General features: G+C 39.7%; 1 protein-coding gene and 1 non-coding gene across 2 annotated transcripts; both read left to right on the top strand.

Moving 5' to 3' along the window:
* Window positions 1–30,906: 30,906 nt before the first annotated feature.
* Window positions 30,907–31,014, top strand: LOC148553343 (small nucleolar RNA R71). Its single transcript, XR_015893815.1, has one exon. It is a non-coding gene; the product is annotated as a small nucleolar RNA R71 (small nucleolar RNA).
* Window positions 31,015–58,818: 27,804 nt separating this feature from the next.
* On the top strand, window positions 58,819–59,319 carry LOC107607380 (uncharacterized). The gene has a single exon (XM_016309343.1). It carries the CDS (start codon window positions 58,819–58,821, stop codon window positions 59,317–59,319), a length of 501 nt encoding a protein of 166 aa, XP_016164829.1.
* The last annotated feature ends 12,770 nt before the right edge of the window (window positions 59,320–72,089 follow it).

The raw sequence follows: 72,089 nt of genomic DNA on the forward strand, positions 1-72,089 counted from the left end.
TGAATCAAGTCATTAATTGTGATTTTAAAAATCAAATCTTTTTCAAAAGTAATTTCAATCATATCTTTTCAAAAATATCTTCTTATCTTATCTTTTTCAAAAATTTGATTTCAAAATATCTTTTCTAACTTCCTAACTTCTTATCTTTTCAAAATTTGTTTCAACTAACTAACTAACTTTTTGTTTGTTTCTTATCTTTTTCAAAACTACCTAACTAACTCTCTCTCTCTAATTTTCGAAAATATCTTCCCTCTTTTTCAAAATTTCTTTTCAATTAACTAATTATTTTAATTTTTGATTTTAATTTTCGAAAATTACTAACCTTTTTCAAAAACTATTTTCGAAAATCACTAACTCTTTTTCAAAAATTATTTTCGAAAATTCTCCTTCTCTCTCATCTCCTTCTATTTATTTATTCATCTATTAACACTTCATCTCACCCAAATTCGAACCCCCTCTTCCATCTGTGTTCGAATTTCTTTTTCTTCTTTTCTTCTACTCACACAGGGACCTCTATACTGTGGTAAAAAGGACCCCTATTATTATTATTTTTCTGTTCTCTCTTTTTCATATGAGCAGGAGCAAGGACAAGAATATTCTTGTTGAAGCAGATCCAGAACCTGAAAGGACTCTGAAGAGGAAACTAAGAGAAGCTAAATTACAACAATCCAGAGATAACCTTTCAGAAATTTTCGAACAGGAAGAGGAGATGGCAGCCGAAAATAATAATAATGCAAGGAGGATGCTTGGTGACTTTACTGCACCTAATTCCAATTTACATGGAAGAAGCATCTCCATTCCTGCCATTGGAGCAAACAATTTTGAGTTGAAACCTCAGCTAGTTTCTCTGATGCAGCAGAACTACAAGTTTCATGGACTTCCATCTGAAGATCCTTTTCAGTTCTTAACTGAATTCTTGCAGATCTGTGATACTATTAAGACTAATGAAGTAGATCCTGAAGTCTACAGGCTCATGCTTTTCCCTTTTGCTGTAAGAGACAGAGCTAGAGTGTGGTTGGACTCTCAACCCACAGACAGCCTAAACTCTTGGGATAAGCTGGTCACGGCTTTCTTAGCCAAGTTCTTTCCTTCTCAAAAGCTGAGCAAGCTTAGAGTGGATGTTCAAACCTTCAGATAGAAAGAAGGTGAATCCCTCTATGAAGCTTGGAAAAGATACAAGCAGCTGACCAAAAAGTGTCCTTCTGACATACTTTCAGAATGGACCATCCTGGATATATTCTATGATGGTTTATCTGAGCTATCAAAGATGTCATTGGATACTTCTGCAGGTGGATGCATTCACCTAAAGAAAATGCCTGCAGAAGCTCAAGAACTCATTGACATGGTTGCTAATAACCAGTTCATGTACACTTCTGAGAGGAATCCTGTGAGTAATGGGACGCCTATGAAGAAGGGAGTTCTTGAAATTGATACTCTGAATGCCATATTGGCTCAGAACAAAATATTGACTCAGCAAGTCAATATGATTTCTCGGAGTCTGAATGGAATGCAAGCTGCATCCAACAGTACTCAAGAGGCATCTTCTGAAGAAGAAGCTTATGATCCTGAGAACCCTGCAATAGCAGAGGTGAATTACTTAGGTGAACCTTATGGAAACACCTATAATCCATCATGGAGAAATCATCCAAATCTCTCATGGAAGGATCAACAAAAGCCTCAACAAGGCTTTAATAATGGTGGAAGATACAGGTTTAGAAATAGCAAGCCTTTTCCATCATCCACTCAGCAACAGACAGAGAACTCTGAACAAAATACCTCTAAATTAGCAAACTTAGTCTCTGATCTATCTAAGGCCACTGTAAGTTTCATGAATGAAACAAGGTCCTCCATTGGAAATTTGGAGGCACAAGTGGGCCAGCTGAGTAAAAGGATCACTGAAATCCCTCCTAGTACTCTCCCAAGCAATACAGAAGAGAATCCAAAAGGAGAATGCAAGGCCATTGAATTAATTACTATGGCCGAACCTGTAAGGGTGGGAGAGGACGTGAATCCCAGTGAGGAAGACCTCCTGGGACGCCCAGTGATCAATAAAGAGCTTCCCTCTGAGGAACCAAAAGAATCTGAGGCTCAACTAGAGACCATAGAGATTCCATTAAACCTCCTTATGCCATTCATGAGCTCTGATGAGTATTCCTCTTCTGAAGAGAATGAGGATGTCACTGAGGAGCAAATCTCCAAGTACCTTGGTGCAATCATGAAGCTGAATGCCAAATTATTTGGCATTGAAACTTGGGAAGATGAACCTCCCTTGTTCACCAATGAACTAAGTGATCTGGATCAACTGACATTGCCTCAGAAGAAACAGGATCCTGGAAAGTTCTTAATACTTTGTACCATAGGCACCATGATCTTTAAGGCTCTATGTGACCTTGGTTCAGGAATAAACCTCATGCCCCTCTCTGTAATAGAGAAACTGGGAATCTTTGGGGTACAAGCTGCTAAAATCTCATTAGAGATGGTAGACAATTCAAGAAAACAGGCTTATGGACAAGTAGAGGACGTGTTAGTAAAGGTTGAAGGCCTTTACATCCCTGCTGATTTCATAGTCCTAGATACTGGGAAGGATGAGGATGAATCCATCATCCTAGGAAGACCTTTCCTAGCCACAGCAAGAGCTGTGATTGATGTGGACAGAGGAGAATTGATCCTTCAAATAAATGAGGACAACCTTGTGTTTACAACTCAAGGATCTCTCTCTGCATCCATGGAGAGGAAGCATAAAAAGCTTCTCTCAAAGCAGAGTCAAACAAAGCCCCCACAGTCAAACTCTGAGTTTGGTGTTGGGAGGCCACAACCAAACTCTAAGTTTGGTGTCAAACCCCCATATCCAAACTCTAAGTTTGGTGTTGGGAGGTCTCAACAAAGCTCTGCACATCTGTGAGGCTCCATGAGAGCCCACTGTCAAGCTATTGACATTAAAGAAGCACTTATTGGGAGGCAACCCAATGTTTATTTATCTAATTTTCATTGTTTTTCATGTTTTATTAGGTTCATGATCATGTGGAGTCACAAAATAAATCAAAAAAATTGAAAACAGAATCAAAAATAGCAGAAAAAAAATCACACCCTGGAGGAAGACCCTACTGGCGTTTAAACGCCAGTAAGAAGCATGTTTTGGGCGTTCAACGCCAGAACAGAGCATGGTTCTGGCGCTGAACGCCAGAAATGAGCAGCATCTAGGCGTTTGAACGCCATAAATGCACCCTGGAGAAGAGCTGGCGTTGAACGCCCAGAACAAGCATGGTTCTGGCGTTCAACGCCATAAATGGGCAACAAATGGGCGTTCAACGCCCAGAACAAGCACCAATCTGGCGCTGAACGCCCAGAGTTGTGTGCAAGGGCATTTTGCATGCCTAATTTGGTGCAAGGTTGTAAATCCTTGAACACCTCAGGATCTGTGGACCCCACAGGATCCCCACCTACCTCCACTCACTTCTTCTCACCCGTCTTTCACACAATCCCATAAACACTCTTCCCCAAAACCCTTCACCAATCACCTCAATCTCTCTTCCCCATCACCTCTTCACCACTCACATCCATCCACTCTTCCCCATAAACCTACCTCATAAACTCCACCTACCTTCAAAATTCAAAATCAATTTTCCACCCAAACCCACCCTAAATGGACGAACTTACCCCCCCTCCCTTCCCTATATATAACCCTCCATTCTTCCTCATTTTCACACAACACAACCCTCTTTTCTCTTCTTGGCCGAAACAAACCTCCCCCCTCCTCTCCATATTTTCTTCTTCTTCTTCATCTATTCTTTCTTCTCTTGCTCGAGGGCGAGCAAAATTCTAAGTTTGGTGTGGTAAAAGCATAAGCTTTTTGTTATTCCATTACCATTGATGGCACCCAAGACCGGAGAATCCTCTAGAAAAAGGAAAGGGAAGACAAAAGCTTCCACCTCCGAGTCATGGGAGATGGAAAGGTTCATCTCCAAAGCTCATCAAGACCACTTCTATGATGTTGTGGCCAAGAAGAAGGTGATTCCCGAGGTCCCTTTCAAACTCAAGAGAATTGAGTATCCGGAGATCCGACATGAAATCCAAAGAAGAGGTTGGGAAGTTCTCACAAACCCCATCCAACAAGTCGGCATCCTAATGGTTCAAGAGTTCTATGCCAATGCATGGATCACTAGGAACCATGATCAAAGTAAGAACCCGAATCCAAAGAATTATGTTACAATGGTTCGGGGGAAATACTTAGATTTTAGTCCGGAGAATGTGAGGTTGGCGTTTAACTTGCCTATGATGCAAGGAGATGAGCGCCCCTACACTAGAAGGGTCAACTTTAATCAAAGGTTGGACCAAGTCCTCATGGACATATGTGTGGAAGGAGCTCAATGGAAGATTGACTCCAAAGGCAAGCCGGTTCAACTAAGAAGACTGGACCTCAAGCCTATGGCTAGAGGATGGTTGGAGTTCATCCAACGCTCCATCATCCCCACTAGCGACCGATCTGAAGTTACTGTGGATCGGGCCATCATGATCCATAGCATCATGATTGGAGAGGAAGTAGAAGTTCATGAAGTCATCTCCCTTGAACTCTACAAAATAGCTGAAAAGCCCTCCCCTGGGGCAAGGCTAGCTTTTCCTCATCTTATTTGCCATCCATGTTACTCAGCTGGAGCTTTCATAGAAGGAGACATTCACATTGAGGAAGAGAAGCCCATCACTAAGAAAAAGATGGAGCAAGCAAGAGAGCCTATTCATGGAGCTCAAGAGGCGCAGGAAGCTCATCACCATGAGATCCCGGAGATGCCTCAAATGCATTTTCCTCCACAAAACTATTGGGAGCAAATCAATACCTCCCTAGGAGAATTAAGTTCCAACATGGGACAACTAAGGGTGGAACATCAACAGCACTCCATCATCCTTCATTAAATAAGAGAAGATCAAAAAGAAATGAGGGAGGAGCAACAAAGACAAGGAAGAGACATAGAAGAGCTCAAGGACATCATTGGTTCCTCAAGAAGGAAACGCCACCATCACTAAGGTGGACTCATTCCTTGTTCTTACATTCTCTGTTTTTCGTTTTCTCTATGTTAAAGTGCTTATCTATGTTTGTGTCTTCATTACATGATCATTAGTAGTTAGTAACTTTGTCTTAAAGTTATGAATGTCCTATGAATCCATCACCTCTCTTAAATGAAAAATATTTTAATTCAAAAGAACAAGAAGTACATGAGTTTCGAATTTATCCTTGAACTTAGTTTAATTATATTGATGTGGTGACAATGCTTCTTGTTTTCTGAATGAATGCTTGAACAATGCATATGTCTTTTGAAGTTGTTGTTTAAGAATGTTAAATATGTTGGCTCTTGAAAGAATGATGACAAGGAGACATGTTATTTGGTAATCTGAAAAATCATAAAAATGATTATTGAAGCAAGAAAAAGCAGCAAAGAACAAAGCTTGCAGAAAAAAAAATAGAAAGAAAAAGCAAGCAGAAAAAGCCAAAGCTCTTAAAACCAAGAGGCAAGAGCAAAAAGCCAATAACCCTTAAAACTAAAAGGCAAGGGCAAATAAAAAGGATCCCAAGGCTTTGAGCATCAGTGGATAGGAGAGCCTAAAGGAATAAAATCCTGGCCTAAGCGGCTAAACCAAGTTATCCCTAACCATGTGCTTGTGGCGTGTAGGTGTCAAGTGAAAACTTGAGACTGAGCGGTTAAAGTCAAGGTCCAAAGCAAAAAAAAAAGAGTGTGCTTAAGAACCCTGGACACCTCTAATTGGGGACTTTAGCAAAGCTGAGTCACAATCTGAAAAGGTTCACCCAATTATGTGTCTGTGGCATTTATGTATCCGGTGGTAATACTGGAAAACAACGTGCTTAGGACCATGGCCAAGACTCATAAAATAGCTGTGTTCAAGAATCATCATACAGAACTAGGAAAATCAATAACACTATATGAACTCTGATTTCCTATAGATGCCAATCATTCTGAACCTCAATGGATAAAGTGAGATGCCAAAACTATTCAAGAGGCAAAAATCTACAAGTCCCGCTCATCTGATTGGAGTTATGTTTCATTGATAGTTTGGATTTTATAGTATATTCTCTTCTTTTTATCCTATTTGATTTTCAGTTGCTTGGGGACAAGCAACAATTTAAGTTTGGTGTTGTGATGAGCGGATAATTTATACGCTTTTTGGCATTGTTTTTAGTATGTTTTTAGTAGAATCTAGTTACTTTTAGGGATATTTTCATTAGTTTTTATGTTAAATTCATATTTCTGGACTTTACTATGAGTTTGTGGATTTTTCTGTGATTTCAGGTATTTTCTGGCTGAAATTGAGGGACTTGAGCAAAAATCAGATTCAGAGGTTGAAGAAGGACTGCTGATGCTGTTGGATTCTGACCTCCCTGCACTCAAAATGGATTTTCTGGAGCTACAGAACTCAAACTGGCGCGCGCTTCCAATTGCGTTGGAAAGTAGACATCCAGGGCTTTCCAGCAATATATAATAGTCCATACTTTGCCCAAGTTTAGACGACGCAAATTGGCGTTCAACGCCAGCTCTCTGCCCAATTCTGGCGTCCAGCGCCAGAAACAAGTTGCAAAGTGGAGTTCAACACCCAAAATGGCACACAACCTGGCGTTCAACTCCAGAAAGAGCCTCTACTCGTGTAACATTCAAGCTCAGCCCAAGCACACACCAAGTGGGCCCCAGAAGTGGATTTATGCATCAATTACTTACCTCTGTAAACCCTAGTAGCTAGTTTATTATAAATAGGACCTTTTACTATTGTATTAGGGATTTTTGGATCATCTTCGGATCCTGAATTGTATTTTTGATCCTGTGATCCCATTTTGGGGGCTGGCCATTTGGCCATGCCTGGACCTTTCACTTATGTATTTTCAACGGTAGAGTTTCTACACTCCATAGATTAAGGTGTGGAGCTCTGCTGTTCCTCAAAGATTAATGCAAAGTACTACTATTTTTCTATTCAATTCGACTTATTCCGCTTCTAAGATATTCATTCGCACTTCAACCTGAATGTGATGAACGTGACAATCATCATCATTCCCCACGAACGCGTGCCTGACAACCACTTCCGTTCCACCTTAGATTGAATGAGTATCTCTTGGATCTCTTAATCAGAATCTTCGTGGTATAAGCTAGATTGATGGCGGCATTCATGAGAGTCCGAAAAATCTAAACCTTGTCTGTGGTATTCCGAGTAGGACTATGGGATTGAATGACTGTGACGTACTTCAAACTCGTGAGTGCTGGGCGTAGTGACAGATGCAAAAGGATAGTAAATCCTATTCCAGTATGATCGAGAACCTCAGATGATTAGCCGTGCTGTGACAGAGCATTTGGACCATTTTCACAAGAGGATGGGATGTAGCCATTGACAACGGTGATTCCCTTACATAAAGCCAGCCATGGAAAGGAGTAGGACTGATTGGATGAAAAAAGCAGGAAAGCATAGGTTCAGAGGAACGAAAGCATCTCTATGCGCTTATCTGAAATTCCCACCATTGATTTACATAAGTATTTCTATCCTTCTTTTATTATTTAACTTCGAAAACTCCATAATTATTTTATATCCGCCTGACTGAGATTTACAAGGTGACCATAGCTTGCTTCATACCAACAATCTCCGTGGGATCGACCCTTACTCACGTAAGGTTTATTACTTGGACGACCCAGTGCACTTGCTGGTTAGTTGTATCGAAGTTGTGACAAATTATGAATTGAGATTAGAGCACCAAGTTTTTGGAGCCATTACCAGAGATCACAATTTCGTGCACCAAGCTTCAAGTTCACTCCCTCACTAAGCTCCTTGGTTGCTTCTCCACATTCCACAATGGAAGTGCCTTGATTGCATAGGCTTAGGTGGGATGAGACTATGTTGCCAATGGCTTCTACCATGATAGCCATTTTTGCTCTTAACTCCTCAAATTGCTTTTCATCCTCCTCGTGTTGCCTTAAGATATGAGATCCAAGATCCCTTAATTCTAGCATAGAGGCTTCATCGGGAGGTGATGGTGGAAAAGAGGGTTCATTGTTTGAGGGAAAGGTATTATAGTTGGAAGATGGTTCCTCTTGGTAGAGTTGTGGTGAAAAGTAGAGTTCATCTTGCGGTTGAAAACTTTCATGTATTGGAGGTAGTTCATCTTGGTAATAGTATAGAGGGGTGGCTCTTGAAAATGTTGATGTTGGAGTGGTGGTGGCTCTATGTGTGATTCATATGGTTCATATGATTGTTGGTATGGTGAGTATGGATTAGGGTCATATGAAGATGGTTGGCGAAAGGTGGCTTGTGAGTATGGTTGATGGTTATGTTGGGGATATGGCTCATAGGCATATGGTAGTGGTTCTTAAAAGTCACAAGAGGATTCACCATAGCCATTGGATTGATATGCATCATAGAATGACTCCTCTTCATAGTGCATTGGTGGAGGTTGTTGCCATGAGGATTGATCATATGCATATGGCTCCTCCCACCTTTGGTTATCCCATCCTTGATGCACATCTTCATTGAAGTTCCCATTTCCTACAACATAGCTGTAATCACACTCATAGCCAAAGTGAGAATTCATAGTGAAAAGTGAAAATAAGAAACAAAAAGCTAACAAGAAGTAATGAAACAAAGTCCTAAAACTAGTAAAAACTATCAAGCAATCCAAAATTCAAGCTATTCACAATATTCACATATATACAATAACCAATAACATAACACCATTGCAACTCCCCGGCAACGGTGCCATTTTGATGAAGAGATTTTTGACGGTTTAGAATTTTCTCAAATGAATGAATTCTCGTTGTGAAGTATAGTTTCCAAACCAATCAAGAATCTTTTCATACAAAATTTTTTTGTTGTCACAATTAACAAACCCCTAAATTTATAAATCGAAGTATTGGAACCTCGGGTCGTTCTCCTTAGGAATTGCAATAAAGTGTTATTGTTATTGGTTATGAGTTGTGTTTGGGGTTTTTGAGATTTTGGACAAGAAATATAAATAACAAGGAAATTCAAATAACAAAAGGGTCTCGGCAAGGGTTGGTGGTCAAGGATCTCTATCCTAATCACTAACCACAACATGAAAATTGGCAAGGACCAACCCTACTAAGTTAACCCCTAACTAATAGTAGAGAAAAGTCAAGTGAGCTATGTCAATCCAAGTCCATAAGTCCTAGTTCTACACATAATCAATTGGTGAGATATAGCGTTAATGGCTTCCAATCGTCAATCACTTGGACATTAGTAACTCAAGAGTTCCTAAGTTACCTTCCCAAGCCAAGAGCACCGAATTCTACTCTAAGATCCAACCAAGCATTTTATCAAACATTTGGAAGGCATAAAAGGAAAGTATATTAAAATTGCAAGGAACATAAATCTACACTACTCAATTTCAAGGAATTAAACAACAATAAAGCAAATCAATAATAAAAGAACATGAATCATAAATTGCATTGAATTGAAAATAGAAGAACAAAAATACATAAACATAAAAGTAGAGAATTACATGAATTAAATGCAAAACTAGAAAGAGAAAGAGTAGAGGAACAAGAAATTGTAAAGGAAAGGTAAATCAAAGCAGGAATTAAACCTAGATCTAAGAAATTCTAATCCTAATTCTAGAGAGAAGAGGGAGCTTCTCTCTCTAGAAACTACTCTACATGATGCTAATGCTTCTAACAATTGCTCCCCCCTTTGCCCAAGCTTGAATTCTGCATGAAATAACATTAGAAATGAGTTGGGTTGGGCCCAAAGTGCTTCAGAAATCGCTGGGGGCGAATTCACTTTAGTGGGCTATGGCAGCATCGGCGCGTGCGCGCCATGTGCACGTGTGCGTCGCTGGCAAATTCTCAACCCGCGCGGACGCGGCATGTACACGAGCGCGTTCATAGGCGAAATCACTTTTGCGCGTGCATGCCTAGTGCACGTGCGCGTCTTTTGGTGCATTCCCAATCTTTGTTTCTTCATGCATTCTCCCTTTTTGTATGCTTTTCTCCTCATTTCTTCCATCCAATACTTGCCTTACGGACCTGAAATCACTCAACAAATACATCAAGGCATCGAACGGAATTAAAGTGAATTAAAATTACCAATTTTTAGGGCCTAAAAAGTATGTTTTCACATTTAAGCACAATTCAAGGGAGAATTACAAAACCATGCTATTTTATTGAATAAATATGAGAAAGGTGATAAAATCTCCCAAATTAAGTACAAGATAAACCACAAAATTAGGGTTTATCAAATCTCCCCACACTTAAACTAAGCATGTCCTCATGCTAAAATCAAGAAAGAAGCAAAGGGACATCAACATTTATTCAATGCAAACTAACTACATGCAACCTATCTATATGTAATCTATCTACATGAATGCATCCACTTAGTCAAAATAAATCAATTTCCAAGAATACATATACAAACACAAGGGCTAAGGCAATGGCAATCACTCAACCCACAATTGAATTGAATTATTAAAAAGATTTTACAAACTTGCAAGAAAAGAGATGATCATGGTGGAAACATGTAATTGAGCAATCGAACCCTCACCGGATGTGTATCCGCTCTAGTCACTCAAGGGTATGGGGTTGATTCACTCAATCCTCCCCTAATCATGTTTTCCAAGATTTGTTTTTCATCTAACAATCAACAATTACTTTATGCATTCATACAAATATCATGAGGGCTTTCCCATAGGTTGTAATGGGGCTAGGGTCAAGGTAGGATGCATATGGTCAAGTGGGCTTGAAATTTGAATCTTTGATTAACTTAAACTTCCCACCTAACCTATGACAACTTATACAATTCTAAACAAACCTAACTACCCATTCTTCACTTTTTCACACACTCATGCATTCTCTTTTGATTACCACACACATGCATTGACTTTTATTGAACCTTGACTTTGGGGCATTTTTGTCCCCTTTTTATTGCTTTTCTTTTTCTATATATTTTCTTTTATTCTTTATATATATATATATATTTTTTTTTCTTTTTGTTTTTCTCATTTTTTTTTCTTTTCAAACTAAAATGTATACAAGAACATCAATGCATATGGTTTACACATGATTAATACATGAGTATGTACCCAATTCCCAAAATTTTTCAACAAAAACAAAAACATTCCAAACTTTCCCAAAATCAAATGATAAACACTCTCACTACCCTAAGCTAATCAAAGATCCAAACAAGGGACATTTATTATTTTTCACTTAAGCTTGTAATGTGCTACAATTAAGAACAAATGGGTTAAGCATAGGCTCAAAATTGGTTATCAATGGAAGATAAAAGGTAGGCTTATTTGGGTAAGTGAGCTATTTGAACAATGGCCTCAATCATATAACTGCATGTATACACAAAATAATGGACATATAGAATTAAACAAATCAAAGATTACAATCATAGGAAGAGAATAATGCACACAAGAATAAAAATAAATGGTTATATATGATGTAACCACACAATTAGGCTCAAATCTCACATGCTTGTGTTCTTAGATCAAAACATGATCCACAAAGTATATAATTCAAGCAAGTTCTCAAATTTTTTTTTTTTCAATTGGGGTGCCCTATAGATAAAATCCTTGGAAAATATCATGATGTTAACTAAGCTTAATATATACATATGTAAAATAAGAAAATGCAACCAAAAATCCTAAAAGACTTAAAAATGAAATGCAAAAGTGTTGGGATTAGAAACTTGTCACCCAAAAATGCCGAGTGGTCGGACGACCTCCCCACACTTAAAAGTTTACACCGTCCTTGGTGCACTCAAAGATGAGTAAAGGGGTACGGCGACTTTCCGAGTTGCTACCTTCAGCTGGTAGGTCAACCGATGCTACGTGTTCTTCCTTACGCTTCCATTTTTGCTTATGGTGTATCGATCATGAAAAACAAAATAAACACCGTAAAATGAGAAAATACAAAAGTAAGAAAGCGTGAATTGTTGGAATGAGGTGAATCACTAGAATTGAGCGAGTGAATTAGTGTGACATTGATGAAAAATAAGTATATGGGTTCTAAAATTGCACGCGGTTTAGAATACACACACACTAGTACAAAAAGTTATGTCACAATTACACAAAAGAAAACATGCACTTCACTCATTCTAGTGTGCTTGAGATATTTTAAAAGACTTGTAGGCTAAAACAACCCAACAAGTAGTGAAAAAGCATAAAAGCATTCAAGCAAAAATCAAGCAATTGTGAAATTGGATAATGCATGGACATTGATTGATGTGTAAGTAAATTTAGTGAACAAAATGGTATATGAAACTCACACAACAATCAATGACACATGTTGAAGTTGTTGCAACACCTAAGTGACATAGAGGTGAAACACATGGATGCTATGGAGCTTAGGAAAAAGAAGATAGAAGTGAAAATCAATCACATAGCAAGCATGGTCCACAAAGCTTAGAAATCTCAAAAATATGTCGCTAGGTAAGCTTTCGATCCAATCTCACAATTCCACAATCTCAATGCATAAAATAGGTGATGGTTACTTAGAACAAGCATCCTAAAAAAATGCATTGATAATATACAATTGCCTAACAATGGATGATGAATGCATGGTGGCCAAAATATGCAATTCAAAGAGTTAAGATGCATGAAGGCAATGTAACAAGTACTTGGTATTCAAAAGTGTTAAACATGAAAAATTCCAAACCAAGTAACCAAATACAACCTCAACAAAGGAATCCAACAATGACAATTAACAATAATGATGTTAAACTAACATCCTATTAGTAATAAGCAGCAGTAAATGGTAAACAAGATTAGTAATCCAACACTTATAATGGAAAACAAAAATTAAACTAACTAACTGACTAAAAGAAATGGTGTTATATTATGTTTGGTAGTGTTGAATGATGTTTGAAGGGTGGAAAGAAAAGAAGAGAAGAGAGAAGAAGGAAAGAAATGGAGAGAAGAGAAGAAAAGAAGGTGAGTGAAACAGGGCAATCCACGCATGTGCATCATGTGCGCATAAACGTGGATTGATGAAATGGAAGCGACGCGTACGCGTGCAATGTGCATACGCGTGCATGGCAAAGTAGAGAGTCGACGCGGACGCGCAACGTACGCGTTCGCGTGCCCTGGGGCACAAAGTTGGCACACTTCAGGCACAACTCTCGGGTGAATGTATGGAGGGGTGGAAAAACTCGATCCACGCATACGCGTAAATGGCGCGTCCCCGTGGATGGCCGAAATTGCTTGATTCATGCGTACGCGTGAAGTGCACGTGCGCGTGGGTGGTGCTCTGTTTTTCAAAATTTTTTTTCTATGTTTTTGCACCAAACCAAGCATTCCCAACCTCCAAACAACTACCGAAACATTACAAAACCTTATTTAACCTACTAGACTCCCAATTAAACTCAACTAATCAAACAAAACATGAAATTAAATCTAAATTACTAATATTTACAAAGAGGAAAAGAGAAAGGTGTTACCATGGTGGGGTGTCTCCCACCTAGCACTTTTGTTTATTGTCCTTATGTTGGACTTATAGGGAGCTCTTCATCAAGGTGGCTTGTGCTTGAATCCATCCTTGAACATCCACCAATGCTTGGACTTCCATTGTGCCTCATCATTCAAAGTTAATAACTCCAAGCTTTGATAGAGTTCTTCACAAACCATAGGCTCCCAAAGTTGATCTTCCTTGTGCGATCCGGGATCCCACACTTTGTTTTCACACCCATCCTTGAATTGATCATGGTGGTTTCCTCCGGGTGGCAAAAGAGATGAATTCTCATGGAAGTACAAAACTATCCTCCTAGACCCATCCAATTGAGCACTAGTCCAACCTTTACTCCTTGAAGGTTCAACCATAATGAGCTTAGACTTACAACGCCAACCACAAAACATTTTTCTTTTGCGCTTCATCCCACAAAGCATCCTAAGTTGGCCATCCGTTTCAAGCAAACCATATTCAAGTGGTATAACAAAGCTAATAGAAATGAATTTCACCCACTAAAATGAAGGAATAGATGGCAAACTAGGTAGAGAAGTGTCCAAGAGTCTTGACAAAGCGTATTCAATTCCCATCCTCCTTTTTCTAAGGATCTCCACCTCTTCACAAGATCTCTTAATTTCAATCCTTTGTTCGATAATTTTATCTAAACATTTTCCCTTACTCAAATCACAAATGGGAGGACAAGAGAGATTTACCTCCACATTGCTTTCCATCTCCTTGGGAGAAGGTTCTTCATGCTCAAAGGATTCTTCACCACTAAGACTTGATGCTTGATCTCCATCACCAAGGGAACTCAATTTTTGCTCTATTCCATCTGATTCTTCAGAAGGGATATGCCTTGGAGGTTGTGCACATTCCTCCTTAGCATCAAATTCAATCATCTTGGAGGAGTTTTCTTCAATCCTAGACTCCCAAGGTGGTTCCGCATCTCCTAAGTCTTCAACCACTTCTTCCTCTTGTTCAATAATCTCTAACTCCTCCTCTTGTTGCATTTCTTGCTTTAATTCCTCTTCTTCACCTTGGAGCTTTGATGAGCGGATAATTTATACGCTTTTTGGCATTATTTTTAGTAGAATCTAGTTACTTTTAGGGATGTTTTCATTAGTTTTTATGTTAAATTCACATTTCTGGACTTTACTATGAGTTTGTGTTTTTTTCTATGATTTCAGGTATTTTCTGGCTGAAATTGAGGGACTTGAGCAAAAATCAGATTCAGAGGTTGAAGAAGGACTGCTGATGCTGTTGGATTCTGACCTCCCTGCACTCAAAATAGATTTTCTAGAGCTACAGAACTCCACATGGCGCGCTTCCAATTGCGTTGGAAAGTATACATCCAGGGCTTTCCCGCAATATATAATAGTCCATACTTTGCCCAAGTTTAGACGACGCAAACTGGCGTTCAACGCCAGCTCTCTGCCCAATTCTGGCGTCCAGCGCCAGAAACAAGTTGTAAAGTGGAGTTCAACGCCCAAAATGGCACACAACCTGGCGTTCAACTCCAGAAAGAGCCTCTGCACGTGTAACATTCAAGCTCAGCCCAAGCACACACCAAGTGGGCCCCGGAAGTGGATTTATGCATCAATTATTTACCTCTGTAAACCCTAGTAGCTAGTTTATTATAAATAGGACCTTTTACTATTGTATTAGGGATTTTTGGATCATCTTCAGATCCTAAATTGTATTTCTGATCCTGTGATCCCATTTTGGGGGCTGGCCATTCGGCCATGCCTGAACCTTTCACTTATGTATTTTCAACGGTAGAGTTTCTACACTCCATAGATTAAGGTGTGGAGCTCTGCTGTTCCTCAAAGAATAATGCGAAGTACAACTATTTTTCTATTCAATTTAACTTATTCCGCTTCTAAGATATTCATTCGCACTTCAACCTGAATGTGATGAACGTGACAATCATCATCATTCCCCACGAACGCGTGCCTGACAACCACTTCCGTTCCACCTTAGATTGAATGAGTATCTCTTGGATCTCTTAATCAGAATCTTCGTGGTATAAGCTAGATTGATGGCGGCATTCATGAGAGTCCGGAAAGTCTAAACCTTGTCTGTGGTATTCCGAGTAGGACTATGGGATTGAATGACTGTGACGTACTTCAAACTCGCGAGTGCTGGGCGTAGTGACAGACGCAAAAGGATAGTAAATCCTATTCCAGTATGATCGAGAACCTCAGATGATTAGCCGTGCTGTGACAGAGCATTTGGACCATTTTCACAAGAGGATGGGATGTAGCCATTGACAACGGTGATGCCCTTACATAAAGCCAACCATGGAAAGGAGTAGGACTGATTGGATGAAGACAGCAGGAAAGCAGAGGTTCAGAGGAACGAAAGCATCTCTATGCGCTTATCTGAAATTCTCACCAATGATTTACATAAGTATTTCTATCCTTCTTTTATTATTTAACTTCGAAGCCTCCATAATTATTTTATATCCGCCTGACTGAGATTTACAATCTCCGTGGGATCGACCCTTACTCACGTAAGGTTTATTACTTGGACAACCCAGTGCACTTGCTGGTTAGTTGTATCGAAGTTGTGACAAATTATGAATTGAGATTAGAGCACCAAGTTTTTTGAGCCATTACCAGAGATCACAATTTCGTGTACCAAGTTTTTGGCGCCGTTGCCGGGGATTGTTCGAGTTTGAACAACTAACGGTTCATCTTGTTGCTCAGATTAGGTAATTTTCTTTTTGTTTTCTTTTCAAAAATTTTTCAAAAGTATTTCAAAAAATTTCTCACCTGTTTTCGAAAAAAAAAATTTAAAATAAAAATGTTTTCAAAAAAACATATTTTTCTTCAGAATTTTTAAGAATGAATTCTAGAGTTTCATGAAGCATGTTGAAGCCTAGCTGGCTGTAAAGCCTAGCTGGCTGTAAAGCCATGTCTAATTCTTTTGAATAGGGTATGTCAGGCGTGTCATGTCTGAGTTACATACTAAAGCTTGGCTGGCTATTAAGCCATGCCTAACCCTTTGATTGGAGCTTTAGACTAAAGAGCATAAGATTCCTGGAATTCATATTAAAAATTTTGGAAGCCTTATTTTTTTTTCTTTTTCAAAATGATTTTCGAAAAAAAATAAAAGAAAATACAAAAAAAAAATCATAAAATCATAAAAATCAAAAATATTTTTTGTGTTTCTTGTTTGAGTCTTGAGTCAGTTTTTAAGTTTGGTGTCAGTTGCATACTCATCTTGCATTTTTCGAAAATTGCATTCACGCATTGCATTCATCATGATCTTCAAGTTGTTCTTGATAAACCTTCTTGATTGATCTTCATATTTTAGTGTTTTGTGTTGTATGGTGTTTTTCATATGCATTCTTGAATCCATAGAGTCTAAACATGAAATATTTCTAAATTTGGTGTCTTGCATGTTTTCTTTGCATTAAAAATTTTCAAAAATAAGTTCTTGATGTTCATCTTGACATTCAAAGTGTTCTTGGTGTTCATCTTGACATTCAAAGCATTCTTGCATGCATTCATTGTTTTGATCCAAAATTTTCATGCATTGCATCATTTTCATGTTTCTCTCTCTCATCATAAAAATTCAAAAATAAAAAAAAATATCTTTCCCTTTTTCTCTCTCATAAATTCGAAAATTAGATTTGACTTTTTCAAAAATTTTTAAAATCAAGTTGTTTCTTATGAGTCAATTCAAATTTTCAATTTGAAAATCCTATCTTTTTCAAAATCTTTTTCAAAAACCAAATCTCTTTCATTTTTCTTAGTTATTTTCGAAAATTTTAAAAATATTTTTCAAAAATCTTTTTCTTATCTTTATCTCCTAATTTTCGAAAATAACATCATCAATTAATGTTTTGATTCAAAAATTTCAAGTTTGTTACTTGCTTGTTAAGAAAGATTCAAACTTTAAGTTCTAGAATCATATCTCATGATTTATTGTGAATCAAGTCATTAATTGTGATTTTAAAAATCAAATCTTTTTCAAAAGTAATTTCAATCATATCTTTTCAAAAATATCTTCTTATCTTATCTTTTTCAAAAATTTGATTTCAAAATATCTTTTCTAACTTCCTAACTTCTTATCTTTTCAAAATTTGTTTCAACTAACTAACTAACTTTTTGTTTGTTTCTTATCTTTTTCAAAACTACCTAACTAACTCTCTCTCTCTAATTTTCGAAAATATCTTCCCTCTTTTTCAAAATTTCTTTTCAATTAACTAATTATTTTAATTTTTGATTTTAATTTTCGAAAATTACTAACCTTTTTCAAAAACTATTTTCGAAAATCACTAACTCTTTTTCAAAAATTATTTTCGAAAATTCTCCTTCTCTCTCATCTCCTTCTATTTATTTATTCATCTATTAACACTTCATCTCACCCAAATTCGAACCCCCTCTTCCATCTGTGTTCGAATTTCTTTTTCTTCTTTTCTTCTACTCACACAGGGATCTCTATACTGTGGTAAAAAGGACCCCTATTATTATTATTTTTCTGTTCTCTCTTTTTCATATGAGCAGGAGCAAGGACAAGAATATTCTTGTTGAAGCAGATCCAGAACCTGAAAGGACTCTGAAGAGGAAACTAAGAGAAGCTAAATTACAACAATCCAGAGATAACCTTTCAGAAATTTTCGAACAGGAAGAGGAGATGGCAGCCGAAAATAATAATAATGCAAGGAGGATGCTTGGTGACTTTACTGCACCTAATTCCAATTTACATGGAAGAAGCATCTCCATTCCTGCCATTGGAGCAAACAATTTTGAGTTGAAACCTCAGCTAGTTTCTCTGATGCAGCAGAACTACAAGTTTCATGGACTTCCATCTGAAGATCCTTTTCAGTTCTTAACTGAATTCTTGCAGATCTGTGATACTATTAAGACTAATGAAGTAGATCCTGAAGTCTACAGGCTCATGCTTTTCCCTTTTGCTGTAAGAGACAGAGCTAGAGTGTGGTTGGACTCTCAACCCACAGACAGCCTAAACTCTTGGGATAAGCTGGTCACGGCTTTCTTAGCCAAGTTCTTTCCTTCTCAAAAGCTGAGCAAGCTTAGAGTGGATGTTCAAACCTTCAGATAGAAAGAAGGTGAATCCCTCTATGAAGCTTGGAAAAGATACAAGCAGCTGACCAAAAAGTGTCCTTCTGACATACTTTCAGAATGGACCATCCTGGATATATTCTATGATGGTTTATCTGAGCTATCAAAGATGTCATTGGATACTTCTGCAGGTGGATGCATTCACCTAAAGAAAATGCCTGCAGAAGCTCAAGAACTCATTGACATGGTTGCTAATAACCAGTTCATGTACACTTCTGAGAGGAATCCTGTGAGTAATGGGACGCCTATGAAGAAGGGAGTTCTTGAAATTGATACTCTGAATGCCATATTGGCTCAGAACAAAATATTGACTCAGCAAGTCAATATGATTTCTCGGAGTCTGAATGGAATGCAAGCTGCATCCAACAGTACTCAAGAGGCATCTTCTGAAGAAGAAGCTTATGATCCTGAGAACCCTGCAATAGCAGAGGTGAATTACTTAGGTGAACCTTATGGAAACACCTATAATCCATCATGGAGAAATCATCCAAATCTCTCATGGAAGGATCAACAAAAGCCTCAACAAGGCTTTAATAATGGTGGAAGATACAGGTTTAGAAATAGCAAGCCTTTTCCATCATCCACTCAGCAACAGACAGAGAACTCTGAACAAAATACCTCTAAATTAGCAAACTTAGTCTCTGATCTATCTAAGGCCACTGTAAGTTTCATGAATGAAACAAGGTCCTCCATTGGAAATTTGGAGGCACAAGTGGGCCAGCTGAGTAAAAGGATCACTGAAATCCCTCCTAGTACTCTCCCAAGCAATACAGAAGAGAATCCAAAAGGAGAATGCAAGGCCATTGAATTAATTACTATGGCCGAACCTGTAAGGGTGGGAGAGGACGTGAATCCCAGTGAGGAAGACCTCCTGGGACGCCCAGTGATCAATAAAGAGCTTCCCTCTGAGGAACCAAAAGAATCTGAGGCTCAACTAGAGACCATAGAGATTCCATTAAACCTCCTTATGCCATTCATGAGCTCTGATGAGTATTCCTCTTCTGAAGAGAATGAGGATGTCACTGAGGAGTAAATCACCAAGTACCTTGGTGCAATCATGAAGCTGAATGCCAAATTATTTGGCATTGAAACTTGGGAAGATGAACCTCCCTTGTTCACCAATGAACTAAGTGATCTGGATCAACTGACATTGCCTCAGAAGAAACAGGATCCTGGAAAGTTCTTAATACTTTGTACCATAGGCACCATGATCTTTAAGGCTCTGTGTGACCTTGGTTCAGGAATAAACCTCATGCCCCTCTCTGTAATAGAGAAACTGGGAATCTCTGGGGTGCAAGCTGCTAAAATCTCATTAGAGATGGCAGACAATTCAAGAAAACAGGCTTATGGACAAGTAGAGGACGTGTTAGTAAAGGTTGAAGGCCTTTACATCCCTGCTGATTTCATAGTCCTAGATACTGGGAAGGATGAGGATGAATCCATCATCCTAGGAAGACCTTTCCTAGCCACAGCAAGAGCTGTGATTGATGTGGACAGAGGAGAATTGATCCTTCAAATAAATGAGGACAACCTTGTGTTTACAACTCAAGGATCTCTCTCTGCATCCATGGAGAGGAAGCATAAAAAGCTTCTCTCAAAGCAGAGTCAAACAAAGCCCCCACAGTCAAACTCTGAGTTTGGTGTTGGGAGGCCACAACCAAACTCTAAGTTTGGTGTCAAACCCCCATATCCAAACTCTAAGTTTGGTGTTGGGAGGTCTCAACAAAGCTCTGCACATCTGTGAGGCTCCATGAGAGCCCGCTGTCAAGCTATTGACATTAAATAAGCGCTTATTGGGAGGCAACCCAATGTTTATTTATCTAATTTTCATTGTTTTTCATGTTTTATTAGGTTCATGATCATGTGGAGTCACAAAATAAATAAAAAAAAATTGAAAACAGAATCAAAAACAGCAGAAAAAAATCACACCCTGGAGGAAGACCCTACTGGCGTTTAAACGCCAGTAAGAAGCATGTTTTGGGCGTTCAACGCCAGAACAGAGCATGGTTCTGGCGCTGAACGCCAGAAATGAGCAGCATCTGGGCGTTTGAACGCCAGAAATGCACCCTGGAGAAGAGCTGGTGTTGAAGCCCAGAACAAGCATGGTTCTGGCGTTCAACGCCAGAAATGGGCAACAAATGGGCGTTCAACGCCCAGAACAAGCACCAATCTGGCGCTGAACGCCCAGAGTTGTGTGCAAGGGCATTTTACATGCCTAATTTGGTGCAAGGTTGTAAATCCTTGAACACCTCAGGATCTGTGGACCCCACAGGATCCCCACCTACCTCCACTCACTTCTTCTCACCCGTCTTTCACACAATCCCATAAACACTCTTCCCCAAAACCCTTCACCAATCACCTCAATCTCTCTTCCCCATCACCTCTTCACCACTCACATCCATCCACTCTTCCCCATAAACCTACCTCATAAACTCCACCTACCTTCAAAATTCAAAATCAATTTTCCACCCAAACCCACCCTAAATGGCCGAACTTACCCCCCCTCCCTTCCCTATATATAACCCTCCATTCTTCCTCATTTTCACACAACACAACCCACTTTTCTCTTTTTGGCCGAAACAAACCTCCCCCCTCCTCTCCATATTTTCTTCTTCTTCTTCATCTATTCTTTCTTCTCTTGCTCGAGGGCGAGCAAAATTCTAAGTTTGGTGTGGTAAAAGCATAAGCTTTTTGTTATTCCATTACCATTGATGGCACCCAAGACCGGAGAATCCTCTAGAAAAAGGAAAGGGAAGACAAAAGCTTCCACCTCCGAGTCATGGGAGATGGAAAGGTTCATCTCCAAAGCTCATCAAGACCACTTCTATGATGTTGTGGCCAAGAAGAAGGTGATCCCCGAGGTCCCTTTCAAACTCAAGAGAATTGAGTATCCGGAGATCCGACATAAAATCCAAAGAAGAGGTTGGGAAGTTCTAACAAACCCCTTCCAACAAGTCGGCATCCTAATGGTTCAAGAGTTCTATGCCAATGCATGGATCACTAGGAACCATGATCAAAGTAAGAACCCGAATCCAAAGAATTATGTTACAATGGTTCGGGGGAAATACTTAGATTTTAGTCCGGAGAATGTGAGGTTGGCGTTTAACTTGCCTATGACGCAAGGAGATGAGCGCCTCTACACTAGAAGGGTCAACTTTAATCAAAGGTTGGACCAAGTCCTCATGGACATATGTGTGGAAGGAGCTCAATGGAAGATTGACTCCAAAGGTAAGCCGGTTCAACTAAGAAGACTGGACCTCAAGCTTATGGCTAGAGGATGGTTGGAGTTCATCCAACGCTCCATCATCCCCACTAGCAACCGATCTGAAGTTACTGTGGATCGGGCCATCATGATCCATAGCATCATGATTGGAGAGTAAGTAGAAGTTCATGAAGTCATCTCCCTTGAACTCTACAAAATAGCTGAAAAGCCCTCCTCTGGGGCAAGGCTAGCTTTTCCTCATCTTATTTGCCATCCATGTTACTCAGCTGGAGCTTTCATAGAAGGAGACATTCACATTGAGGAAGAGAAGCCCATCACTAAGAAAAAGATGGAGCAAGCAAGAGAGCCCATTCATGGAGCTCAAGAGGCGCAGGAAGCTCATCACCATGAGATCCCGGAGATGCCTCAAATGCATTTTCCTCCACAAAACTATTGGGAGAAAATCAATACCTCCCTAGGAGAATTAAGTTCCAACATGGGACAACTAAGGGTGGAACATCAAGAGCACTCCATCATCCTTCATGAAATAAGAGAAGATCAAAAAGCAATGAGGGAGGAGCAACAAAGACAAGGAAGAGACATAGAAGAGCTCAAGGACATCATTGGTTCCTCAAGAAGGAAACGCCACCATCACTAAGGTGGACTCATTCCTTGTTCTTACATTCTCTGTTTTTCGTTTTCTCTATGTTAAAGTGCTTATCTATGTTTGTGTCTTCATTACATGATCATTAGTAGTTAGTAACTTTGTCTTAAAGTTATGAATGTCCTATGAATCCATCACCTCTCTTAAATGAAAAATGTTTTAATTCAAAAGAACAAGAAGTACATGAGTTTCGAATTTATCCTTGAACTTAGTTTAATTATATTGATGTGGTGACAATGCTTCTTGTTTTCTGAATGAATGCTTGAACAATGCATATGTCTTTTGAAGTTGTTGTTTAAGAATGTTAAATATGGTGGCTCTTGAAAGAATGATGACAAGGAGACATGTTATTTGGTAATCTGAAAAATCATAAAAATGATTATTGAAGCAAGAAAAAGCAGCAAAGAACAAAGCTTGCAAAAAAAAAAATAGAAAGAAAAAGCAAGCAGAAAAAGCCAAAGCTCTTAAAACCAAGAGGCAAGAGCAAAAAGCCAATAACCATTAAAACCAAAAGGCAAGGGCAAATAAAAAGGATCCCAAGGCTTTGAGCATCAGTGGATAGGAGAGCCTAAAGGAATAAAATCCTGGCCTAAGCGGCTAAACCAAGCTATCCCTAACCATGTGCTTGTGGCGTGTAGGTGTCAAGTGAAAACTTGAGACTGAGCGGTTAAAGTCAAGGTCCAAAGCAAAAAAAAAAGAGTGTGCTTAAGAACCCTGGACACCTCTAATTGGGGACTTTAGCAAAGCTGAGTCACAATCTGAAAAGGTTCACCCAATTATGTGTCTGTGGCATTTATGTATCTGGTGGTAATACTGGAAAACAACGTGCTTAGGGCCATGGCCAAGACTCATAAAATAGCTGTGTTCAAGAATCATCATACTGAACTAGGAAAATCAATAACACTATCTGAACTTTGATTTCCTATAGATGCCAATCATTCTGAACCTCAATGGATAAAGTGAGATGCCAAAACTATTCAAGAGGCAAAAAGCTACAAGTCCCGCTCATCTGATTGGAGTTATGTTTCATTGATAGTTTGGAATTTATAGTATATTCTCTTCTTTTTATCCTATTTGATTTTCAGTTGCTTGGGGACAAGCAACAATTTAAGTTTGGTGTTGTGATGAGCGGATAATTTATACGCTTTTTGGCATTGTTTTTAGTATGTTTTTAGTAGAATCTAGTTACTTTTAGGGATGTTTTCATTAGTTTTTATGTTAAATTCATATTTCTGGACTTTACTATGATTTTGTGGATTTTTCTGTGATTTCAGGTATTTTCTGGCTGAAATTGAAGGACTTGAGCAAAAATCAGATTCAGAGGTTGAAAAAGGACTGCTGATGCTGTTGGATTCTGACCTCCCTGCACTCAAAATGGATTTTCTGGAGGTACAGAACTCAAACTGGCGCGCGCTTCCAATTGCGTTGGAAAGTAGACATCCAGGGCTTTCCAGCAATATATAATAGTCCATACTTTGCCCAAGTTTAGACGACGCAAACTGGCGTTCAACGCCAGCTCTCTGCCCAATTCTGGCGTCCAGCGCCAGAAACAAGTTGCAAAGTGGAGTTCAACACCCAAAATGGCACACAACCTGGCGTTCAACTCCAGAAAGAGCCTCTACTCGTGTAACATTCAAGCTCAGCCCAAGCACACACCAAGTGGGCCCCGGAAGTGGATTTATGCATCAATTACTTACCTCTGTAAACCCTAGTAGCTAGTTTATTATAAATAGGACCTTTTACTATTGTATTAGGGATTTTTGGATCATCTTCGGATCCTGGATTGTATTTCTGATCCTGTGATCCCATTTTGGAGGCTGGCCATTCGGCCATGCCTGGACCTTTCACTTATGTATTTTCAACGGTAGAGTTTCTACACTCCATAGATTAAGGTATGGAGTGGTGCACGAAATTGTGTTCCATGTTCTTTGTACTTGTGTGAGATTAACAATATATAATTGTATTGAATCCTCATTGTGGCTCTATGTGTGGACACAACTCCGTTCAACTAACCAGCAAGTGCACTGGGTCGTCCAAGTAATACCTTACGTGAGTAAGGGTCGAATCCCACGGAGATTGTTGGTATGAAGCAAGCTATGGTCACCTTGTAAATCTCAGTCAGGCAGATATAAAGTGATAATGGAGTTTTCGAATATTATATAATAAAATAGGGATAGAGATACTTATGTAAATCGTTGGTAGGAATTTCAGATAAGCGAATGGAGATGCTTTTCGTTCCTCTGAACCTCTGCTTTCCTGCTATCTTCATCCAATCATTCTTACTCCTTTCCATGGCTGGCTTTATGCAAGGGCATCACCATTGTCAGTGGCTACATCCCCTCCTCTCAGTGAATAATATGCTCACGCACCCTGTCACGGCATGGCTATTCATCTGTCGGTTCTCGATCATGCTGGAATAGGATTCACCCTCCTTTTGCGTCTGTCACTAACGCCCAACAATCGCGAGTTTGAAGCTCGTCACAGTCATTCAATCATTGAATCCTACTCAGAATACCACAGACAAGGTTTAGACCTTCCGGATTCTCTTGAATGCCGCCATCATTCTAGCTTACGCCACGAAGATTCTGGTTAGGAGATCTAAGAGATACTCATTCTAGCTTAATTCATGTAGAACAGAAGTGTTTGTCAGGCACGCGTTCATAAGGGAGAAGGATGATGAGCGTCACACATAATCATCACCTTCATCACGTTCTTGGGTGCGAATGGATATCTTAGAAGCGAAATAAGAAGAATTGAATAGAAAACAGTAGTACTTTGCATTAATCTTTGAGGAACAGCAGAGCTCCACACCTCAATCTATGGAGTGTAGAAACTCTACCGTATGAAAATACATAAGTGAAGGTCCAGGCATGGCCGAGATGGCCAGCCCCCTAAAACGTGATCAAAGGATCATAAGGTAATCCAAAGATGATCCTAAGATCCTAAGATGATCAAAAGATGCCTAATACAATAGTAAGAGGTCCTATTTATAATAAACTAGTCACTAGGGTTTACATGAGTAAGTAATTGATGCATAAATCTACTTCCGGGGCCCACTTGGTGTGTGTTTGGGCTGAGCTTAAGTGTAGCACGTGCAGAGGCCATTTGTGGAGTTGAACGCCAGTTTCTGTGCCAGTTTGGGCGTTCAACTCTGGTTTTGGATCCTTTTCTGGCGCTGGACGCCAGATTTGGGCAGAAGGCTGGCGTTGAACGCCAGTTTACGTCGTCAATTCTTGGCCAAAGTATGGACTATTATATATTTCTGGAAAGCCCTGGATGTCTACGTTCCAACGCAATTAGAAGCGCGCCATTTCGAGTTCTGTAGCTCCGGAAAATCCACTTTGAGTGCAGGGAGGTCAGAATCCAACAGCATCAGCAGTCCTTTTTCAACCTCTGAATCTGATTTCTGCTCAAGTCCCTCAATTTCAGCCAGAAAATACCTGAAATCACAGAAAAACACACAAACTCATAGTAAAGTCCAGAAATGTGAATTTAACATAAAAACTAATGAAAACATCCCTAAAAGTAACTAGATCCTACTAAAAACATACTAAAAACAATGTCAAAAAGCGTATAAATTATCCGCTCATCACAACACCAAACTTAAATTGTTGTTTGTCCCCAAGCAACTGAAAATCAAATAGGATAAAAAGAAGAGAATATACTATAAATTCCAAACTATCAATGAAACATAGCTCCAATCATATGAGCGGGACTTATAGCTTTTTGCCTCTTGAATAGTTTTGGCATCTCACTTTATCCATTGAGGTTCAGAATGATTGGCATCTATAGGAACTTCATATTTCGAATAGTGTTATTGACTCTCCTAGTTCAGTATGATGATACTTGAACACAGCTTCTTTATGAGTCTTGGCCGTGGCCCTAAGCACTTTGTTTTCCAGTATTACCACCGGATACATAAATGCCACAGACACATAATTGGGTGAACCTTTTCAGATTGTGACTCAGCTTTGCTAGAGTCCCCAATTAGAGGTGTCCAGGGTTCTTAAGCACACTCTTCTTTTGCTTTGGACCTTGACTTTAACCGCTCAGTCTCAAGTTTTCACTTGACACTTACACGCCACAAGCACATGGTTAGGGACAGCTTGGTTTAGCCGCTTAGACCAGGATTTTATTCCTTTAGGCCCTCCTATCCACTGATGCTCAAAGCCTTGGGATCCTTTTTATTTGCCCTTGCCTTTTGGTTTTAAGGGTTATTGGCTTTTTCTGCTTGCTTTTTCTTTTTCTTTTTTTTTTTTCGCCTATTTTTTTCTTTTTTTTTTTTTTTCTACAAGCTTTGTTCTTTGCTGCTTTTTCTTGCTTCAAGAATCATTTTTATGATTTTTCAGATTATCAAATAACATGTCTCCTAGTCATCATTCTTTCAAGAGCCAACATATTTAACATTCTTAAACAACAACTTCAAAAGACATATGCACTGTTCAAGCATACATTCAGAAAACAAGAAGCATTGTCACCACATCAATATAATTAAACTAAGTTCAAGGATAAATTTGAAACTCATGTACTTCTTGTTCTTTTGAATTAAAACATTTTTCATTTAAGAGAGGTGATGGATTCATAGGACATTCATATCTTTAAGACAAAGTTACTAACTACTAATGATCATGTAATGAAGGCACAAACATAGATAAGCACATAATACAGAAAACGAAAAATAGAGAAAGCAAGAACAAGGAATGAATCCACCTTAGTGATGGTGGCGTTTCCTTTTTGAGGAACCAATGATGTCCTTGAGCTCTTCTATGTCTCTTCCTTGTCTTTGTTGCTCCTCTCTCATTGCTTTTTGATCTTCTCTTATTTCATGAAGCATGATGGAGTGCTCTTGATGTTCCACCCTTAGTTGTCCCATATTGGAACTCAATTCTCCTAGGGAGGTGTTGATTTGCTCCCAATAATTTTGTGGAGGAAAGTGCATTTGAGGCATCTCCGGGATCTCATGGAAATGAGCTTCTTGCGCCTCTTGAGCTCCATGATTGGGCTCTCTTGCTTGCTCCATCTTTTTCTTAGTGATGGGCTTGTCCTCTTTAATGAGGATATCTCCCTCTATATCAATTCCAGCTGAATTGCATAGGTGGCAAATGAGGTGAGGAAAGGCTAACCTTGCCATGGTGGAGGACTTGTCAGCCACCTTGTAGAGTTCTTGAGGTATAATCTCATGAACTTCCACCTCTTCTCCAATCATGATGCTATGGATCATGATGGCCCGGTCTATAGTGACTTCAGACCGGTTGCTAGTGGGAATGATTGAGCATTGAATAAACTCCAACCATCCTCTAGCTATAGGCTTGAGGTCCAATCTTCTTAGTTGAACCGGCTTGCCTTTGGAGTCAATCTTCCATTGAGCTCCTTCTACACATATGTCCATAAGGACTTGGTCCAACCTTTGATCAAAGTTGACTCTCCTTGTGTAGGGGCGTGCGTTCTCTTCCATGTATGGCAAGTTGAACGCCAACCTCACATTCTCCGGACTAAAATCTAAGTATTTCCCCCGAACCATTGTAACATAGTTCTTTGGATCCGGGTTCTTACTTTGATCATGGTTCTTGGTGATCCATGCATTGGCATAGAACTCTTGAACCATTAGGATGCCGACTTGTTGGATGGGATTTGTTAGAACTTCCCAACCTCTTCTTTGAATTTCATGTCGGATCTCCGGATACTCATTTCTTTTGAGTTTGAAAGGGACCTCAGGGATCACCTTCTTCTTGGCCACAACATCATAGAAGTGGTCTTGATGGGCTTTGGAGATGAATCTTTCCATCTCCCATGACTCGGATGTGGAAGCTTTTGTCTTCCCTTTCCCTCTTTTAGAGGATTCTCCGGTCTTAGATGCCATCAATGGTAATGGAAAAACAAAAAGCTATGCTTTTACCACACCAAACTTAGAATATTGCTCGCCCTCGAGCAATAAACAAAAGAATAGAAGGGGAAGAAGAAGAAATATGGAGAGGGAGAGAGAGATGTGGTTTCGGCCAAGAGGAGTGTAGAGGGGTGTGTTGTGTGAATTTGATGAAGAATGGGGGTCTTTATATAGGGAAGGGAAGGGGGGTATTGGTTCGGCCATATGGGTGGGTTTGGGTGGGAAATTGGTTTTGAATTTTGAAGGTAGGTGGAGTTTATGAGGTAGGTTTATTGGGAAGAGTGGGTGGATGTGAGTGGTGAAGGTTTAGTGGGGAAGAGAGATTGAAGTGATTGGTGAGGGGTTTTTAGGGAAGAGTGTTTATGGGATTGTGTGAAAGAGAGTGGTGAGAAGAAGTGAGTGGAGGTAGGTGGGGATCCTGTGGGGTCCACAGATCCTGAGTGGATCTTGTGGGGTCCACAGATCCTGAGTGGATCCTGTGGGGTCCACAGATCCTGAGGTTTTCAAGGATTTACATCCCTGCACCCCTTAGGCATGTAAAAATGCCTTTGTATCCAACTCTGGGCGTTCAGCGCCAGGTTGGTGGCCATTTTGGGCGTTCAACGCCCATTTGTGTGCCATTTCTGGCGTTGAACGCCAGAACCATGCCTGTTCTGGCGTTCAGCACCCAGAAGCTGCCCATTTTGGGCGTTCAGCGCCAGAACCATGCTCTGTTCTGGCGCTGAACGCCAGACAGATGCTCCTCCAGGGTGTGATTTTTCTTCTGCTGTTTTTGATTCCATTTTCAATTTTTATATTTATTTTGTGACTCCACATGATCATGAACCTAAGAAAACATGAAAAACAATAAAAATAAGAGTTAGATAAACATTGGGTTGCCTCCCAACAAGCGCTTCTTTAATGTCAATAGCTTGACAGTGGGCTCTCATGGAGCCTCACAGATGTGCAGAGCTTTGTTGAGACTCTCCAACACCAAACTTAGAGTTTGGATATGGGAGTTCAACACCAAACTTAGAGTTTGGTTGTGGCCTCCCAACACCAAACTTAGAGTTTGACTGTGGGGGCTCTGGTTGACTCTGCTTGGAGAGAAGCTTTTTCTGCTTCCTCTCCATTGTTGCAGAGGGAGATCCTTGAGTTTTGAATACAAGGGAGTTCTCATTCCATTGAAGGACTATTTCACCTCTGTCAACATCAATCACAGCTCTTGCTGTGGCCAGGAAAGGTCTTCCTAGGATGATGGATTCATCCTCTTCCTTTCCAGTATCCAGGACTATGAAATCAGCAGGGATGTAAAGGCCCTCAACCTTTACTAAAACGTCCTCTACTTGTCCATAAGCCTATTTTCTTGAGCTGTCTGCCATCTCTAGTGAGATTTTAGCAGCTTGCACCCCATAGATTCCCAGTTTCTCTATTACAGAGAGGGGCATGAGGTTTATCCCTGAACCAAGGTCACACAGAGCCTTGAAGATCATGGTGCCTATGATACAAGGGATTATGAACTTTCCAGGATCCTGTCTCTTCTGAGGCAATGTCAGTTGATCCAGATCACTTAGTTCATTGATGAACAAGGGAGGTTCAACTTCCCAAGCATCAATGCCAAATAATTTGGCATTCAGCTTCATGATTGCACCAAGAAACTTGGCAGTTTGCTCTTCAGTAACATCCTCATTCTCTTCAGAAGAGGAATACTCATCAGAGCTCATGAAGGGAATAAGGAGGTTCAATGGGATCTCTATAGTCTCTAGATGAGCCTCAGAGTCCTTTGATTCCCCAGAGGGAAGCTCCTTGTTGATCACTGGACGTCCCAGGAGGTCTTCCTCCTTGGGATTCACGTCCTCTCCTCTCCTCTCAGGTTCGGCCATGGCACTTATGTCAATGGCCTTGCACTCTCCTTTTGGGTTCTCTTCTGTATTGCTTGGGAGAGTACTAGGAGGGATTTCAGTGATCTTTTTACTCAGCTGGCCCACTTGTGCTTCCAGATTTCTAATGGAAGATCTTGTTTCATTCATGAAACTTACAGTGGCCTTGGATAGATCAGAGACTAGATTTGCTAAATTAGAAGCATTTTGTTCAGAGTTCTTTGTCTGTTGCTGAGTTGATGATGGAAAAGGCTTGCTATTGCTAAACCTGTTTCTTCCACCATTGTTAAAGCCTTGTTGAGGCTTCTGATCCTTCCATGAGAAATTTGGATGATTTCTCCATGTTGAGTTATAGGTGTTTCCATAAGGTTCACCTAAGTAATTTACCTCTGCTATTGCAGGGTTCTCAGGATCATAGGCTTCTTCTTCAGAAGATGCCTCTTGAGTACTGTTGGATGCAGTTTGCATTCCATGCAGACTCTGAGAGATCATATTGACTTGCTGAGTCAATATTTTATTCTGAGCCAATATGGCATTCAGAGTATCAACTTCAAGAACTCCCTTCTTCATAGGCGTCCCATTACTCACAGGATTCCTTTTAGAAGTGTACATGAACTGGTTATTAGCAACCATGTCAATGAGTTCTTGAGCTTCTGCAGGCGTTTTCTTTAGGTGAATGGATCCACCTGCAGAGGTGTCCAGTGACATCTTTGATAGCTCAGATAAACCATCATAGAATATATCCAGGATGGTCCATTATGAAAGCATGTCAGAAGGACACTTTTTGGTCAACTGTTTGTATCTTTCCCAAGCTTCATAGAGAGATTCACCTTCTTTCTGTCTGAAGGTTTGAACATCAGCTCTAAGCTTGCTCAGCTTTTGAGGAGGAAAGTACTTGGCTAAGAAAGCCGTGACCAGCTTATCCCAAGAGCTCAGGCTGTCTTTAGGTTGAGAATCCAACCATAATCTAGCTCTGTCTCTTACAGCAAAAGGGAAAAGCATGAGCCTGTAGACTTCAGGATCTACTCCATTAGTCTTAACAGTATCACATATCTGCAAGAATTCAGTTAAGAACTGAAAAGGATCTTCAGATGGAAGTCCATGAAACTTGCAGTTCTGCTGCATCAGAGAAACTAATTGAGGTTTCAGCTCAAAGTTGTTTGCTCCAATGGCAGGAATGGAGATGCTTCTTCCATGTAAATTGGAATTAGGTGCAGTAAAGTCACCAAGCATCCTCCTTTCATTATTATTATTTTCGGCTGCCATCTCCTTTTCTTGTTCGAAAATTTCTGAAAGGTTATCTCTGGATTGTTGTATTTTAGCTTCTCTTAATTTTCTCTTCAGAGTCCTTTCAGGTTTTGGATCTGCTTCCACAAAAATGCTCTTATCCTTGCTCTTGCTCATATGACAAAGAAGAAGGCACAGAAAAATAATAATAATAATAGAGATCCTTTATACCACAGTATAGGGATCCCTTTGTGAGTGGAAGAAAAGGGGGAGACAAAGAATGTAATATAAAGGAAGAAACACAACTGTGAGAATGGAAGAGATGTGAGATGAGATGTTAGGATATGAATGAATAAATAGAATAGGATGGGGGAGGTATAATTTTCGAAAATTATTTTGAAAAGGAGTTAGTGATTTTTGAAAATTGGTTTTTTGAAAATTTGTTAGTATTTTTCGAAAATTTTTTTTTGGAATAAAAATAAAAATAAAAATAATTAGTTAATTAAAAAGAAATTTTTGAAAAAGGGGGAGATATTTTCGAAAATTAGAAAGAGAGAATTGGTTAGGTGGTTTTGAAAAAGTTAAGAAACAAACAAAAAGTTAGTTAGTTAGTTGAAACAAATTTTGAAAAGATAAGAAGTTAGGAGGTTAGAAAAGATATTTTGAAAAGATATTTTTGAAAAAGATAAGATAAGAAGATATTTTTGAAAAGATATGATAGAAATTAGTTTTTGAAAAAGATTTGATTTTTAAAATTTCAATTAATGACTTGGTTCATAAGAAATCACAAGATATGATTCTAGAACTTAAAGTTTGCATCTTTCTTAACAAGCAAGTAACAAACTTCAAATTTTTGAATCAAAACATTAATTGATTATGTTGTTTTCGAAAATTTAGTATAAAAATAAGAAAAAGATTTTTGAAAAATATTTTTGGAATTTTCGAGAATAACTAAGAATTTTGAAAAAGATTTGATTTTTGAAAAAGATTTTGAAAAAGATAAGATTTTCAAATTGAAAATTTGATTTGACTCATGAGAAACAATTTGATTTTAAAAATTTTTGAAAAAGTCAATCCAAATTTTCGAATTTGATGAGAGAAAAGAGGAAAGATATTTTTTTGATTTTTGAATTTTTATGATGCAAGAGAAAAACACTAAAAAGATGCAATGCATGAAATTTTTGAATCAAAACAATGAATGCATGTATGAATGATATGAATGTCAAGATGAACACCAAGAACACTTTGAATGTCAAGATGAACATCAAAAACATATTTTGAAAAATTTTTAATGCAAAGAAAACATGCAAGACACCAAACTTAGAATTCTTTAATGCTTACGCACTAAGAATTCAAGAATGCATATGATAAACATGAAAAGACACAAAACAAAAAATCATCAAGATCAAACAAGAAGACTTACCAAGAACAACTTGAAGATCATGAAGAACACTATGAATGCATGATATTTTCGAAAAATACAAGATGCACATGCAATTGACACCAAACTTATTATATGACTCAAGACTCAAACAAGAAACAGAAAAATATTTTTTGATTTTTATGATTTTCTAATTTTTTTTGGATTTTTTTCGAAAATTATATGAAAAAGAAAAATAAGGAATCCAAAATTTTTAATATGAATTCCAGGAATCTTGCTATGTTAGTCTAAAGCTTCAGTCCAGGAATTAGACATGGCTCACTAGCCAGCCAAGCTTTCAAAGAAAGCTCCAGTCCAAAACACTAGACATGGCCAATGGCAAGCCAAGCTTTAGCATGTAACTCAGATATGACATGCCTGACATACTCATTACCAAAGGAATAGACATGGCTTTACAGCCAGCCAGGCTTCACATGCTTCATGAAACACTAGAATTCATTCTTAAAAATTTTGAATAAATTTTTGAAAACATTTTTATTTTTTTCGAAAACAAGGGAAATTTTTTTTTGAAAATATTTTTGAAAGATTTTTGAAAAAGTTTTGAAAAATAAAATAAAAAGAAATTACCTAATCTGAGCAACAAGATGAGCCGTCAGTTGTCCATACACAAACAATCCCCGGCAACGGCGCCAAAAACTTGGTGCACGAAATTGTGTTCCATGTTCTTTGTACTTGTGTGAAATTAACAATATATAATTGTATTGAATCCTCATTGTGGCTCTATGTGTGGACACAACTCCGTTCAACTAACCAGCAAGTGCACTGGGTCGTCCAAGTAATACCTTACGTGAGTAAGGGTCGAATCCCACGGAGATTGTTGGTATGAAGCAAGCTATGGTCACCTTGTAAATCTCAGTCAGGCAGATATAAAGTGATAATGGAGTTTTCGAATATTATATAATAAAATAGGGATAGAGATACTTATGTAAATCGTTGGTAGGAATTTCAGATAAGCGAATGGAGATGCTTTTCGTTCCTCTGAACCTCTGCTTTCCTGCTATCTTCATCCAATCATTCTTACTCCTTTCCATGGCTGGCTTTATGCAAGGGCATCACCATTGTCAGTGGCTACATCCCCTCCTCTCAGTGAATAATATGCTCACACACCCTGTCACGGCACGGCTATTCATCTGTCGGTTCTCGATCATGCTGGAATAGGATTCACCCTCCTTTTGCGTCTGTCACTAACGCCCAACAATCGCGAGTTTGAAGCTCGTCACAATCATTCAATCATTGAATCCTACTCAGAATACCACAGACAAGGTTTAGACCTTCCGGATTCTCTTGAATGCCGCCATCATTCTAGCTTACGCCACGAAGATTCTGGTTAGGAGATCTAAGAGATACTCATTCTAGCTTAATTCATGTAGAACAGAAGTGTTTGTCAGGCACGCGTTCATAAGGGAGAAGGATGATGAGCGTCACACATAATCATCACCTTCATCACGTTCTTGGGTGCGAATGGATATCTTAGAAGCGAAATAAGAAGAATTGAATAGAAAACAGTAGTACTTTGCATTAATCTTTGAGGAACAGCAGAGCTCCACACCTCAATCTATGGAGTGTAGAAACTCTACCGTATGAAAATACATAAGTGAAGGTCCAGGCATGGCCGAGATGGCCAGCCCCCTAAAACGTGATCAAAGGATCATAAGGTAATCCAAAGATGATCCTAAGATCCTAAGATGATCAAAAGATGCCTAATACAATAGTAAGAGGTCCTATTTATAATAAACTAGTCACTAGGGTTTACATGAGTAAGTAATTGATGCATAAATCCACTTCCGGGGCCCACTTGGTGTGTGTTTGGGCTGAGCTTAAGTGTAGCACGTGCAGAGGCCATTTGTGGAGTTGAACGCCAGTTTCTGTGCCAGTTTGGGCGTTCAACTCTGGTTTTGGATCCTTTTCTGGCGCTGGACGCCAGATTTGGGCAGAAGGCTGGCGTTGAACGCCAGTTTACGTCCTCAATTCTTGGCCAAAGTATGGATTATTATATATTTCTGGAAAGCCCTGGATGTCTACTTTCCAACGCAATTAGAAGCGCGCCATTTCGAGTTCTGTAGCTCCAGAAAATCCACTTTGAGTGCAGGGAGGTCAGAATCCAACAGCATCAGCAGTCCTTTTTCAACCTCTGAATCTGATTTCTGCTCAAGTCCCTCAATTTCAGCCAGAAAATACCTGAAATCACAGAAAAACACACAAACTCATAGTAAAGTCCAGAAATGTGAATTTAACATAAAAACTAATGAAAACATCCCTAAAAGTAACTAGATCCTACTAAAAACATACTAAAAACAATGTCAAAAAGCGTATAAATTATCCGCTCATCATGGAGCTCTGCTGTTCCTCAAAGATTAATGCAAAGTACTACTATTTTTCTATTCAATTCAACTTATTCCGCTTCTAAGATATTCATTCGCACTTCAACCTGAATGTGATGAACGTGACAATCATCATCATTCCCCACGAACGCGTGCCTGACAACCACTTCCGTTCCACCTTAGATTGAATGAGTATCTCTTGGATCTCTTAATCAGAATCTTCATGGTATAAGCTAGATTGATGGCGGCATTCATGAGAGTCCGGAAAATCTAAACCTTGTCTGTGGTATTCCGAGTAGGACTCTGGGATTGAATGACTGTGACGTACTTCAAACTCGCGAGTGCTGGGCGTAGTGACAGATGCAAAAGGATTGTAAATCCTATTCCAGTATGATCGAGAACCTCAGATGATTAGTCGTGCTGTGATAGAGCATTTGGACCATTTTCACAAGAGGATGGGATGTAGCCATTGACAACGGTGATGCCCTTACATAAAGCCAGCCATGGAAAGGAGTAGGACTGATTGGATGAAAAAAGCAGGAAAGCAGAGGTTCAGAGGAATGAAAGCATCTCTATGCGCTTATCTGAAATTCCCACCAATGATTTACATAAGTATTTCTATCCTTCTTTTATTATTTAACTTCGAAAACTCCATAATTATTTTATATCCGCCTGACTGAGATTTACAAGGTGACAAAGCTTGCTTCATACCAACAATCTCCGTGGGATCGACCCTTACTCACGTAAGGTTTATTACTTGCACGACCCAGTGCACTTGTTGGTTAGTTGTATCGAAGTTGTGACAAATTATGAATTGAGATTAGAGCACCAAGTTTTTGGAGCCATTACCAGAGATCACAATTTCGTGCACCAAGCTTCAAGTTCACTCCCTCACTAAGCTCCTTGGTTGCTTCTCCACATTCCACAATGGAAGTGCCTTGATTGCATAGGCTTAGGTGGGATGAGACTATGTTGCCAATGGCTTCTACCATGATAGCCATTTTTGCTCTTAACTCCTCAAATTGCTTTTCATCCTCCTCGTGTTGCCTTAAGATATGAGATCCAAGATCCCTTAATTCTAGCATAGAGGCTTCATCGGGAGGTGATGGTGGAAAAGAGGGTTCATTGTTTGAGGGAAAGGTATTATAGTTGGAAGGTGGTTCCTCTTGGTAGAGTTGTGGTGGAAAGTAGAGTTCATCTTGTGGTTGAAAATTTTCATGTATTGGAGGTGGTTCATCTTGGTAATAGTATAGAGGGGTGGCTCTTGAAAATGTTGATGTTGGAGTGGTGGTGGCTCTATGTGTGATTCATATGGTTCATATGATTGTTGGTATGGTGAGTATGGATTAGGGTCATATGAAGATGGTTGGCGAAAGGTGGCTTGTGAGTATGGTTGATGGTTATGTTGGGGATATGGCTCATAGGCATATGGTGGTGGTTCTTAAAAGTCACAAGAGGATTCACCATAGCCATTGGATTGATATGCATCATAGAATGACTCCTCTTCATAGTGCATTGGTGGAGGTTGTTGCCATGAGGATTGATCATATGCATATGGCTCCTCCCACCTTTGGTTATCCCATCCTTGATGCACATCTTCATTGAAGTTCCCATTTCCTACAACATAGCTGTAATCACACTCATAGCCAAAGTGAGAATTCATAGTGAAAAGTGAAAATAAGAAACAAAAAGCTAACAAGAAGTAATGAAACAAAGTCCTAAAACTAGTAAAAACTATCAAGCAATCCAAAATTCAAGCTATTCACAATATTCACATATATACAATAACCAATAACATAACACCATTGCAACTCCCCGGCAACGGCGCCATTTTGATGAAGAGATTTTTGACGGTTTAGAATTTTCTCAAATGAATGAATTCTCGTTGTGAAGTATAGTTTCCAAACCAATCAAGAATCTTTTCATACAAAAATTTTTTGTTGTCACAATTAACAAACCCCTAAATTTATAAATCGAAGTATTGGAACCTCGGGTCGTTCTCCCTAGGAATTGCAATAAAGTGTTATTGTTATTGGTTATGAGTTATGTTTGGGGTTTTTGAGATTTTGGACAAGAAATATAAATAACAAGGAAATTCAAATAACAAAAGGGTCTCGGCAAGGGTTGGTGGTCAAGGATCTCTATCCTAATCACTAACCACAACATGAAAATTGGCAAGGACCAACCCCACTAAGTTAACCCCTAACTAATAGTAGAGAAAAGTCAAGTGAGCTATGTCAATCCAAGTCCATAAGTCCTAGTTCTACACCTAATCAATTGGTGAGATCTAGCGTTAATGGCTCCCAATCGTCAATCACTTGGACATTAGTAACTCAAGAGTTCCTAAGTTACCTTCCTAAGCCAAAAGCACCAAATTCTACTCTAAGATCCAACCAAGCATTTTATCAAACACTTGGATGGCATAAAAGGAAAGTATATTAAAATTGCAAGGAACATAAATCTACACTACTCAATTGCAAGGACTTAAACAACAATAAAGCAAATCAATAATAAAAGAACATGAATCATAAATTGCACTGAATTGAAAATAGAAGAACAAAAATACATCAACATAAAAGTAGAGAATTACATGAATTAAATGTAAAACTAGAAAGAGAAAGAGTAGAGGAACAAGAAATTGTAAAGGAAAGGTAAATCAAAGAAGGAATTAAACCTAGATCTAAGAAATTCTAATCCTAATTATAGAGAGAAGAGGGAGCTTCTCCCTCTAGAAACTACTCTACATGATGCTAATGCTTCCAGCAATTGCTCCCCCCTTTGCCCAAGCCTGAATTTTGCATGAAATAACATTAGAAATGAGTTGGGTTGGGCCCAAAGTGCTTCAGAAATCGCTGGGGGCGAATTCACTTTAGTGGGCCACGGCAGCATCGGCGCGTGCGTGCCATGTGCGCGTGTGCGTCGCTGGCAAATTCTCAACCCGCGCGGACGCCGCATGTACGCGAGCGCGTCCATAGGCGAAATCACTTTTGCGTGTGCGCGCTTGGTGCGCGTGCGCGTCCTTTGGTGCATTCCCAATCTTTGTTTCTTCATGCATTCTCCCTTTTTGTATGCTTTTCTCCTCATTTCTTCCATCCAATACTTGCCTTACGGACCTGAAATCACTCAACAAATACATCAAGGCATCGAATGGAATTAAAGTGAATTAAAATTACCAATTTTTAGGGCCTAAAAGGCATGTTTTCACATTTAAGCACAATTCAAGGGAGAATTACAAAATCATGCTATTTTATTGAATAAATGTGAGAAAAGGTGATAAAATCCCCCAAATTAAGTACAAGATAAACCACAAAATTGGGGTTTATCACCGACGCATACGCGTGACATGTGTCACGTGCAGAAATTGCAGAGGAAGATGGGGGCAATTTTGGGCTGAGTTTGGATCCAGTTTTCGGCCCAGAACCACAAACTAGAGCCAGGGAACAGTAGAGACTCAAGACACATTCTCATTCACTAATTTTCGTTTTAGTTTTGGAATCTTGGAGAGAAATTACCACTTCCTCTAGGGTTCTTCATATTCATAGATTTCCAAGTTTTATGCTTTTGAGTTGGATATTGAGAAGAGTACTACCTCTGTTGAAGTCTTTATCATTATAGTTTGTATTCTTATTCCCTTACTCTTTTAATTCCCATTTACTTAGTTCAGAGCTACATATGGATATCTTCGATTTTGGAATTTATTAATGCAAAGAGTATTTTTCCATTTAATTTCATCATTTGTCTGATTATCTCCAATTGATTTTAATTACTATGTCCTCTTTCTACTCCCTTTATATGTATGCGAAAATGGCATCCATGTCAATGGAGTAGACTTTCAACTTGACTTTGGAGTTGATTAATAGGAGACCCTTGAGTTGGAATACTCAAGTGTTAATTGGTAATTTGAAGTTGTTGGCTGGCTCTCTGGTCACTAACGCTAATCCTTCCTAAGGGAGAGGATTAGGACTTGTGAATCAGAGTTGACTCAATTATTTGATTTTCCTTTATTCGGTAAAAGTTAACTAAGTAGAAACAACAACCTCTTACTATTAATCTTGGAAAAATCCAACAAGGATAGAACTTCCGACTAATCTTCTCCTAGTCAAGGCTTTTTACCTTAATTGCATAAAACCTCTCGTAATTTTCATTGCCTTAATTTATAATCATTTACTTTCCCATTCTTCAACTCTAAAATTTCTCAGAAAATCTCTGACCAATAAATTGCACTCTCTTAGCAACTCATTGGGAGATGACCTGGGAATTCTACTCCCAAAATTTTATTCTTAATTTGTGATAACTCTTTCAAAATTGATACGTGAAATTTTCGTCGGTTAAGAATTGTACTCACAATGTTATTTCCATTATAAATTCTTAATCGGCAATTTTCCGCACGTCAATGGCTGCTCCTCCTCTTTAAAGTTTTGGCCATGGTGGTAAGTCAAGCTAATCAAGTTTTCTTCACGTTTTCTCTTAGGATCTCTTGTTCACTCACCATAAGTTCTAAGAAAACGTGATTTCTAGCTTCCTTGAGGTGAAGAAAACGTTCTTTTCATCATTATGAAGCTTCAACCTTCATGGTTCATATGGTTCTAAAGTTGGTTTTGATGTTAAATCAGGTGTAAAAGTGCTTTTTGAAGGTTGTTGTTGGTTCAACTTTTCACAGTTGCAAAGGAGGTATGGTTTGGTAAATTAATCAACGATTGATTGTGTTATTGAAGTTTGAAATTAGATCTTATTGCTTGAGGCTTGATTTTGAGTGTTTGTGTGATGATTTGATCATGAGATCTTGTTGTTTTAATACTTGAAAATCAATTTATTGAAGGTTGTGAAGTTGTTGTTGTTGCTGTTGGAAAACGTGGCCTTCTGATGCGTGAGCATCTTGTACCCTTTTCCCATATGTTTTCTAGTGATATTTTGATAAGTTTTATTAAGTTTTATTGTATTTTAATGGAAAAATTCTCTTTAGATGCTACTTGGAGTTATTTTAATGTTTTTATGATTTCAAGTCAAATTCGGAGCAACTTGACAGAGTTTTGAGCAGAAACAGAGAAGTTGGTATACCCCCCTTTGGGGCGCTAAATGGCAAGGTGGCGTTTAGCACCAGTAGCACGCACAAAACAACGAGTTTTGCATCGTCTAGGGCACTAAACGCCCAACTGGCATTTAGTGCCAGGCAAGCTGATCCGAATTTGAAGGCCCACTCTTGGAGCATCTCTAGTTGGACTTAGCTTTTAGTCATTATCTTTTATTTTATATTTGTAATCCTTTTATTTTAAAAAACAATATCTTTTTAGTCTTACGATTTAACATTTTATTTTATTTTCAAATTCAAATTAGGTTAGATATAAAAGAGAAAAGATTCTCCCTTTAGAGGTGGCCAAACACTTTTGGTTTTGGTATACTTTTCAGAACCCTAGTTTTCTCTGTAAGTCATGAGCCACTAAACCTCTTTGGTTAAGGTTAGGAGCTCTGTTAATCTTCTATGGATTGAGATTATTGCTTTTCTATTTTAACTAATGTACTGATTCAGTTTCAATGATTGTTTAGATTCTTAATCTTTTGAATCTGGGTGGAACGAGGGTAGGACCCTTATTCAATATGAGTTATTGTGATTCTCGAAAGAGTTATCTCGCTTGAACATCAGCTTGAAAACAATTTCCTCCTAACTGCTAATTACATGAACTAAATGGGATATGTGACATATAATCATGTTAGCTTTGCGTAATTAGGATTTTTATGGCCTTAAACTAGTTTTGAACTTAACCCTCTAATCAGAATTAAGTGACCACGAGAGTGACGGTTAATGAAGGTTAGAGGAGGCTAAATCAATAAGAGATTAGGGTTTAGTCATTTACAATTTTCCATGAAATGAATCATGCTTTGTTAAAATAGTTAGTAAGAACTTTTGATCCGGAAAAGTAAATATCTCCGAAACCTTAACTATTTATTCATTGTTCCATGCGATTTCAACACCCAAAACAACTTTTTTATTCGCTTGACTAAGCCAACCAGTTAGCTATTGTTGCTCAGTTCCTCAGTCCTCGTGGGATCGACCCTCAAATATTTGAGGTATTACTTGGACGACCCGGTGCACTTGCCGGTTAAGTTGCGGAAATTCTAAATTCCGCACCAAGTTTTTGGGACTGTTGCCGGGGATTGACGGTAATTGACAACTACCAGTTGTCTGGTCATTTAGATTAGGTATTTTTCTCAGTTTTATTCGTTTAGTCTATTTTTATTTCCTTTAATTTTTGAATTTAGGTCTTATTTATTTTCCCTTAATTTTCAATTTTAGGTTTAATGTCTCGTTAGTGAATTTTCTTTTCTAAAGTTTTCAAAATTTTAGTTTTCTTTTTTTATTATTTTTCAAAAATTTAGATTATTTTTATTTCTTACATTTTTTAATTTTTAAGTTTAATTACTTGCCTTATTTTATTTCATTTCATTTTACACAGGATATCTCACTAGGAGTTCTCTATACTCTGACATAGAGACTCCCACTTTTCTTTATATTCTATCTGTTTATGAGCAGGAACAGGAACAAGAAACCCTTTTTTGAATTTAATCCTGAAGCTGAGAGGACTTTGAGGCGGAGTTTGCAATAAGCTAAAGCTTACAAAGTCGAGAGAATCTCAGAGATACTTTTGGGAAGGAAGTTAAAGAGCTCACCATAGATCCTAATGGAAGGAATCCGAATAAGCATGCTAGGAGGACTCTGAGCTCCTACACTGCCCCTACTCCTGTCTTTTATGGGCACAATATTTCAGTACCTGCTATTGTTGCTAATAATTTTGAGCTGAAGCTACAGTTGATCACTCTAGTGCAACAAAATTGCTAGTTTCATGGACTCCCACAGGAGGACCCGAATTTATTTATCTCTAATTTCCTGTAGATCTATGACACTATAAAGACTAATAGAGAGAACTCTAACTTCTACAAGCTCATGCTCCTCCCATTTGCTGTGAGGGACAGAGCAAAGCAGTGGCTGGATACACAGCTTAAGCAGAGCCTAGATTCCTGGGACAAGGTGGTCAATGGTTTTTTGAACAAGTTTTTCCCACCTCAAAAGCTGATCAAGTTGGGAGTGGACGTTCAGACCTTCAGGCAGAAAGATGAAGAATCCCTTTATGAAACCTGGGAGAGATACAAGCAGATGAACATGAAGTGTTCCCCGAACATGTTTTCAAAATGGGCCAGGCTGTAGATTTTCTATGTTGGCCTTTTTGAGATGGCAAGATGTCTCTGGACAACACTGTAGGAAGTTCCTTGCATATGCAGAAGACGCCTGAAGAGGCTAACGAGCTCATTGAGATGATTGCTAACAACCAATATATTTACTCTTCTGAGACGAACCCCGTGAATCCCAGCAACCCGATGAAGAAAGGAGTTATAGAGGTGGACACCCTAGATACCATCTTAGCCTATAATAAGATCATGGTACAGCAGGTTAGTATGATTTCTCAGCACTTGAGTGGGATGCTAGTCTCAGCTGTCAGTACTCAAGATGCATCCTATGACATGAATGGAGGCTTCAACCAAGGGGAGAACTATAATTATGCTTAAACCACTCCTGAGCAAGTAAATTATATAGGAAATTCCTCTTGAAGTCCCAACAATGATCCCTACTCAAATACATTCAATTAAGGATGGAGGAATCACCCTAACTTTAGGTGGAGAGAGCAACCCTAGAAGCCTTAGCAAAACTTCAACAACAACTCTCAAGGCAGTTTCAATCAGAACAAGTTCACCAATATCAACAATCACCAATTTCATTCTTCTCAACCACAACAGGCGTCTGCTCAGCCCCAGAGTACTCCTGACTTAGTCACTCTAGTCGTAGAACTTTCTAAGACCACTCATAGCTTCATGCAAAAGACTAGAGCTTCCATTTGGAATTTAGAGATACAATTGGGATAATTGAGCAAGAAAATACCTGAGAAGCCTCCTAACACTCTTCCTGGTGACACAGAGGTAAATCCAAGAGAAGAATGTAAGACTCTTACCATGGCCAAGAAGGCCGAGCCTGAGGAGATATATGTTGCTGAGGAATTGAAGGAAGAAAAGGCTCAAGAAAAGGCTGGAAGCACATTGTTACATGCCCCACTGGTGGCACAAGAGCCTGAAGTACCATACCCTCAGAAGTTGCAAGAGGAGACCAAGAACGAGTAGTTCTCTCAGTTCTTGGAAATCTTTAAAAGGTTACACATCAATATTCCTTTTACTGAGGTGTTGGAGAAGATGCATCATTACATGGCATTTATGAAAGGCTTACTCTTTGAGAAAAAGACCTGGAAGGGAGATAAAATTCTGATCTTGACCAAGGAGTACAGTGCACTGATTCAGAAGAAGTCACCCAAGAAGATGCCTTATCCATGAAGCTTCTTGATTCCCTGTACCATTGGGACTATTACGTTTGAGAAAGCACTGTGTGATCTTAGCTCAAGCATAAATCTGATGCCTCTGTTCGTGATGAAGAAGTTGGAACCCAAGAAGCACAAGCAACAAGGATAACCCTACAAATTGGTGATAAGTCTCTGAGGCAGGCATATGGGCTAGTGGAGAATGTACTAGTCAAGGTTGGCGACCTCTTCCACCCTATAGACTTTGTGATACTTGATATGGGAGAGGACGCAAAAGGCTCCATCATCCTTGGAAGACCATTCTTAACCACTAGGAGAGCCCTGATAGATGTTGAGAGAGGTGAAATGGTGCTAAGGTTGCATGAGGATTGGATGGTTTTCATGGTTTTTAAACCTTCACCACTCTCTGAAAAAGGAGGTACTTGCATGCAGAGTGCAATGCTGAAGACTACTCCCTGGTTGGAGCCAATACTATTCCCCCCGACATCAAATCTAAGTTTGGTGTTGGGTATGATTTGTCCAACAAGGAGGAAGGCCCCAAGAAGAAGGTACCAAACGGTTGGAGAAACAAGAAGATTCCTACTGAGTACTTCTCACCTGGCATGAAGGTGGTATTCACTAGAAATTCAGTCATACCACATATTGTGAATAGGATCTTGTTGAGCTGATTCATGAGAGTACAGAAAGAAATTTCACAGTGAGGGGTGAAGATCTGAACACCCATGATCCTCCTCCTCAAAGGAGCTGATTGTCAAGCTAGTGATGGTATAGAAGCGCTTGTTGGGAGGTAACCCAACCATAAGTATTCTTTAGTATTTCGATTCTATTTCTATTTTGATTTCAGTTTTAATTTTGTTTGGTCTTTAATTTTTATTTTCATAGCTTTCCTAGGTTTTCTAATGTTTGTGATCATGCACAGTACTTAGAACAGGGGCATGATGACTTAGATAGAAGAACAGAATGCCCTGGAGCAAAACAGGCTTGGGTGCTAAACGCCAGGAAGGGCGTTTAGCGCCAGAAAAGGAGCAGAGGCTTGGTGTTAAACGCCAGGAAGAGTGTTTAGTGCCAGGAAGGGAGTATAAGCATGGGCGTTTTCTTTGCATTTTGGCACCCCCCTTAGGTCACTAAACGCTAGTATCAGCGTTTAGTGCCAAGGTGCTCGTCCCTTTTGTATATATATATATATATTTCTGTGTGTGTGTTCCCATTGCTGGTGCTAAATGTCAGCCTAGCGTTTAGCGCCCATTATGCAGCTTCAAAGCAGGAAGGAGGTTTCACCATGGTTAAACCCCAACCCCCACCCTTTAACCATTCAAACTTACCGCTTCTCCCTCCCTCTTACCCATTATTCCATCCATATTCATCCCCCACTTCCCCATACTCTTATCCACCTTTCCATCCATCAATTAACTACCACCATCCCTTCCACTCACCCTTCACTCCACCCAATCACACCTCATCTTTCCCATCAATCTCTCTTTCCTAAAATCACATTCAAAATTTCATTCCCACCCTTCCCCAAATTATAACCGAACACACTTCCCCCCTCTCCTATAAATACCCCAACTTCCTCCTTCTCCTCACCACACTCGCAATTCACATTACACTCATACTTCCTTCTTCCCTTTCATACCATCTTCTTCTCCCCTTTCATTCCCTTCCAAACCGTAAGCCCACCCCCTTCTTCCACTATCTTTTTATTTTCCTTTTTACACTACTTTCCTCTATTTCTTCCTTTCTATTTCTCTTTTTATTTTCTTGGGAATGAGTAAAAATTTTAAGCTTGGAATTGGACGCTCCACGTTTCTTTATTTTTATAACCTCTATCGTACCCCAACACTGGAGAATCCTACTTAAGGAAGAGAAAAAAGAAGACCCCCACATCGGGCCGTGGGACTTCACCCGGTTCTTCTCAAAGACCAACAAGGATCACTTCCATGAGATAGTGAGCAAGAAGAAGGTGATTCCCGAGGTCCATTTTGATCTGAAGGAAGATGAGTACCCGGAGATCCAGTATTAGATTTTGAGAAAGGGTTGAGAAGTTCCTACCAACCCCGTAACTGAGGTTGGAGCATTGATGATCCGAGAGTTCTATGCCAATGCTTGGGTTACTTAAAAGCATGTCCGTGGCGTGAACTTGTAACACCCTAGTTATCCTAAGCCTTACCTTATGCCTGATAAACCCCGTTTTTAGGGTTTATCTTGTATAGATTTTGAGGGTTTTATCAATGGTCTTTCACACTTATTCATATAAAAATGCATGATTTTTTGTTCCTTTTCCAACTTTGCCTCATGCATGAAAACATGTCTCTTTTGCATTAAATTAGATATATTTTAATTCTCTTCTATTACCATTTAGTGCTGTGATCCATGTGTTAAGTGATTTCAGAAGTTATAGGGCAACGATGGTCAAGAAGAAAGGAAGGAATCATGCATGAAGGGAAAGAGCATGGAAAATAGAGCTTTGGAGTTTTAGCACTGACGCGTACATGTACCTGGCGCGTACGCGTGGATGCGTGCCATTGAGACCAGCGCGAAGGAGCCAAAGCTAGGAGCCGGCACATTTATATGGCTAAGCTAGAACCTCATGGATGCGCACGCACAGTTGACGTATGCGCGTGGATTGCAAAACTACCAAGGACGCGTACGCGTGCTGTGCGCGTACGCGTCGATGCCGCACGTCATTTTTAAAGAGTAAACGTGACCAGCAATTTTAGGCAGTTACAGACCCTGTTTGGGGCAGAGTTCTGGTGAGAAAGGCATAAGAAGACCAAGGACTGAAGGGATTGGGATCCATTCACTCATTCTTAGAAATTTTCTAGATATTTTCATTAGTTAGTTACATTTTGTAGAGAGAGAAACTCCAACTTTTCTCTAGGATTTTGCTCTCTCCATTGCAATTCTCCTTGGATTTCTTTGGTGAGATCAATTGCTAATTCACTTTTGCTTTGATTCAAGTTGTATATTTACTCTTCTCCTATTCTCAATTTGTGCTCTTTTGATTCATTCACTTTGGGTCTTAGATTTGTGACTTTGCTACTTTTATTTTGATTAATGAATTGAGGAATTTCATTTAATTGCTTGATTGTTGATGATTGCTTGAGATAGATAGCTTGAATTCAATTCTTTTTTCTCAATTTCATAATGTCTCTTATGATTGCTCACCAATTATTTGAGGAAATGACAACCCTTGCTATGGAGTAGAATTCTCTTACTTGGCTTAGGGGTTGAGCTATTGGAGACACTTGAATAGTTAATATCAATTGTTGATTATCAATTGAGAATTGCTAATTTACTTGGAGGGCACTAAAGCTAGACTTCCCTAGGGTTAGACTAGGATTTGTGACTCAAATTAGTTACTTTCACTTGACTTTCCTCCATAATTAGAGGTTAACTAAGTGAAGCAATGATTAATTGTTATCACAATTGAAGGAAGCTATAATGATGGAACTTCCAATGCTCACCCTTAGCCAAGGCTTTTATCTTGATTGATTGTTGTTCATATTTTGTTTGCTTGATTTCTTACACCAAACTCTCAAAACCACAAAAGACTTCCTAATCAATAATGTGCATTCTAAGGCAATTCCTAGGGAGAACGACCTGGGACTAATACTCTCGGTTGTAGATTGTAGAATTGTTTGAAGGGAAATTTGCGTGTCGGTTAGACTATACTCAAGACTGGATTTATTGCTAATTTCTATACCGGCATAAAAATCTCATCTTCAAAATTTCCCCCTTTCCCGGGGATTTGATTATGTGTGCCATGATATTGTTTAGTGTGAATATGTTGATATGTACATACTTGCATTTTCTTTTGATTGTTTGTTTGTTTGATTGCTAGTTAGGATTAATCTTTGCTTAGTTCCGTTTGTTGTCATGAACTTTACACTTCCTTCATTGTATGATGCGTTCACTACCAGATCCGAGCTTAGCCCCATTTGATACAAAAATCGAAAGAACTTTGCTTCACATTAGGCAAGCTCAGAGGTGGTTAGCCTTTGAGGAAGGTGAAAAGGTTCTTACTAATTCACCAACTATATCCGAGGTTAATTCCGAAGTGTCATTCGAAGAAGGCACTATCTACTCTTCCGTTGATACTACTAATAGTTCTTCACTTGATCTAGGTGCCGGCACTATGGTCGCTCCAAAGAGAGTTACTCTCAAGGAAGCAGGTGCACCGGACTTTATTTTCCAACCTCTTCATGTTCTTCATCCAAACTTGAATGCAAACTTTGAACTCAAAATTGCTTTGATCCATCTCCTACCTAAGTTCCACAGACTTCCCGCACAAGATCCTATTAGACACCTTAAGGACTTTCATGGTGTATGCTCAACAACAAGGCGGGAAGGATCCGATGAGGTTGCTATATGGTTGTTTGCCTTCCCATTCTCTCTTGAGGGAAGAGCCAAAGAGTGGTTTTACACTTTGCCTAGTGATGTTGTTACCAATTGGGACTTGCTTAGAAGAGAGTTCGTAGATAAATTTTTGCCCACGGAAATGACGGACATGCTAAGAAAAGAGATCTCATGCATTGTACAAGGCGAAATGGAAACTCTTTACGAGTATTGGGAGTGGTTTCACAAACTTCTTGACTCATGTCCCAACCATATGATTGACACTCAAGTATTGCTTAGCTATGTGTGCTAAGGAATGAGACCACAAGACAAGACTCTATTGGATGCTTCAAGCAACGGTTCTTTGTAAAAGTATAGGACGATGGAGGAGGCATGGCAACTCATTACCGACTTGGCCGAGTCCACTCAACATGCTAGACGGAGAACCAACCATCCAAAGACCGTAAATGAAGTTTTCTCTAGTAATGAGACCGCCGCCCTTGCCAAATCCTTGGGTGAGATGACAAGCATTCTAAAGTAACTCCAACTTCGTCAACAACAACATCAACCTCCACCACCTCCTCAACAACATAGTCAACAATTGGTCCCCCAAAAAGTTTGTGGCATTTGATCTTGCTATTCCCACTATATGGACGAATGTCCAAGTCTCCAAGAAGATAACACCTTGGTGGCTACCCACAACTTCTATGACTGCCCGAATCAAAGATACTATCAACAAGGCGACAATTTCAACTAAGGGTATCCTCAACAAGGAAGCAATTACAATCAAGGGGGTAGCAACTATAATCAAGGTTGGAAAGATAATTCCAACGAAGGATGGCAGGACAATTATCAATAAGGAAGAAGGGACAATGGAGGAAATCAAAGATGGAACAACAACAACTCACAAAACCGATACTCACAAAATCAACCATACCCTCAACAAAACCAAGGAAGAAACTACCAAGCCTACTAACCACCACATCAAAGACAACCACCTCAATCCAATCAATCACAAGCCCCTCAAATCACATATCCATCCACTTCTCCCAATCAAGATGATACACTCCGATCCATTCTCCAAGGCCAAAAAGAACTTCAAACTACACTTGCCTCCGGTCTTACCGGTCTTACATCTACTCTACAAGCTCTTCTTGCTCGCATGGAACCACCTTCCACTTCCACCCCTCAAGCCTCAAGTTCTAGTGCCATTATTTCTCAACCTCTGCCCAATCCCAAAGGTGGCATCAATGCCATTACCTTGAGATCCGGAACTCAATTGCAAGAGAGGAAGGCAAAGGAACCAAGTCCTATAATAGTCACTCAAGATGAGGAGGGAATTGAGATAGAAGAAGTTGAAGAGGAAGATGAGGCACAAGCGGTAGTTGAAGCTGAAGTCTCTCAACAAACAAGTGAAGTCTCCAATGATGAGAAGGCCTTGGAAGAAGAAATTGCTCAACCAATTCCATTTCCCACATTAGCAAGAAAGGCTAAGAAGCGTGTAGAACTCGACCCCAAAATGGTGGAGATGTTCAAGAAAGTGGAGGTAACTATCCCTCTCTTTGATGCTATCCTTCAAGTACCTAAATATGCAAAGTTTCTTAAGGATTTATGTATGAACAAAGATAGAATCCATGAGTTAGAAACTATTCCATTGGGGAGTTCTATTTCGGCTTTGATGGGAGCATTATCTGAAAAATGTGGTGATCCGGGCCCGTGCATGGTTACTTGTACCGTAGATGGAGTTCAATTCATTGATTGTATGTGTGATCTTGGTGCATGCGTTAGTATTATGCCTCTTTCTATTTACCATTTATTGAAGCTACCACCGTTGAAGTGGTCGGCGGCTAGGTTTGTCTTAGCGGATAAGAGCATAATAACCGTAACGGGTATTGCGGAAGATATATTGGTGAATATAAAGGGTTTGGTATTTCCAATTGATTTTTATATCCTTGAGATGCCACCAAGTGAATCCGAAAGGACATCATCCATCCTACTTGGGAGGCCACTTTTGAGAACCTCTAAATTCAAGTTGGATGCCTATTCGGGAACTTACTCATTTGAGATAGATGGAAGATTCGTAGGTTTTAGCCTAGAAGAAGTGATGAAGTACCCACCGGAGAACCATTCCATATTCCATATTCCAGTGTGACTTAATTGACAATATTGTGGCCGAAGTGCATTATGCAAAGCTAGATGAGAAGAATATGATTGAAGAAATAAGTGAAGACCCAAGTGAAGTGAACACCTCACCCCATTCGAATCCTCCAGAAGTTCAATGTCAAGTCAAGACCAAAAGGTAGAATTGAAGCCACTACCGCCCCACCTAAAGTACTCATACCTTGATGAAGCCCCCAAGTTCCCGGTGATTGTTGCAAGGGAGCTCACTCCTCAACAAGAAGAGAAGTTACTACATGTTTTGAGGAAGATCAAAAGGGCCATAGGGTGGAGCTTGGCAGATCTAGTGGGAATAAGCCCCCAAGTATGCGAGCACCGAATATTCCTAGAGGAAGGAGCTAGACCCATTCGACAACCTCAAAGGTGACTAAATCCTACCATTCTAGAGGTTGTGAAAAAAGAGATCATCCGGTTATTAGAAGCGGACATCATTTACCCCATTTCGGATAGTAAATGGGTGAGTCCCATTCAAGTTGTGCCAAAGAAGTCCGGGGTGACCACAATCAAGAATGAGAGCGGGGAGCTTATAGCAACAAGGGTGCAAAACTCTTGGCGGGTGTGCATTGACTACCGACGGTTGAACACGGCCACTAGTAAGGATCATTTTCCACTAGCGTTTATCGATCAAATGCTTGATCGGCTATCCGGTAAATCTCATTACTGTTTTCTAGACAGCTATTCGGGTACTTCCAAATACGCATTGCTCTAGAGGATCAAGAAAAAATAACATTTACTTGCCCCTTTGGAACTTATGCCTAGAAGCGTATGCCATTCGGCTTATGCAATGCACCGGCAACTTTCGAAAGGTGCATGATGAGCACTGATGAGCGGATAATTTATATGCTTTTTGGCATTGTTTTTACATAGTTTTTAGTATGATTTAGTTAGTTTTTAGTATATTTTTATTAGTTTTTAATTAAAATTCACATTTCTGGATATTACTATGAGTTTGTGTGTTTTTCTGTGATTTCAGGTATTTTTTGACTGAAATTGAGGGACCTGAGCAAAAATCAGATTCAGAGGTTGAAGAAGGACTGCAGAAGCTATTGGATTCTGACCTCCCTGCACTCAAAGTGGATTTTCGGGAGCTACAGAACTCGATATGGCGCGCTCTCAATTGCGTTGGAAAGTAGACATCCAGGGATTTCCAGCAATATATAATAGTCCATACTTTGCTCGAGTTTAGACGACACAAACTGGCATTCAACGCCAGTTCCATGCTGCATTCTGGAGTTAAACGCCAGAAACAGGTTGCAAAGTGGAGTTAAACGCCAGAAACAGGTTACAAACTGGCGTTCAACTCCAAGAGAGGCCTCTACACGTTTAAAGCTCAATGCTCAGCCCAAGCACACACCAAGTGGGCCCCAGAAGTGGATTTCTGCATCATTTACTCATTTCTGTAAACCCTAGTAACTAGTTTAGTATAAATAGGACTTTTTACTATTGTATTTACAGCTTTGGATTATCATTTGATCTTTAGATCACGTTTGGGGGCTGGCCATTCGGCCATGCCTGGACCTTATCACTTATGTATTTTCAACGGTAGAGTTTCTACACTCCATAGATTAAGGTGTGGAGCTCTGTTGTTCCTCATGAATTAATACAAAGTACTACTGTTTTTCTATTCAATTCAAGGTTATTCCTTCTCTAAGATATCCATTCGCACCCAAGAACATGATGAATGTGATGATTATGTGACGCTCATCATCATTCTCACCCATGAACGCGTGCCTAACAAACACTTCCGTTCTACATGCAAACAAGCTAGAATGAGTATCTCTTAGATATTTAATACAGAGGACCGAGTCCGAGATATTAGAATCTTCGTGGTATAAGTTAGAACCCATGGACGGCCATTCTTGAGATCCGGAAAGTCTAAACCTTGTCTGTGGTATTCCGAGTAGGATCTAGGAAGGGATGGCTGTGACGAGCTTCAAACTCGCGAGTGCTGGGCGTAGTGACAGACGCAAAAGGATAGTAAATCCTATTCCAGTATGATCGAGAACCAACAGATGATTAGCCATGCAGTGACAGCGCATTGGACCATTTTCACAGAGAGGATGGGATGTAGCCATTGACAACGGTGATGCCCTACATAAAGCTTGCCATGGAAAGGAGTAGGAATGATTGGATGAAGACAGCAGGAAAGCAGAGGTTCAGGAGGTACGAAAGCATTTCTATACGCTTATCTGAAATTCTCACCAAAGAATTACATAAGTACCTCTATCTTTATTTTATGTTTTATTTATCTTTTTATTATCAATTCACCATAACTATCTGAATCCTCCTGACTAAGATTTACAAGGTGACCATAGCTTGCTTCAAGCCGACAATCTCCGTGGGATCGACCCTTACTCACGTAAGGTTTATTACTTGGACGACCCAGTGCACTTGCTGGTTAGTTGTGCGAAGTTTTGATAAATAGTTGAGATTACAATTGTGCGTACCAAGTTGTTGGCGCCATTGATGATCACAATTTCGTGCACCAAGCACATTTGTGGATTTTCTAGAGCAATACATGGAAGTGTTCATGGATGACTTAATAGGCAGAAATAGGCAGCAGTCTTGCGTTAAACGCCAAGATTGGATGTATAGGGCGTTTTACACGTCTAAAGGGTGCAGGGATGAAAAATCCTTGACACCTTAGGATCTATGGACTCCACAGGATTTCCACATGATCTGTGGACCCCACAGGATCCCCACCACTTCTTCTCTTCCCTTCACACCTTTTCATAACTCTCTTCCCCAAATACCCTTCACCAATCACTTCAATCACTCTTTCCCTTCACCCCCTCACCACTCATATCCATCTTCCCTTCCTCATAAATCCCACCTACCTTCAAATTCAAAATATTTTCCCTCCCAAACCCAACCCTAATGGCCGAAACTTAACCCTCCCCCCTCCTATATAAACCCCTCATTCCTTCTTCATTTTCACACAACACAACTCTAACTTCTCACCTTGGCCGAAAACACCTCACCCTCTATCTCCTCCATTTTCTTCTTCTTCTACTACTTTCTTTCTTCTTTTGCTCGGGGACGAGCAAACATTTTAAGTTTGGTGTGGTAAATGCATAGCTTTTTGTTTTTCCATAACCATTTATGGCACCTAAGACCAGAGAAACCTCTAGAAAGAGGAAAGGGAAGGCAATTGATTCCACCTCTGAGTCATGGGAGATAGAGAGACTCATCTCAAAGGTCCATCAAGACCATTTCTATGAAGTTGTGGCCAAGAAGAAAGTGATCCTTGAGGTTTCTTTCAAGCTCAAGAAGAATGAGTATCCGGAGATCCGACTTGAAATCCAAAGAAGAGGCTGGGAAGTTCTCACCAACCCCATTCAACAAGTCGGGATCCTAATGGTTCAAGAGTTCTATGCAAACGCATGGATCACTAGGAACCATGATCAAAGTGTGAACCCGAATCCAAAGCATTGGCTTACCATGGTTCGGGGGAAATACTTAGATTTCAGTCCGGAAAATGGAAGGCTGGCGTTCAACTTGCCAATGATGAAGAGAACGCATGCCCTTACACAAGAAGGGTCAACTTTGATCAAAAGTTAGACCAAGTCCTCATAGACATATGTGAGGAAGGAGCTCAATGGAAAATTGACTCAAGAGGCAAGCCGGTTCAATTAAGAAGGCACGACCTCAAACCAGTGGCTAGGGGATGGCTAGAGTTCATTCAACGCTCAATCATTCCTACTAGTAACCGGTCTGAAGTTACTATAGACCGGGCTATCATGATCCATAGTATTATGATTGGAGAAGGGGTGGAAGTTCATGAGATTATACCTCAAGAACTCTACAAGGTGGCTGACAAGTCCTCCACTTGGGCAAGTTAGCTTTTCCTCACCTCATTTGCCACCTCTGCAATTTGGCTGGAATTGACATAGAGGGAGACATCCTCATTGAAGAGGACAAGCCCATCACTAAGAAAAGGATGGAGCAAATAAGAGACCATGGACCTCAACATGAGCATGAGGAAATTCCTCACCATGAAATCCCTGAGATGCCTCAGGGGATGCACTTTCCTCCACATAATTATTGGGAACAAATCAACACCTCCCTAGGAGAATTAAGTTCCAACATGGGACAACTAAGGGTGGAGCATCAAGAGCACTCCATCATCCTCCATGAAATTAGAGAAGATCAAAGAGCTATGAGGGAGGAGCAAGAAAGACAAGGAAGAGACATAGAGGAGCTCAAGAGCACCATTGGTTCTTCAATAAGAGGAAGACGCCACCATCACTAAGGTGGACTCATTCCTTAATCTCCTTGTTTATTTATTTTCTTGTTTTTTTATTTCTGAGCTTTATGTTTATTTATATTTGTGTCTTATTACATGATCATTAGTGTCTAAGTGTCTATACCTTAAAGTTATGAATATGAATCCATCACCTCTCTTGAATGAAAAATATTTTAATTACAAAAGAACAAGAAGTACAGGGTTTCAAATTCATCCTTGAAACTAGTTTAATTATTTTGATGTGGTGACAATCCTTTTTATTTTCTGAATGAATGCTTGAACAGTGCATATGTCTTTTGAAGTTGATGTTTATGAATGTTAAATATGTTAGCTCTTGAAGAATAAGGAAAGAGGATACATGTTATTTGATAATCTAAAAAATCATAAAAAAGATTCTTGAAGCAAGAAAAAGCAGTGAATACAAAAGCTTGCGGAAAAAAAAAAGAAAAAAAAATAACGAAAAAAAAAGAAAAAGAAAAAGCAAGCAGAAAAAGCCAAAAGCTCTTAAAACCAAAAGGCAAGAGCAAAAAGCCAATAGCCCTTAAAACCAAAAGGCAAGCGTAATAAAAAAGATCCAAGGCTTTGAGCATCAGTGGATAGGAGGGCCTAAAGGAATAAAATCATGGCCTAAGTGGCTAAACCGAGCTGTCCCTAACCATGTGCTTGTGGCGTGAAGGTGTCAAGTGAAAACATGAGACTGAGCGGTTAAAGTCGAGGTCCAAAGCAAAAACAGAGTGTGCTTAAGAACCCTGGACAGCTCTAATTGGGGACTTTAGCAAAGCTGAGTCACAATCTGAAAAGGTTCACCCAGTCATGTGTCTGTGGCATTTATGTATCCGGTGGTAATACTGGAAAACAAAGTGCTTAGGGCCACAGCCAAGACTCATAAAGTAGCTGTGTTCAAGAATCAACATACTGAACTAGGAGAATCAATAACATTATCTGAATTCTAAGTTCCCATAGATGCCAATCATTCTGAACTTCAATGGATAAAGTGAGATGCCAAAACTATTCAAGAGGCAAAAAGCTACAAGTCCCGCTCATCTTATTGGAGCTAAGTTTCATTGATATTTTGGAATTTATAGTATATTCTCTTCTTTTTATCCTATTTGATTTTCAGTTGCTTGGGGACAAGCAACAATTTAAGTTTGGTGTTGTGATGAGCGGATAATTTATACGCTTTTTGGCATTATTTTTACATAGTTTTTAGTATGATTTAGTTAGTTTTTAGTATATTTTTATTAGTTTTTAATTAAAATTCACATTTCTGGACTTTACTATGAGTTTGTGTCTTTTTCTGTGATTTCAGGTATTTTCGGGCTGAAATTGAGGGACCTGAGCAAAAACCAGATTCAGAGGTTGAAGAAGGACTGCAGATGCTATTGGATTCTGACCTCCCTGCACTCAAAGTGGATTTTCAATTACGTTGGAAAGTAAACATCCAGGGCTTTCCAGCAATATATAATAGTCCATACTTTGCCCGACTTTAGACGACGCAAACTGGCGTTCAACGCCAGTTCCATGCTGCATTCTGGAGTTAAACGCCAGAAACAGGTTGCAAAGTGGAGTTAAACGCCAGAAACAGGTTACAAACTGGCGTTCAACTCCAAGAGAGGCCTCTACACGTTTAAAGCTCAATGCTCAGCCCAAGCACACACCTCTTTGAAGAAATGAAGGAATCGCAAAGCTGTCAAGCCGAGCTCTTTGCACTTAATCGATTATAACTTCAGCTACAGAGGTCCAAATGATGCGGTTCTAGTTCAGTTGGAAAGATAACATCCGGGGCTTCAAAATGACATAAAATTTGCCATAGTTGCATCGCGTTTAGGGATGCGCACGTGCACTGTACGCGTACACACCGATACTGCACGTGATTTATTTAATGCAACTCGTGGCTAGCAATTTGAGATGTATTTTGGGCCCAATCCAACTCATTTCTGATGCTATTTAACCCAAGGATTGAAGGGGGATGAAACATCTAGTCATTATTAGTTTAGTTTAGATTATTTTTTGAGGGAAAGTTAGTTTCTAGAGAGAGAAGCTCTCTCTTCTCTCTAGAATTAGGAGTAGGTTAGATCTAGATTAGAAATTCTTAGATCTAGGTTAATTTCATGCTTATATTTACTTTTCCTTTTGTAATTCTTCTTCTTCTACCTTTCCTCTTTCTAGTTTTGCATTTAATTCTTGTGATTTTCTACTTTTCTACTTTTATGTTTATGCACTTTTGTTCTTCTATTTTCTCTTTAATGCAATTTATGATTCATGTTCCTTTATTGTTGAAGTGTTTTGTTGTTGTTTAATTCCTTGCAATTGAGTAGTGTAGATTTACTTTCCTTGTAATTTACTATGCTCTCTTTTTATGCCTTCCAAGTGTTTGATGAAATGCTTGGAAGGATGTTAGAGTAGAATTTTATGCTCTTGGCTTGGGAAGGTAACTTAGGAACTCTTGAGTTACTAATGTCTAAGTAATTGATGATTGAGAGCCATTGACTCTAGTTCTCACTAATTGAATTGGTGGAGAGCTGTGACTTATGGACTTGGATTGACATAGCTCGTTTGACTTTCCTTTACTAGTTAGAGGATGATTTAATGGGGTTGATCCTTGCCAATTCTCATGTTGTGGTTAGTAATAGGGATAGAGATCCTTGACCACCAACCCTTGCGAAGACCTTTTTAGCTATTAGTTTACTTCCTTGCCATTTATCTTTCATGTCTCTTATCAAATCCCCAAACATAACTCATAATCAATAACAAGGACACTTTATTGCAATTTCTAGGGAAAACGACCCGAGGTTCCAATACTTTGGTTTATAAATTTAGGGGTTTGTTTTAGTGACAAACAATCTTTTGTATGAAAGGATTATTGTTTGGTTTAGAAACTATACTTGCAACGAGAATTCATTTGTGAATTCTAAACCATCAAAAATTTGTTCGTCAATAACCTTGCAAAAGTTTTGGAAAGATGCACTAATTCAAACCTTGTCTTAAATTTTAAGAAGTTTCATTTTATGGTTAGGCAAGGCATTGTTTTAGGACATATTGGTTCCAAAGATGGTATTTCTATAGACCCAGCAAAGATCAATATTATATCTAGCTTGCCTTATCCCTCCTCCGAGAGGGAAGTCCGGTCGTTCGTTGGACATGCAGGATTTTACCGAAGATTTATCAATGACTTTAGTAAGGTAGCATTGCCTCTATCTCGATTGTTGCAAAAAGACATTGAGTTTGATCTTAAGCAAGCAGTGCATGGAGGCTTTTGACAAGAGCTTAAGGTAGCATTGACCCAAGCTCCCATCGTGAGAGGGCCGGATTGGAGTCGGCCATTCAAAATAATGTGTGATACTTCAAACTATGCGGTGGGAGCCGCATTAGCACAGCGCGAGGGTAAGAATTTATATGTCATAGCCTATGCATCAAAAACATTAGATGGAGCCCAATCCAATTACACTACTACCGAGAAAGAGCTGTTGGCTATTATTTTTGCTTTGGATATATTCCGAGCTTATCTTTTTGGCTCTAAGGTGGTAGTGTACTCGGACCATGCGGCGTTAAAATATTTGTTGGCTAAAAAGGAATCCAAATTGAGATTGATTAGATGGGTTTTATTGTTGCAAGAATTTGACTTGGAAATTAAAGATAGGAGTGGTTCGCAAAACCTAGTGGCAGATCACTTGAGTCGCCTTGAACACACCGAAGGCGATGCCACTCCTATTAATGATTCTTTCTCCTTTGAGGGCTTGCAAGCAATCTCAGAAGTCATTCCTTGGTATGCACCAATACCCGATTACTTAGTCTCCCGCACCTTTCCTCCTAATCTCTCCAAGCATCAAAAGGATAAGCTAAAAAGCGAATCCAAATACTATGTATGGGATGACCCATACCTTTAGAGATGTGGAGCAGATCAGGTAATTCGGCAGTGCATTTCATAAACCAAAATTCCAATCAATATTGGAGGCTTGCCACTCCTCCGAGGGAGGTGCACATTATGGACCTCAAAGGACGGCAAGAAATATCCTTGATTGTGGATTTTGGTGGCCAACTCTTTTCAAGGACTCTTCTTTCTTTTTTAAATCTTGTTCTCAATGCATTAGATTTGGTAACATCTCTAAGAAGGATGAAATACCCCAACAAATCATGTTATTTTGTGAAATTTTTTATTTGTGGGGTATTGACTTCATAGGGCCATTCCTAAATTCTAATGGTTTTCTCTACATTCTACTTGCCGTTGATTATGTGTCCAAATGGGTGGAAGCAATACCCACTCGGACGAACGATGCTAATGTTGTCCTTTCTTTTGTGAGAAATAGTATAATTTGCCACTTTGGATCACCACGAGCAATTGTGAGTGACCAAGGGTCACATTTTTGCAATAAAAGAATGGAAGGACTCATGAAGAAATACGGTATCATACATAAAGTAGCCATGGCCTATCACCCATAAACAAACGGCCAAGCCGAGGTGTCCAATCGGGAGATTAAGCGCGTATTAGAAAGGATTGTGAAGTCTAATAGAAAAGATTGGACTACCAAGCTTACTGACACATTTTGGGCCTACCAAACGGCGTACAAGATGCCGATTGGCATGAGCCCCTTTCGGTTGGTGTATGGCAACGCTTGCCACTTACCGGTGGAAGTAGAGCATAAAGCATATTCGGCCGTCAAGGACTGCAATCCAAGTTTGGGTGGGGCCAGAATTGAGAGAAAGCTTCAATTAGTGGAATTAGAGTATTTAAGGTTAGAAGCCTATGAGAGCTCTAGACTCTACAAGGAGAGGATGAAAGCCGTGCATGACAAAAACATAAGAAGAAGAGAATTTAGAGCCGGCGATCTAGTCCTCCTCTACAATTCAAGATTGAAATTGTTGCCCAGAAAACTAAGGTCAAGATGGGAAGGTCCCTATCAAGTAGAGAAAGCGGAACCTTATGGGGTCTACCATTTGCACCATCCCTCAAGTCCGGATATCTTCAAGGTTAATGGTAATCGTCTAAAGTTGTATCATGGTGAGAAAATGAAAAGCAACAAGGAGATTGAGGTATTCCTTTTGGATGCACCTCTTGGCGAAGAGAATTGAGCTAGTGAAAGTCCAACTTAAGGACATTAAACAAAAGTGCTAGGTGGGAGACACCCCACCATGGTGAGATCTACCTTTTTGTCCCTTTTGTATATAGTTCTTGAACTCTTTCTTGATTTTGGTTGCTTAGCTATAGCATTGTTTGGATAGACTTGATTTTGATAACCTTAGATAAGTTGTTCATGAAGATTTGCATTGACTTTAAGTAGGTGGATTGATTGTATGGTAGAAAACACCCCATTTTTAGGTATTGCATGGAGTTTTGGGTGTTTTTGGTCCCTTTGGCTAGCTTGCCTACTGAATTTGTAATAAAAATGCATTTTTTCATGTCCATGAAAAAATAGGGGGGGGGGGGGGGGGGAATCCACGCGTGGGCGTGCTAGACGCGTACACGTCTATGGCTTTCGCAGCTCCTGGAACAAAAATCCAGAGAGTTATACGAGCATTGGGCCAGCACTATGCCATATGCCCAACCCCACTCATGCGTGCGCGCACTTGGCGCGTACGCGTCCATATTCCTGAATACGCAATCCACGCGTGAGCGTGCAAGACGCGTGCATGTCAATTGCGTCACCTGCAACCCTGGTACATTTTCCAGAGAGTTAGGCAAACTCTGGGCTGAGACTATGCCCTGTGCCTAACTTGACTCACGCGTGCACGCACCTGGCGCGTACGCGTCCCTCTGCTGCTTTGCGAATCGACACGTGAGCGTGCATGGCGCGTCCGTGTCGATCGCCCCAGTCGCACACTTGGTACATTTTTCCCGAGATTTGCGCAAACACTGTGCCAACACTACGCTGGGAGCACAACTTCCACCGATGCGCCAGCGTACCTGATGCATGCGCGTCCATCTGCCTCATGCCAAATCCACGCGTATGCGCACCGTGCGCGTCCGCGTAGATCTTCCTGTAGCCAACTCCTGGTACATGGACCCGAGAGTTGCACGAGTTTTGGGCTAACATTGTGCCACTAGCACAACTACCCTCACGCGTGCTCGCACCTGGCGCTTACGCGTCCTTCCTTGTTTTGCTGCCCACGCGTATGCGTGGGCGATGCTTCCGCGTCCATGCTTCTTTCTGCCCATCCACGCGTACGTGTGGAGGGCGCACGCGCGTCGATCCTACGACGTAGAAGCATTGTAGCGCGCCTATTTTCAAATTCTCTACCCCTTTTCTCTCATTTTCCATCTTCTTCCTCTAGTCTTACCTTCTCTACTCCTTCAACCACCATGATAAACCACTATTTTATGGTTTATCTTGGGCTCAATTGAGTGGATTTTATCAATCTTTCATGCACTTATTCATATGATTTGCATGAGTTTACGTTTTTCTTCCTGATTTTGTGCTATGATTGAAAACATGCTTCTTTGGTCTTAATTTTGATATGTTTAACACTCTTTTATTACCATTAGATGCCTTGATATGTGTGTTAAGTGATTTCAGAGATTACAGGGCAGGAATAGCTTGGAGGATAGAAAGGAAGCATGCAAAAGTGGAAGAAATACAAGAAGTTGAAGGAACTGCAAAGCTGTCAGCCTGACCCTCTCACACTAAAACTATCACAACTTGAGCTACAAAAGTCCAAACGATGCGGTTTCAGTTGTGTTGGAAAGTTAACGTTCGAGGCTTCGATTTGATATATAATATGCCATAGTTTCCCTGATGCTAGGCGACGCGAACGTGCGCTCTACGTGGACACGTCGTAGTGACAAAAATCAGCGTGGTAGATTTCTTCTCCCTGGATTTCTAGGCTATTTTTGACCCAGTTTGTGGCCCAGAAAACACAGATTAGAGGCTATAAAGTGGGCAAATCTATTCATTCATGATCACGCTTTCATAATTCATAATTTTAGTTTTAGATGTAGTTTTTAGAGAGAGAGGTTCTCTCCTCTCTCTTAGGATTTAGGATTAGGATTCCTCTTAAAGGAATTAGGATTTTAACTTTATTATTTCAACTTATTATTTCAACTCCTTCTCAGGTTCAATGTTCCTTTAATTTATGTTTCCCTTTTACTTCTATATACTCTAATGCTTTTATTTGTATTTGACTTATGTTGCCCAATTGGCTCATGAACCCTTCATGTTAGGATTTTCTTAATTAATAATTTGAGGTATTTCAGTTTATGATTCTTATTTAGCTTTTTATATTCTTGGCTCTAATTGATTAACTGGAGGCTCTTGAGTTATTAAACTTATCGTGATTGTTGATTAATTTCTCTAATTGACTGAAATTCCACTAACTCTAGTCTTTCCTTAGGAGTTGGCTAGGACTTGGGAATCTAACTAATTAGTCCACTTGACTTTTCCCTTGCTTTCGTAAAGGTTAACTAAGTGAAATTAACTTCAATTCTCATAAGAATGACTAGGATAAGACTTCCGAATTTTCATACCTTGCCAAGAGTTTATTTTATAGTTATTTATTTATTTTACTTGTCATTTAAATTTCTTGTTCCTTACTTTCAAAACCCCAAATTTACAAAACTCAAAACTAATAATAAGAACATACCTCCCTGCAGTTATTTGAGAAGACGACCCGAGGTTTGAATACTTCGGTTATCAATTTTAAAGGGGTTTGTTACTTATGACAACCAAACATTTGTAAGAAAGGTTGATTGCTTGGTTTAGAAACTATACTTGCAACGAGAATTTATTCTGAATTCTAAACCGTCAATCATCTGCTTCTTCAAATGGCGCCGTTGCCGGGGAGTTGCAATAGAGTGCTAAGTTATTGATTGAAATTTATTTATTTGCATTTTATTTTATTTTGCTACTATGAGATGCATGTTTCTTTCGTTAAATGACGCGTTCACTTCCTGATCTAAGCTTGCCAGTATTTGATCCTGAGATTGAAAGAACTATTTAACATATAAGGCAAGCACGGCGTCAGTTAGTCCTCCCCAACAAGCTCCCTTTCTACTGATTCGGTTGATTTACGTGCAGGTGACATGGCAGCACCTAGAAGAGTTACTATCTAGGAGGCTGGAGCCCCTGATTTTACAATGCAATCGTTTCAAGCGCATCACCCAGTAGTGGCTATAAATTTCGAAATAAAGACTGCACTTCTCAAATTGATGCCTAAGTTTCATGGCTTACCTGCTCAAGAGGCTATCAAGCACCTTAGGGATTTCCAAGCAGCCTGTTCTACTGTCAGGCGTGATGGTGCAGATGAAACTTCTATTCTGTTGAAAGCCTTCCCATTCTCTCTTGAGGGAAAGGCGAGAGAGTGGTACTACACTCAACCCGCAGCAACTGTTTTTGATTAGGATACGCTTAGAAGAGAATTTTTGGAAAAATTCTTTCCAGCTGAAGTTATTGATAAACTGAGGAATGACATTTCCATGATTGTTCAAGACGAGTCCGAGACTCTCTATGAATACTGGGAGCGCTTCAACAACCTTCTGGAAGCATGTCCCCACCATATGATTGACAAGATAGTGTTGCTCGGCTACGTCACACAGGGCATGAGGCCCCCAGATAAGACCACATTGGAAAGTGCTAGCAATGGCTCTATGAAAAAGTACAAGACCACTGATGAGGCATGGCAATTGATCAGTGACTTGGCTGAATCTACTAGGCATCACAGGCAGAAACAAGGCCGGTCAAAAGCTGTTGCAGAAGTATCTTCTAGCAAGGAAACTACTTCTCTGACTTAGAGTATATGCGAAATGACCAACTTACTGAAGCAGATGCAGTTGAATCAACAACAAGCACAGCAAAGCCAACAGTTAGTCTCGCAGAGAGTGTGCGGGATCTGTGCTGATTATAGCCATTACACTGATGAATGTACACAGCTCCAACAGGAAGACAACACTGTGGCAGCCACTCATAACTTTTATGACCGCCCCAACCAAGGATACAATCAAGGTGGCAGCTACAACCATGGATGGCAGGACAATTCTAACTAAGGTTGGAGAGATAATTCTAACCAGAATTAGAGGGACAACAATAACAGTGGAGGTAGAGACAATCAAGGATATCAGAAGTGGAATAACAACAACAACAGGCAGCAGAACTAGAACCAACCTTACAGAGCACCTCACCAGAGGCAGTCCCAAGGACATCAGCACAACCAACAACAAGTTCCGCAGATCACTCAATCTAATTCCTTTTCAAGTGACGAAGCGCTTCAATCCATTGCACAAGGACAAAGGAACATGGAAAGTTCACTTAATGGCCTAGCATCCGCTATACAAGCTCTCATCTCTCAGCTGGCATCACCCAATACTTCAAACACTCAACATGCAAGCTCCAGTGGAATTCCTTCTCAAACCTTACCCAATCCAAAGGGTGGCATCAATGCCATCACCCTAAGGTCCGAAACCACACTGCAAGAGAGGAATCAGGAGGAGCCCATTGTAACGGCCTAGCCTTTAGCCTCGAAGAAACGGCGCTTTTTCGGGATCAAATGGAATTTTTATGGAATTTTTAGGAATTTTATTGCATATAAGCACCTCCACTGCACAGGTGCTATGTCATCAAGCTGCTGAGTCAGCAGCTTGACTGCACCAGACACCTCTCCTAATCTAAGTAAGCACGTCGCGAAAAGTTACGTTTTTTAACCACTTCGAGTCCAAATTTCAAAATTCTGATTTCCGTGGTTAGTCTCATTGTGACAAGCCGGTCTCGAATTTCGAGAGAAAATTATATTAATATAATATTCATATATTATTATTTTCTCTAATGTGGTTAATGTTGATCTATGTTTAGTAATATAATAACTGAGCTAGAAATCCACCGGTAATGGATAATACCAGCATTCTTAGATGAACTTAGCAATGCTAATGCTTCATCATATATCTTTTATTCTCTTGATTATCATGTTACTAGTATCATTTGTACTATTAACGCTCATGCTTATCCTTTAGTAGTGTAATCTGATGTATCTAGTTTTAGTAATTATCTTCAAACTGATATTTTATTATTAAACTCTGATGAGTCAGCACCCAGTGACACGTGGCTCTCCCAGAGTTAGCCACCACATGTTTCCTTTCTTGCTCTCCATGCAAACTTTCTTAAGGGAAAAGTAAGAAACACTTGTATTCTAATACATCTAGCTTCAGTAATTATCCTTTCATGAGATATTTTTACACCAAACTTTAGGATAATGCTTATCCTAACCCCATGGGTCCCAAGACTCATCATTACCATCACCTTTTCTTCCAAGAGAAGCCAAAATTCGAAAATTCCATGAGAGAAACCAAGAGAACTTCCATGACAGCTTCAAGCTTCTTTCTCCGTTATTTCTCAAACTAAAACCCCTATCAAAAATCTAATCCGACCAAAATGATCACCTCTTCCTCCTTTTCATTTATATATCAATTTTCATGGACTAAATCAAGGCATGATGGCTGCTCCTCCTCCTTGAAGTTTCATCCATGGTGGAAACTCAACCTGATGATGTTTTCTCCATATTTTCTTTTAGGTTCTCTTGTTCAATAACCTTAGGCTCTAAGAAAACATGATTTCTAGCTGTCTTATGGTGAGGAAAACCTTCTTTTCACCATCATGAAGCTTCAGCCTACATGGTTCATATGGTTCTAAAGTTGTTTTTGATGTTAAAATAGGCATAAAAGTGCTTTTGGAAGCTTGTTTTTGGCTCAACTTTTGGCAACAGCAAAGGAGGTAAGGTTTGATAAATTAATCAATGATTGGTTGTGTTCTTGAAGTGTTAAATCATATCCTATTGCTTGAGGCTTGATTTTGAGTGTTTCTGTGATGGTTTGATCATGAGATCTTGTTGTTCAATGCTTGAAAATCATGTTTTTGATGGTTCTGAAGTTGTTGTTCTTGTTGCTAGAAAACGTGGCTTTCCAGCCATGAAATTCATAGTATTTGATGTGTTTTTTATGTGTATTTGATGGCAGAAACGTTGCTCTTTGGTTTGGTCAAAATCAGGTAAAAATCGGTTACCGAAAAGATTGAAAAACTAGTTGAAAATCAAGTTGAAATCTGATGAGTTTTTGGAAAAAATATTTTTGGTCTTTGAAGGACAAGAAAACGTTGGTTTTGATGATTTTGGGGTCAAATTATAATTATTAGAAGGTTTGGGGTTGAAAGTTAATTAATGGAAAGCTGAGGGACCAAAGTGCAAATATTAAAAGTTAAGGGGTCAAAATGTAATTTTTGAAAGTTGAAAAAATATTATTATTTTAATATTAAAATATTAAAATATTATTTTATTAATAATATTATTTTATTAATAATAATAAAATATTGATAAAAAGACAGTTTTTCCTAAGTCTCAGGATGGCAGTTTTGAGTCTATAACTCCGTAATTCTCTTTATTAAACACCTAAGTGAAGGTATAAGATAAGATATCGAAGAATGTATGGTAATGAAACAAGTTCTAAAAACTTGCAAACATGTTAGAAAGAAAGGGAGTTAAGAACTATATAGTAGTGTGCTGTTGTGATGTTGTGATGTATACAGAGAATTGTGAAATGAGATCACTGTGATGATTGACTTATGATTGTGGAAAGATGAAAAAGGATGATTTCTAAGTGATGGAAAGTATGGTTATATGTGACGTATGAGCCTTCGGGCGATGCTTGAGAACGGTTATGTAAGAATCTGCTGCAAAGAGGCAGTCAGATAAATGGTGGTAGGACCACTGAGAATGCTTTCCTGGGATACTTAGCTATAGTGCTCTTCTGTAAGTCAGAGGACTCTTACAGAGGTATCGAGAAAACACAACTAGCATATGCTCCTGTAAGTCAAAGGACTCTTATAGTGAGTGTGTGTGTGTGCTCTTGTAAGTCAAAGGACTCTTACAGTGAGTGTGTTGGGCAGACTAGCTCCGTCTTGCAAGTCAAAGGACTCTTGCGATGGGTATTGCCAACAGGAAAGGCTTACCTGGTCAAAGGACTCCGGGTAACGCCGGGAGCAGGTATGTAACCGACAAATGAGCTCATTACCTGCAGTAGGACTAGACATGCATCATACTTGCTTGTGCATATTGTAATTGGTTTGCCTATGTGAATAATTCTGTTTACTTGCTAACTGCTATACCTGATGTAACTGCTCTTGATTGTGCTTGAACCTCATTACTTGTGATTGTGATTGAAATTGGTTGGGTTGTAGTGTATTAGTTGTGAATGAGTTGTTTTGGCCTGAAGCCATGATTGATTATGTGATGGGCCAGAGGCCATGATTGACTTGAGTTATGGTTTAATGAGGTATGAAATATCAAGCTGGTTCAGCATAGACTTAATGAACCTATGTTTGGAACAGGTTAGTCATTCATACCATTAGGAAACTTTTAAGATTCTTTTATCTGAAAAGCGAGTTTTGATTTCGGGTTAATTAACTAATTTCTTTTAAAAAGGTTTTGAATCTTTGATGGTTAAACCATTGATTTTCAAAGGACATAGAAACTTGCAAATAAACATTATAAATGAACTTAACTAATAACCCCGACCTTACTAAGAACTCCCCAGTTCTTACCCATTCTCTCTCCCTTCTCCCTTCAGATGGAAGCATGAGTGCCATTCCGTAGTTTGCTGATAACGTTCCACCTGACTTGAGTTTTGAAGACCTAGAATGTACTTTCCCTCACATTAGTGGCTTAGAGGGACTAGGTGAGTAAATAGTCTAGGCTAGCCTGGGTGCCAGCTTAGGGACTTCTTGAACAGGTCAGGGCCTGGGATGTTGTATGTATATATATGTATATAGTATTATCTAGCTATATCTAGGAGTGTTCTAACTAAAGATCTTTACTCTAATATAGGCTGGATAACTGAATGTTATTAACTGTTGAGATGTATATAAGTGTGGTTGTTTATAACTGTGGTATTTGTCATTATTTGAGAATTGATTGTGAATGATTCCGTTTATTAGTCCAAATGTTCTTAAAAAAAAAATAAAGTACCTCGCAAAATAACTACGTTTTTAACAATGAATCAAGCTCATATAATAATTAATAGATAATAATTAGGAAGACAAGTTGGTAGCGCTCAGTTTCTAGTATGATTATGACGTACCAGAAATTGGGTCGTTACACCAATCCCATCAGAACACGCCTCAGCTGAAGAGGTGGTGGAAGTAGAGGATGCTGAAGAAGTAGAGAATGCTGAAAAGGAAGAGGAGATACAAGACATGGGTGAAGAAGAAGAAGCTCAACCACAGAAGGAAGCACCAAAGGATGCAGACCCTGCAGAAAACGCCCTTCCTATTCCATTTCCACAAATTGCAAGGAATCCCAGGAAGCAGATGGAACTTGATCCCAAATGGTAGAAATATTCAAAAAGGTTGAGGTAACTGTTCCCCTTTTTGATGTTATTCAGTAGGTACCTAAATACGCAAAGTTTCTAAAAGATTTATGCATACATAAAGACAAAATTAATGAATTATAAACTATTCCTTTAGGTAGTTCTATATCTACTTTAATGGGAGGTATACCTGAAAAGTGTAGTGATCCAGGTCCATGTAGGGTTAACTGTATTATTAGAGGTGTGATATTTTCTGACTGCATGTGTGATTTAGGAGCATGTGTTAGTATAATGCCTTTGTCTATATATGATACTTTGAGGCTCCCTCCTTTAAAAAGGTCGGCAGCTCGTTTTTTGTTAGCAGATAAAAGCATTATTACAGTGGTTGGAATTGCTGAAATTGTATTAGTGAGCATTAAGGGGCTCACATTTCCCATTGACTTCTATATCCTGGAGATGCCCCCTAATGACTCAGGAAGGCCATCATCAATCCTACTTGGAAGACCATTCCTGAAGACTTCAAAGTTCAAGCTGGACGCAATTTCCGGAACTTATTCTTTTGAAATAGATGGCAGAATAGTGAAATTCAGTCTAAATGGAGCTATAGAGCACCCTCCGGATGATCATTCCATCTCTCAGTGTGACATCATAGATGAAACCGTGGCTGAAGTTCACCAGGAAGAATTAAAAGAGAAGTACACAGGGCAAGGTCCAAGTGTGGGGACACTTTTAGAGGACAATGAGGGCACTTTGCCATTATCACCAGCTTCGGATGATCCAGAGCCTGGCCATGAACAAAAATTGGAATTAAAGACCCTCCCTCCACACCTCAAGTATGCTTACCTTGAGGACAAGCAGAATTTTCCAGTCATCATTGCAAGGGAACTCACTTCTCAACAAGAAGAACAGCTACTCAGTGTGCTGAGAAAACACAAGAAAGCAATTGGATGGAGCCTGGCGGATATAGTAGGCATTAGTCCTCAAGTTTGTGAGCACAGAATATTCCTAGAAGAGGGAGAAAAGCTCGTCCATCAACCTCAGAGAAGACTGAATCCCACGATCTTAGAAGTTGTCAAGAAAGAAGTGACCAGGCTACTTGAAGCAGATATCATTTACCCCATCTCAGATAGCGAATGGGTCAGTCCAGTACAAGTGGTGCCCAAGAAGTCTGGAATCACAACAGTAAGAAATGAGCATGGAGAGCTTCTGACAACTAGAGTGCAGAATTCATGGAGAGTTTGCATTGACTATAGGCGTCTCAACCAAGCCACTCGCAAGGATCATTACCCCTTGCCATTCATTGATTAGATGCTTGATCGCCTGTCAGGTAAATCCCATTATTGCTTTCTAGATGGTTATATAGGATATTTTCAAATCCATATAGCTCCTGAAGATTAGGAAAAGACTACTTTTACATGTCCTTTTAGCACTTATGCTTATAAGAGGATGCCCTTTGGCTTGTGCAATGCACCAGCTACTTTCCAAAGGTGCATGATGATTCTTTTCTCTAACCTTATTGAGGACTGTATGGAGGTTTTTATGGATGATTTTAGTGTTTATGGTGATTCATTTAGCCTTTGCTTAGATAGTTTATCTAGAGTACTAGATAGATGTGTCAGTACAAACCTTGTATTAAATTTTGAAAACTATCACTTTATGGTAAAACAAGGGAATGTACTAGGATATGTTGTGTCTAATACTGGCATTTCTGTAGATCCAGCAAAGGTGGATGTTATTTCTAGTTTACCTTACCCCTCCTCTGTGAGGGAAGTCCGTTCGTTCCTTGGCCATGCAGGTTTTTACCGGAGATTCATTAAGGACTTTAGTAAGGTAGCACTACCCTTATCCAGGCTACTGCAGAAAGATATTGAGTTCGAGTTCAGTGAGGATTGCAAACAAGCATTTGATAAGATGAAGACCGCCATAACTCAAGCTCCAATTGTGAGAGGACCAGACTGGAGCTAGCCATTTGAAATCATGTGCGATGCTTCCAACCATGCAGTAGGAGCAGTGCTGGCTCAGCATGTAGGTAAAGATCCTTTTGTAATTGCTTATGCGTCTAAGACTTTAGACACAGCTCAGTCTAATTACACTACTACTGAGAAAGAGCTTCTTGCTATTGTTTTTGCTCTGGATAAATTCTGAGCCTATTTACTTGGTACTAAAGTAGTAGTGCACTTAGACCACGCAGCTCAAAAGTATTTATTAGCTAAAAAGGAGTCCAAACCAAGGCTTATACATTGGATACTGCTACTACAAGAATTTGATTTAGAAATTAAAGAGTGGTAACCAAAATCTAGTGGCAGACCACTTGAGTCGCCTTGAGCACATTAAGGATACCTCCACTCCTATAAATGATAATTTCCCATTTGATAACCTGCAAGCAGTATCTGAAGTAGTCCCTTGGTATGAACCTGTAGCTAATTATCTAGTTAGTCGCACCTTTCCTCCAAACTTTACTAAGCATCAAAAAGACAAGCTGAAAAGTGAGTCCAAATATTATATATGGGATGACCCATATTTATGGAGATGTGGCACTGACCAGGTAATTAGACGGTGTGTGCCTCAATCAGAATTCCAGTCCATTTTAGAGGCCTGCCACTCATCTGAGAGTGGAGGACATTTTGGCCCTCAAGGAACAGCTTGAAAAATTTTAGACTGTGGATTCTGGTGGCCTACTCTTTTTAAAGACGCTGTTGAATTTTGTAAATCTTGTTCCCCATGCCAAAGGTTTGGTAATATATCCAAGAGGGATGAGATGCCTCAACAGACTATGCTTTTCTGTGAAATTTTTTATGTTTGGGGCATTGACTTCATGGGTCCTTTTCCAAATTCTAATGGTTATTTTTATATATTGTTAGCTGTAGATTACGTTTCTAAATGGGTGGAAGCAATTTCTACCCGCACTGATGATGCTAACACTGTTGTTTCCTTTGTTAGAAACCATATTATTTGTCGATTTGGATCACCACGAGCAATCGTGAGCGATCAAGGCACCCATTTCTATAACAGGAAACTAACAGGATTACTGAAGAAGCATGGGATAGTTCATAAAGTGGCAATAGCCTACCATCCCCAGACTAATGGGCAAGCTGAGGTGTCTAACAGGGAGATAAAGAGTATATTGCAGAAGATAGTCAAACCTAATAGAAGAGACTGGAGCACCAGGCTACAAGATGCACTCTGGGCAAACAGAACAGCTTATAAGACACCCATTCAGATGAGCCCCTTCCGCTTAGTTTATGGAAAAGCCTGTCACCTCCCAGTTGAGGTAGAGCACAAAGCCTTTTGGGCAGTAAAGGAGTGCAATATGGAATTTGAGAAGGCCAGAACTGAGAGAAAATTGCAACTGCAAGAATTAGAGAGCCTACGCCTAGAAGCTTATGAGAACTCAAGGCTGTACAAGGAAAAGATGAAGGTTGTGCATGATAAGCACATCAAGAGGAGAGAGTTCCAACTTGGGGACTTTGTCCTCTTTTACAACTCTAGACTGAGGCTCATGCCTGGTAAGCTAAGATCAAGATGGGAAGGTCCATATAGAGTAGAGAAGGCCGAGCCATACGGAGTTTTCCACCTGAGTCATCCTTCAAGATCTGAATTCATCAAAGTTAATGGACATCGCTTAAAGCTATATCATGGTGTGAAAGTGACAAAAACTAAGGAGCTAGAGATCTTCCTCTTGGAGGATCCACCCATAGCAGAAGATTGAGCTAGTGGAGCGTCCAACTTAAGGATGTTAAAGCAAAGTGCTGGGTGGGAGACAACCCACCATGGTATGACCGTTCCTTCCTTTCTTCTTAGTTTTCTTTTTCAATAACTCTTCTCATTATTAGCACATTCAGTTTGCATATTCATTTGCATATAAAAAAAGGGAGCACGCGACGTGACAGCGTCGCCGATGCGTCCGCGTCGCAGGTGAGTAAGAAAGAAAAATAAATCAAACAGAAAGTCACGCGGGAGCGTGGCTGGAGGTGTGCCTTTGGCAGAAACTGACCCACGCGACTGCGTTATTGACGCGTCTGTGTCATGTGGGAATAATGCCTCCCACGCGTCCGCATCACCCATGCGGACGCATGACCTGAAAATCGACGTAAGAAAGGGTGCATGGCCAAAAGTTGTGCTAGAGTGGTGCTGGACTGGTGCTAGGCGCACAAGCCTTACCACGCGAATGCGTGCCCCACGTGTCCGCGTCGTATTCTAATACTGGCCACCCACGCGATCGCATCCACCACGCGAACGCGTCACCCTGGAATTTGGCAACAATAAGTTTTGAACAGAGAGTTGTGCGAGCGCGAGGCTGCCCTCGTGCCAGTAGCACAGAACGAGTCACGCGTCCGCGTGACCGACGCGTTTGCGTCGATTCATATAAGCACAATTCGCGCGAATGCGTACCCCACGCGTTCGCGTCACCTGCGCCGCACAGCTTATCCAGATCAGCGCCAAATATTTTATCTTTTCTTTTCTTATCCTAATTTCTTCTATCTTTTCTTCTTTCTTTCTTCTTTTCTTACATACTTCTTCTTCCTTTCTTTCACTTCTCATTCTTATTCTCTTTTATTCTATT

The sequence above is a fragment of the Arachis ipaensis genome, chromosome B7, assembly GCF_059453495.1.
Source record: "Arachis ipaensis isolate K30076 ecotype BB chromosome B7, ASM5945349v1, whole genome shotgun sequence".
In the NCBI taxonomy this organism is placed as follows: Eukaryota; Viridiplantae; Streptophyta; class Magnoliopsida; order Fabales; family Fabaceae; genus Arachis; species Arachis ipaensis.

Excerpts from the sequence above, each read along its gene's own strand:
- LOC107607380 (XM_016309343.1), top strand. The coding sequence starts at position 58,819 with ATGCCGATTGGCATGAGCCCCTTTCGGTTGGTGTATGGCAACGCTTGC.